This window comes from Polyodon spathula, chromosome 43 (assembly GCF_017654505.1).
Source record: "Polyodon spathula isolate WHYD16114869_AA chromosome 43, ASM1765450v1, whole genome shotgun sequence".
In the NCBI taxonomy this organism is placed as follows: Eukaryota; Metazoa; Chordata; class Actinopteri; order Acipenseriformes; family Polyodontidae; genus Polyodon; species Polyodon spathula.
Window position 1 is genome coordinate 1174699 of NC_054576.1, and position 65347 is coordinate 1240045.

At 40.9% G+C, this 65347-nt stretch overlaps 2 protein-coding genes across 2 annotated transcripts; one reads left to right on the forward strand and one right to left on the reverse strand.

Annotated features, from left to right (window-relative positions):
- Window positions 1-11885: 11885 nt before the first annotated feature.
- On the forward strand, window positions 11886-27918 carry LOC121305387 (properdin-like). Its single transcript, XM_041237000.1, has 10 exons — window positions 11886-12181; window positions 14673-14820; window positions 15315-15472; window positions 22175-22345; window positions 22967-23164; window positions 23572-23745; window positions 24068-24256; window positions 25217-25334; window positions 26292-26441; window positions 27419-27918. Coding segments are annotated over exons 1-10 (1356 nt in total). The 5' UTR covers window positions 11886-12132; the 3' UTR covers window positions 27420-27918.
- A 2890-nt stretch (window positions 27919-30808) lies between these two features.
- On the reverse strand, window positions 30809-60051 carry arhgef3l (Rho guanine nucleotide exchange factor (GEF) 3, like). The gene is made up of 13 exons (XM_041236989.1): window positions 59824-60051; window positions 58440-58497; window positions 50098-50160; window positions 41808-41855; window positions 41369-41476; window positions 40873-41037; window positions 39078-39140; window positions 38088-38184; window positions 36899-36975; window positions 35506-35763; window positions 34881-35051; window positions 34040-34229; window positions 30809-32972 (listed from the first exon to the last, which is right to left on the reverse strand). The coding sequence occupies exons 1-13, from the start codon at window positions 59853-59855 to the stop codon at window positions 32722-32724; spliced, it is 1581 nt and encodes a 526-aa protein (XP_041092923.1). The 5' UTR covers window positions 59856-60051; the 3' UTR covers window positions 30809-32721.
- Window positions 60052-65347: the final 5296 nt, after the last annotated feature.

Genomic DNA, 65347 nt, shown 5'->3' on the forward strand with positions numbered 1-65347 from the left:
TCATTACAATGCAGCCCCCATCTCTATCATTACAATGCAGCCCCCATCCCTATCATTACAATGCAGCCCCTATCTCTATCATTACAATGCAGCCCCTATCTCTATCATTACAATGCAGCCCCTATCTCTGTCATTACAATGCAGCCCCTATCTCTGTCATTACAATGCAGCCCCTATCTCTGTCATTACAATGCAGCCCCCATCCCTATCATTACAATGCAGCCCCTATCTCTATCATTACAATGCAGCCCCCATCTCTATCATTACAATGCAGCCCCTATCTCTGTCATTACAATGCAGCCCCTATCTCTGTCATTACAATGCAGCCCCTATCTCTATCATTACAATGCAGCCCCTATCTCTATCATTACAATGCAGCCCCCATCTCTGTCATTACAATGCAGCCCCCATCCCTATCATTACAATGCAGCCCCCATCCCTATCATTACAATGCAGCCCCCATCCCTATCATTACAATGCAGCCCCCATCCCTATCATTACAATGCAGCCCCCATCTCTATCATTACAATGCAGCCCCCATCTCTATCATTACAATGCAGCCCCTATCTCTATCATTACAATGCAGCCCCTATCTCTATCATTACAATGCAGCCCCTATCTCTATCATTACAATGCAGCCCCTATCTCTATCATTACAATGCAGCCCCTATCTCTATCATTACAATGCAGCCCCCATCCCTATCATTACAATGCAGCCCCCATCCCTATCATTACAATGCAGCCCCCATCCCTATCATTACAATGCAGCCCCCATCCCTATCATTACAATGCAGCCCCTATCTCTATCATTACAATGCAGCCCCTATCTCTATCATTACAATGCAGCCCCCATCCCTATCATTACAATGCAGCCCCCATCCCTATCATTACAATGCAGCCCCCATCCCTATCATTACAATGCAGCCCCCATCCCTATCATTACAATGCAGCCCCCATCCCTATCATTACAATGCAGCCCCCATCTCTATCATTACAATGCAGCCCCCATCTCTATCATTACAATGCAGCCCCCATCCCTATCATTACAATGCAGCCCCTATCTCTATCATTACAATGCAGCCCCTATCTCTGTCATTACAATGCAGCCCCTATCTCTATCATTACAATGCAGCCCCTATCTCTATCATTACAATGCAGCCCCTATCTCTATCATTACAATGCAGCCCCTATCTCTATCATTACAATGCAGCCCCTATCTCTATCATTACAATGCAGCCCCTATCTCTATCATTACAATGCAGCCCCTATCTCTATCATTACAATGCAGCCCCTATCTCTGTCATTACAATGCAGCCCCTATCTCTATCATTACAATGCAGCCCCTATCTCTATCATTACAATGCAGCCCCTATCTCTGTCATTACAATGCAGCCCCTATCTCTATCATTACAATGCAGCCCCTATCTCTATCATTACAATGCAGCCCCCATCTCTATCATTACAATGCAGCCCCTATCTCTATCATTACAATGCAGCCCCCATCTCTATCATTACAATGCAGCCCCCATCCCTATCATTACAATGCAGCCCCCATCCCTATCATTACAATGCAGCCCCCATCTCTATCATTACAATGCAGCCCCTATCTCTATCATTACAATGCAGCCCCCATCTCTATCATTACAATGCAGCCCCCATCTCTATCATTACAATGCAGCCCCCATCTCTGTCATTACAATGCAGCCCCTATCTCTATCATTACAATGCAGCCCCCATCTCTATCATTACAATGCAGCCCCCATCTCTATCATTACAATGCAGCCCCCATCTCTATCATTACAATGCAGCCCCTATCTCTATCATTACAATGCAGCCCCCATCTCTATCATTACAATGCAGCCCCCATCTCTATCATTACAATGCAGCCCCCATCCCTATCATTACAATGCAGCCCCCATCTCTATCATTACAATGCAGCCCCCATCTCTATCATTACAATGCAGCCCCCATCTCTATCATTACAATGCAGCCCCCATCTCTATCATTACAATGCAGCCCCTATCTCTATCATTACAATGCAGCCCCCATCTCTATCATTACAATGCAGCCCCCATCTCTATCATTACAATGCAGCCCCTATCTCTATCATTACAATGCAGCCCCTATCTCTATCATTACAATGCAGCCCCTATCTCTATCATTACAATGCAGCCCCTATCTCTATCATTACAATGCAGCCCCCATCTCTATCATTACAATGCAGCCCCTATCTCTATCATTACAATGCAGCCCCTATCTCTATCATTACAATGCAGCCCCTATCTCTATCATTACAATGCAGCCCCTATCCCTATCATTACAATGCAGCCCCCATCCCTATCATTACAATGCAGCCCCCATCCCTATCATTACAATGCAGCCCCCATCCCTATCATTACAATGCAGCCCCTATCTCTATCATTACAATGCAGCCCCCATCTCTATCATTACAATGCAGCCCCTATCTCTATCATTACAATGCAGCCCCCATCCCTATCATTACAATGCAGCCCCTATCTCTATCATTACAATGCAGCCCCCATCCCTATCATTACAATGCAGCCCCTATCTCTATCATTACAATGCAGCCCCTATCTCTGTCATTACAATGCAGCCCCTATCTCTATCATTACAATGCAGCCCCTATCTCTATCATTACAATGCAGCCCCTATCTCTATCATTACAATGCAGCCCCCATCCCTATCATTACAATGCAGCCCCCATCCCTATCATTACAATGCAGCCCCCATCCCTATCATTACAATGCAGCCCCCATCCCTATCATTACAATGCAGCCCCCATCCCTATCATTACAATGCAGCCCCTATCTCTATCATTACAATGCAGCCCCTATCTCTATCATTACAATGCAGCCCCCATCCCTATCATTACAATGCAGCCCCCATCCCTATCATTACAATGCAGCCCCCATCCCTATCATTACAATGCAGCCCCCATCCCTATCATTACAATGCAGCCCCCATCTCTATCATTACAATGCAGCCCCTATCTCTATCATTACAATGCAGCCCCCATCCCTATCATTACAATGCAGCCCCTATCTCTATCATTACAATGCAGCCCCCATCTCTATCATTACAATGCAGCCCCCATCCCTATCATTACAATGCAGCCCCCATCCCTATCATTACAATGCAGCCCCCATCCCTATCATTACAATGCAGCCCCCATCCCTATCATTACAATGCAGCCCCCATCCCTATCATTACAATGCAGCCCCCATCCCTATCATTACAATGCAGCCCCCATCCCTATCATTACAATGCAGCCCCCATCCCTATCATTACAATGCAGCCCCCATCCCTATCATTACAATGCAGCCCCCATCCCTATCATTACAATGCAGCCCCCATCTCTATCATTACAATGCAGCCCCTATCTCTATCATTACAACGAGACCCTATCTCTGTCATTACAATGCAGCCCCTATCTCTATCATTACAATGCAGCCCCCATCCCTATCATTACAATGCAGCCCCTATCTCTATCATTACAATGCAGCCCCCATCTCTATCATTACAATGCAGCCCCTATCTCTGTCATTACAATGCAGCCCCCATCTCTGTCATTACAATGCAGCCCCTATCTCTGTCATTACAATGCAGACCCTATCTCTGTCATTACAATGCAGCCCCTATCTCTATCATTACAACGAGACCCTATCTCTGTCATTACAATGCAGCCCCTATCTCTGTCATTACAATGCAGCCCCTATCTCTATCATTACAACGATGCAGCCCCTATCTCTGTCATTACAATGCAGCCCCTATCTCTATCATTACAATGCAGCCCCTATCTCTATCATTACAATGCAGCCCCTATCTCTGTCATTACAATGCAGCCCCTATCTCTATCATTACAATGCAGCCCCTATCTCTATCATTACAATGCAGCCCCTATCTCTATCATTACAATGCAGCCCCTATCTCTATCATTACAATGCAGCCCCCATCTCTGTCATTACAATGCAGCCCCCATCTCTATCATTACAATGCAGCCCCCATCCCTATCATTACAATGCAGCCCCCATCTCTATCATTACAATGCAGCCCCTATCTCTATCATTACAATGCAGCCCCTATCTCTGTCATTACAATGCAGCCCCTCATTACAATGCAGCCCCTATCTCTGTCATTACAATGCAGCCCCTATCTCTATCATTACAATGCAGCCCCTATCTCTATCATTACAATGCAGCCCCTATCTCTATCATTACAATGCAGCCCCTATCTCTGTCATTACAATGCAGCCCCTATCTCTATCATTACAACGCAGACCCTATCTCTATCATTACAATGCAGCCCCCATCTCTATCATTACAATGCAGCCCCTATCCCTATCATTACAGCGAGACGCTATCTCTGTCATTACAAAGGTTGTTTTTGTTTTAAATCACAATAAAAGGATCCAGAAAAAAAAGACTGGTTTAAAAACAAATACAAAACACAGAACATAAAACGCCAGTGCATGTAGAGGAGGGGACATCAATAAACATTATTCCCGACTACATTATTATTATCAACATCATCATCATCATCATCATCATCATCATAGCAGCAGCAACAAGTACTATCTTTAGCACTCCTTAATGGTATTTGATAAAGCATCGATCATTAACAACCGGTCACTTTAACCTGCCTTGAGTCACTCGTTTTTGATTGGCTGAAAGGAAAGGGTTTGACAACTCTCTCTCTCTCTCTCTCTCTCTCTCTCTCTCTCTCTCTCTCTCTCTCTCTCTCTCTCTCTCTCTCTCTCTCTCTCGCTCTCTCTCCCTCGTGCCTGAGCCCTGTGTCCCTCCCACTCCCTGGGTCCTCATTCTCTTTGTGTTTTGAATCTCTTTCAGAGGACCCTGACTGTCCTAGGCCAGCAAGTGTCTATGTACTGCAGTGTCCCAAACCTAAGGACTGGCTCTGCTTCAAGGTAACAACAGCAGCTATTTAACACTGAGTTTCTTATTATTGTCTTCTTATTGTCACTCATAAGATGTGTTCTTTTGATAAGTCTGTGTGAAGGTGCTTTCATCTGAGGTGATCTGCCACTTTGGATCAGGTTTCTCTTAGTGTTTTAATAATAAGGTCCTGCACCGTGGCCCATCTTCCTCTTCCTCCGCCACTGAAAGTTTTTAAATGTTGAAACAACCCAACAAAAATACTGTCCTGTACAACGAGGTAATGTTGGGGCAGGACCACACTGTAACACCCAGCAGAACTACAGCTGCCCAGCGTATGCAGTTCTAATCTAGCGTCTTACACTGGCATTGCCTGCTGTGTGCTGGGCAGAGCCTCGCTGTGCTGGCCTGTACACGGAGCAATTATTTCTTCTATACTATAAAACACAGCAACACGTTCATTAGTAACAACAAACTATATTTGATAACCCTGCTGAGACAGCCTTAACCTCTGGGGCCCCTGGGGCATCTGAAGGAGCAGGCACAGGGCATTTTACCCCTGCCCACCATCTACAGCCAGGCTGCCACACTGCCACTAGGGGTGCCACCCCATAGTAGAGAAAATTCCTATGACAGTGAGTGAAGCCTCATTCAATAGACCGTGTCAACAGTTTACCCTTCGTAAGAGAGTTGTTTGTCGGCTGCAGTGTTCATCATACGTGGATTGTGTTCAGTGTATTCAGTTAGGTCTTTTCCGTATACACAAGCGCTGTACTCGCCTTGCATCCACACAGCACATCAGTGTTTCACAATTGAAAACGCTGTTGAGTTGTGCATGGCTTTAGAAAATGGTTAATTGTGATGGAAAGGGTCTCCAGCCTCCCCGAAACATTGATGAGTTTGCCAAGGGGTCCGGCCGCTTACGACTGGAGGAATGCGATATGTAGTACCAGATCTATTCTCAACTCTTCAATTCTGTAATCTGTCAAAGCAGAGCTATCAAACCTTTTCAGTTAAAAGAGTTATTCTGACGACCAGCGGCTCTTTAAGGAGTCGGACCATCAATCGAATTAAACGTTAATATCTCAACCCCTATGCAGGTTTAGTTTACTGAAATGAAAAGGCTGCATTGGTGTATCATACCAAGGAAGACTTGGGGTGGGATTCCGCAAAGCTGCCTCAAAAGGTCTCCTGGAACCAGGTTACTGAAAAAGTGGCTTTGTGATCCCTCAGCTTAGCAGTTTAGTTTTGTGTATTTTTATAAAACACGTCTCATTTGCTATTCATTAGGTAAACAACCTATTCTTTTGTGTGTGTGTGTGTGTGTGTGTGTGTGTGTGTGTGTGTGTGTGCCTGTGCCAGAAATAGATTTCTATAGGATAAACATGTGTAAAAACACTTGCTATTTTTTTTTTATATTCTTACCAAAAATAATCATTTAGAAATGATCTCTCGTTTGTGTAGTTATGTCGCTGTCAGTCAACGGCAGTGGTCCCCTGTTACGTTGAAATTTGCGGGTTAAGGTTGTAGGTAAGCTTTTGCTATAGTATACGGTGACAAGAGGAAAACACTTAACAGAGGCTTAGCGTACATTAAGGCAGCCAGCTCTGTAAAAATTAGCTAGGTGCATTAAAAAAGAACGTACACAAATATATCTAAAGATTGTTTTTTTTTTTTCTCAGTGACGAGGTTGCGGGTGACAGTCTGGGTGTGTGAGAGACAAGTCTGACAATAAACCTTGTATGATTAATGTGTGGACCATGACATGGAAATCGTTGCATGAACGTTTCCAGCGTCACCTTGTTTTAACCTCTGGTCACATTAACCCTGTAATGCCCATATCTTTTTTCACATATAGTACAATGCTTAGTCACCCCTCTATATTATTACTTGCTCAAGCCAGCCTCACAAGTCAGAATTTGTCATATGCAGTACACTGTGCTGTCGGCCTGGGGGTGGGTTGTATTTTGTACAAGAAACGGAATCTAGTTACATAAATAAAGTAACTTTTTTCATTTAAAAAATGCTTGGTCCTTACAGGGTTAATCATACAGACCCCCCTGTCAAACCCATCACTCTGACTGGTGCTTATAGCACGGCTGCCATAGTCCAGCATGTGATAAGAGATGCTCTTCCCCTTGCACAAACACACTCTTGCATTCAGATTGCAATAGTAACAGTTTTGCGTTGCATTACAGGTTCATGTAGCCTTTTACAGGTCAGTAGTTTATTGTTGTATTTGAATATTTTCTAATTGCAGTGATATTTGACTGTGGTTGTTTGAGAAAGAAACAAAAAAAAATGTTTAAATATTTGTTTGATTTTAAATATTACGTCATTCAATATTAAGTTCCAATAAAAGAAAGGAGGAGAATTTTAGGCACGTTACACATTACAATATACAGCTTGTTTGTTACGGTTCCAGGCATTGCAAAGGTGTTTTTTTTTTTTTACTTTCTGGGGTATTAAGCAGCTGCATTTCTAATCATCGCGAAAGAAATGTGTGTATCGTCATTAAAAATAATTAGAGAAGGAGGTAGTCACCTAAGCGATAAGGTGACCCTCGCTAATGCTAACGAGAGCTAAGTGAATGTTATTGTAACACAGAGATTGTATGTAATGATACGCCTGTGTCTTTTACTTTTTTCTTTTACACCTTTTACTTTTTTTGTCTCTAGGGGTCTGGACTGAGTTCCACCAGCTGTGTGTAAGTTCTTACTTAGCTTAGTCAAAGCGTAAGTCTTTACTAACATGGATTTTACACATTACTACAATGTCTGTATCCCTTTAGGGTAGAGTCCTGCGCGACCCGCTTATGACCCGGACCCGCAAAAAAGTTCACATTCCGACCCGAACCCGACCCGCTTTTGCGGGTCACCCGCGGAACCCGGCGATGCCCGACCCGATACAGGACTCTACTTTAGGGAGGTTTACGCTGTTGGTAGAATCAATACTGCACCTGTTGCTGCGTGAGCTTCTATTTGAAGATGATTTTGTTCATAGTTTTCGTCGTCAGTGAATCCTGGGACACTGCATGCATCCCCTTGATAATTATAGGACATCTTTTTAAATCCTATTAGATTGTAAAGATTTGTATATGATTTAATAGTATAACTTTTTTTTTTTTTTTTAATAAGAATCATTTTAAAGTTCTTATATAATCCTGTAGGAATTATTTCAATTTCTGAAGGATTCCTATAAATCCTTAAAACTCTCGGGGACCCCTGCACTCCTCTGACTGTACGACACCCACTACAGACCACGCGGCTGTGCCCTTACCAGGGAGACTCTCGGGGACCCCTGCACTCCTCTGACTGTACGACATTCACTACAGACCATGCGGCTGTGCCCTTACCAGGGAGACTCTCGGGGACCCCTGCGCTCCTCTGACTGTACGACACCCACTACAGACCACACAGCCGTGCCCTTACCAGGGAGACTCGGGGACCCCTGCACTCCTCTGACTGTACGACATTCACTACAGACCATGCGGCTGTGCCTTTACCAGGGAGACTCTCGGGGACCCCTGCACTCCTCTGACTGTACGACATTCACTACAGACCACACAGCCGTGCCCTTACCAGGGAGACTCTCGGGGACCCCTGCGTTCCTCTGACTGTACGACACCCACTACAGACCACGTGGCCGTGCCCTTACCAGGGAGACACGGGGACCCCTGAACACTACACTGCAGTGCCTTTACCAGGGAGACTCTCGGGGAACCCTGATCTTCTATGATTCCCTATGCTCCCTGTGACTATGAGTCTCTCACTTGTACTTTCCTTTTAAATTGTTTTTTATTATATATCCCTTACTACTTTATTCTGCTTGCAATCATTCTTAGTGGTTCTTATTGCAATTTTTCAAGCAAGCTGTGGACCAAAATCGAAGGTATTCGAAGTATTGTCATGTGAAGACATTGAGATAGACTTGAACTAGTTGAAACATTTGAGTTTATTAGGTTTCATTTAGTATTTGAAATGTAGCACTATTGAGTTTGATAGCTATATACCGGTGTGAACAGGCTGGCTGTAGGGGTGACGTCAGGCCAGAAAGAAGCACTCAGACAGGCAGTACTGGCAGGTGAAGCGGAGATTCTGTGGAGCTCAGGGCGTTTAATAACACACAGAAAACAAAGTGCTGAACAAAACAGAACACGGCACATTGGGCCAAAATAAATAGACAAACAAAACGAACAGACACTAACAAACAGGGTGGACGAACACAAACAAACAAAACAGGTACGGTGCTGGTGCTCCCAGCACGTTGTAGAAATTGCTAGATTTACTTTTTATTTTCTCCTCTCCACACCCGTTCTCTACTCACAGAACACACAACCCCGAGTGAGTGAAACGTGCATCTATATATACTGTTGTGCTGGGATTCAATTACTAATTATTTATTCACTTGAATCCCAGCATGTGAACTAATTTGTGCAACCCAGTGCTCACATATTATTAAATACTTTAAATGCACGTGAAGTGCAATCCCCGTGCCTAAATACAGCTATATATTTTAAGTCACTCATGCTACACAGACCCATTTATATCCCGTGCAGCAATATCTATACATCAACATTAACATGCTGGACATTAAGACAGGAGCTTACTCAACACTCGCTCTCACAGGACATTAAGACAGGAGCTCAGTCAGCACTCGCTCTCACTGGACATTAAGACAGGAGCTCACTCAGCACTCGCTCTCACTGGACATTAAGACAGGAGCTCAGTCAGCACTCGCTCTCACTGGACATTAAGACAGGAGCTCACTCAGCACTCGCCCTCACTGGACATTAAGACAGGAGCTCACTCAGCACTCGCTCTCTCTGGACATTAAGACAGGAGCTCACTCAGCACTCGCTCTCTCTGGACATTAAGCTCAATCAGCACTCGCTCTCACTGGACATTAAGACAGGAGCTCAGTCAGCACTCGCTCTCACTGGACATTAAGCTCAATCAGCACTCGCTGTCACTGGACATTAAGATAGGAGCTCACTCAACACTCGCTCTCACTGGACATTAAGACAGGAGCTCACTCAGCACTCGTTCTGACTTGACCTCAATGGCAGTCAAATCAGGTCAGAGATCACCAACACATTTAAAGGCAGGGATGTTCACTCATAGTTCTGGAGGGCTAGTCCACTACCTCAGGGTCTGGATGGAAGCATCATTTAGAAAAGGATGGATAGGTCAACATGGCTGACCCTGGTACCCAATTTAACTGACAAACAGCAACTTCAATTGAAGTAATATGTTGCCACTCTGAGCTCACTTTAAAGAATACTGCTAATTGCAATTTCGATCAATGTTGTATTCAAATTGATTGGAAGAGAAATGGAATTGGGAATTGATTTTAAAAAGAACTGGAACCATAGATGTTGTAATCGGTGAATATGTGCCCTTTTCAAGAATGATGTCATTTTTGGTAATCTTCCTATGTTTAATGTCAGGAATACAGATTCAATTGCCATTAATGTCTATGTGAACATGTATGTACATGATTGTGTGAGCGGATGTTATAATCAACAGAGAATGAAGATAAAATTGTTTAGTATGCCACTGACAAACACAGCCCATTACAAGGATAACATTGAACAGAACTATTCAAGAATAAGAATAACTTGAAATGACTGCCAACATCAAAAACACTATGAGAAAATGAAAGGGGCTTAAAATGGCATTTGAAATACTTAACCTGACCAACAAATGTAAAGCCTAGATAGAAAAGTGTTCTCGCTATATATACACACACACACACACACACACTGCTGTGCAAAAGTCTTAGACATGTTGCATTTGTCTACTCTGATGAGCCTCCTCTAGTGTTTTCTACTATTATAACAACCTTGACTTGCATAAAGAAGGAAACACATTGAGTTGAAATCGCTTGCATGGCTCGATTTTCAAGGTGTGGCATCCGAAGCATAATCAACAGGTACAGAGAAACATCACCTGTAATTGACAAACCCAGGACTGGAAGACCCAAAGAACTGTCTAGCAAGGATGAACAAAACTTAAAGATGATATCCTTAAAGAATATAAAGAAGACAAGCTGAATTGATCACAGTACTGGCAGAAGTCACATTGCGTTAAGGGACTCTATTGTAATCAATGCAATACATCTTCCTTGGGCACCTGGAGAGTCCCTGCCCCTTTAATGACATATTTTCTGTCATAACCCAATCAGCTGCTTTCCTTATTGAGTGACATGCTTTGTAGCCTGTACAATGCTTGACCCTGAACCAATGCTGAGGTGGAATGACCTAAGTCATCAGATTTCCTGAGAGTAAGGCAGGTAGAGTCGTGTTGATATTATTCAGACTTCTTCTCATTGCAATTAACATTTTTTTCTAAGTATGAGGGGTTTTTTTTAAGTAATTAAATAAATTTATCACATTTTACAGTGCATATTTATTATAACACATGTTTCTTTCAAAACTGGATGCTTGAGACCTCTATAACAAATGGAAGTGTTACAACTGGAAGATTCATTGCATTTGATTTATTGCATTTTTATGGCAAGGATCCCTTTAAAAGCATTCTTACCAGACATCCTGCAAGAACTGGGATTGTCCCACTTTATAGTCTTCATTTTTTGTCCCTGGTCGGAAACGGAAAAACTGTTAAATCGTCCCGGTTTTGCTATTGTATTTTTTAATTTTTTTTTTAAGTACAAAACTGTAGCAGTGTACTCAGCAGTTTTATCTTGATAGTGCCAAACAATGGTAATTGCTGGTCTAATGTCTGTTTAACTTTTATGACCTGCAATAAATACACCCGATGTTTACCCTTTAAATCATCACAAGGTGTCATATATAATTATGGTAACTGCTTCAGAATTGAAGAAAAATGTGATGTTGTGCTGTAGCAAACCAAACTGTTTCCTGTTGTTGTGAAAGTCACTGAAAGACCAGCCCCTCCCACTCCCTCTGACCTCAAACAGCCACTGCAGAAAAGCATATATAAACTGGAGGGAGCACACCAGGGGTTCAGAGCTGAGTCTGTGCTCCAGAGAGCAGAGGTTTGTGCCGTGCTAGAAGTGACACAGACTGCTTGAAGTGAGAGAGAGAGAGAGAGAGAGAGAGAGAGAGAGAGAGAGAGAGAGAGAGAGGGAGAGGGAGAGGGAGAGAGAGGTGTGATTCCTCCACCGTGACCCAGCTCTGCTGCACCCCTCTGTTGAGTGGCATCCATCGGCTTGAGAGATTGATTGATTGATTGTAACCATGCTGCTGTTTATAATCACTGGTGTTCTTCTTTGCAGCCAGCAGTCAGGTAAGCGAAACTATATGAAAATGTAAACTTTTTGCAGACGTCTAGAATTCTGAGAGGGTTTCAGTTGGAATTATACTGTACTGCATAAATACATTCTATATGTCTAGAGGGTTATACACAGCCCCGTACCCTCACAAGTTATTATTTAAGCATGCATTTCCATAGATCAATATTAATTAACCACGGTAAACTTCCTATACCAATAATAACGTGCAGTTCTGGCTACCTTTTTAATGATTAAAGCTTTGAATTTTATACTTACAAAACAAACCACAGACAATGTGAATTGTATTATTTGATTACACAAAACAGATCTCTAGATAATATTTCAAACAGAAACATACATTTAGCTAACATTAGCAACTTTTTTTTTTTTTTTCCAGAATGAAAAGTATATTTACCATTGATGAAATACAGAAGGTTAAAAAGATCTGGTTGCAACAACTCAGATCTAAACTCAGTCAATGAAGAATTCCACTTGCGTAGCAAAAGTCCCAATGGTTAGCCAAAAGTTCTGAGTCCGTTCCAAGTTCTCTCAGTGTCTTTGAAGAAGGAAGTGGTGTTCTCTTTAAATCAAAGTTATTGACTATCCCATGTTGATCTTCACTTGAAAATTTTAATATCAGTGCTCCTTATTGTAAGGTATAGTGAATACATATAATAATTGTCCAGCTTACGCTACCCAGCAAAGTTACCTCGGCTGACAATATTAAATTAAACTTAAATTTGTTTTACCTTTTCAGTTTTCAGAGATTTCAAGGTTTCCTTAATAGTTCAAGTTTTCTTCCAACAGTTTTCAAAAGTTTGAGCAGAGTATCTACACAAAAGTAGTTTAGTCCTCAAATCAAACGGTCACAGGTAGAAGGATTTTTTTTTTTTTTAGACATCCTTCTAGTGTACAAAACCCTTTCTTAAACATTTGCCAAAGGAAGTTCTTTGATTGGTGGCTGATATGAGAAAGAGATGTATTTTACCTTCAAAGGTTTTTGAAGTTAATGACCTCATTTTTAAATGAATGATGTAAAACTTGTTTCTCTCATAACTTCCTTAATCAGACTTGGATTTTCATTAGATCTGTGTTGCTCAGTCCAGTATGAATATTTTGATACCAGATTGGATATACACAACCAAATCTGTCATCTCAATACACTGTTTCACCCTTTTAATTTAACTATAACATTTTAGGATTTTTTTTTTACTAACAGTATATTACAATACATTTATCTATTTAGTTTCATGTAAAAAGTTGTTTTACAATATTTCAAATCACTGTTTTCAGTATTTTCCGCATATAACAGTTAAATCATTATAGTTTTCCCTCAAAATGCCAAGTTACAGGTTTGTTTGTAATAGATTCATCAAACTTTATTGATTAATAAGATCTTGCATCAATATCATGTGTTCTCATATAATTCTTAATTTCTCTTAAGAGAAATATTTTAATCTTCCGAGCATGCTTGCCCTGCAATTCCATTGTTCCATTTGCTTAGAACAGAACCATAAATTACTCAGACCTCTCCAGACCATTGATACCTTTTTGGAGACACTTAACTTCAAATAACTTGTATCTTCCAGGACCAGATGCATATATTTGCCTGTGTCTGTTTCTTAATCACTTTTCAATTCCCAAAGACCATTTGCCATTCGTTGTTTATACAGAGTTCTTTAAACCTTAAACCTAGCCTGCAGACAAGTCTGTAGAAGAGAGGAATTGAAAAAAGGGGGAAAATCAAAACACAGATACATTCCAACCATCTGTATTATTAAAATGATAAATGACATTCAATCATCAATTTTCCCCAAAGTAGTATAACCCTTATACAAGATCACCATAGAAAAAGCACAGCAAAGTGTAATAAAGCACAGTGAAAGCATGGTAAAGCTTAGGAAAGCATTGTAAAGCACAGAGAGGTATAGTAAAGCTTAGGAAAGCACTGTAAAGCACAGAGAGGTCTGGTAAAGCATAGGGAAGTATTGCAAAGCACAGAGAGGTATGGTAAAGCATAGGGAAACATTGTAAAGCACAGAGAGGTAAGGTAAAGCATGTTTACAAACATTGCAAACCTTGGTAAACTGAAAGCATACAGCTAGTTTTGCATCAACCTACAGAATGAACTAATTGTGTTTCACAAAGTCGAATGATGCTGAATAATGTTGCTTTAACATATTGAATTACACACCGCTTTGTAGTTTTCCCATATACAAAAAACTAGAAAAAATGTGTGTGTGTGTTGTGTGTGTGTGTATATATATATATATATATATAATGGATGTTGGTAACATCAACTATTTTGTTAGTTAAAGTCACTTTTAGACCCGACTTGACAAAGCTTTGAGATCAACCAACTACTAGGTACCGGACCAGCACTGATGGTCTGAACAGCCTCCTCTCGATCATACATCTTGTGCTCTTAAGCACTGTTGAGTTGAACTGGTCTCCTCTCGATCGCACATCTTGTGCTCTAAAGTTTTTCTTGTTCTCTCCTTGCAGCATCCCAGCTGGTGTCCTGTTACTTCGAGTTTCAGGAGCAGACTGGTAAGTGCTCTCAGTTCCTGAGTGCCAATGTGGAACAATCAGACTGCTGCCTCAACCCTGCCTATGGATTCATTGACAAAGCAGGGAAATGCCAGTCCTGCAGGTACATCAATATACTCTTTAACACGTTCAGACAAAGTAATCAAACAAGTAACGTTTTCAATAGAATTAAATAAGCCACAGAACCCAGAATGATAGCAAACACCATACAATAGCATCTAGAAAGTTGTGGCTGGATTTCATACGTCTTTCTTACTCTGGAAATCCTGTGTCGCTTCTCCTCAGCAGTGTTCTCTGGGTCATGTTACAGTCGGAAAGCAAGTCAGTCAACAGGGGAAGCAGCTGGCTGCTTAGTGACAGGACAAAATGGAAGGTTTTGGGGGATTAGTGTCCTCTGGGTGACCAAGGAAATGCAACACTGTCTGAAATTATGACTTGTAAACAGAAAGAAGTAGCAGATGTTTTATAATAATAATAATAATAATAATAATAATAATAATAATAATAATAATAATGCACATTTGAGACCTATATAACAAATGAAAGTGCAGGACAGGCTTGTGTGACAGGGTAATGTAAAGGTTCTTTGTGTGGCAGGGCTGCACAGTGGAGTGCCTGGTCCTCGTGGAGCTCCTGCACCGTGTCCTGTCTGGAGGGAGTGATGCAGCGACGCAGGGCTTGCTATGGCATCGGAGAATGTGACGGAAAGGAGAGCCTGCAGACCAAGCCATGCATCGAGCTGGAGTGCTGCCCTGGTCAGGAGGCTGCTTACTCACTTTCTATTGGTCCATTTCAATCTCCAATTGGCACCTGCACAAACAGACATACCTTTCCATATATGCAGCAGTGTGCACATTTATTAGAACACCTCAAGACTTGTCATTTATCTCCTTTATATACCTACCCGCATGAAAACCTCAGGGTGTGAGAATTTCAATTTTCAGTCAGTAATCGGTCACACTGAAACAATAGGCTGTCGCTTGTGAAAATGTTAGACCACTTTGTGCTTTTATTTTATTAGGCATCTTAAACAACTTCAGAAAAGTCTCATGCATGTTACCATTTGTGGCTCAGTGCTACTGTTCTCTTACACATGAGGTCTATTAAAGTCATCAATTAAACGAGACTATCACTAATTTGTTTATTTAGATTTTCCCTTCAAGTAATTTGTTACTATTCTGTACCTAATGCATGCCATTGTCATCAACGTGTTCATCTTAGTGATACCTCTAAGTTTTAAATTTGAGACCATGCCTTGTAGATAACAAGTGAAACTTTTGCATTTTATAAAAGTGTTCAAAACCTGAAACCAAATGATTAACTGCCATGACCTTAAAATGTGTTACTGGAATAACTATTGGCCAATATTTTGTGTGTTCCTGTAATAGAAATACCCCCCAGTCCTGTACACAGGCCACCCACACTCATAGGTTTTGGCAGCATCAGTCTGAAGGTAAATATAACACACTAAATAAACAGGAACTGAGAGAAGTTTCAGTAAAGCATGTGGTTTCAGAATGACCCCTTCCTAGCTGCAGTGACCCCTGTGATAAAGAAGCTGTTCAAAGCATTTCCCAGTGCTTGCTTTCTCAGCGAGATTGAACTGGGGGCCAGTTTTTCAAAAGCTCAAATCCGGGACACATTGTTAAATGATCTATAAGCCTAATCAAACCATTTAAATATAGGCTATTTATTATTTTATTCAAACCTCGATCGCTCTTGCGAAAGAGTGTTTATGTGATAATTTCACTTGTTTCCATATCGCATATCGAAACAAGCCATTTCTAATCTGAGAAAGGGGTGGACAGAGGTTTCGCAAGAGTAGGAGGGACCGCCTAGAGCAACATGAAAACAGATGTTGACCAATATTTGTGACATTTTGAAGGGGCGGAAACACAGGGGTAACATACGAAAAGGCAGGCGAAGACAGCCAGGGCAGAAAAAAAAAGTCTGTGTTGTAGTACTGTTTTGTTTGACTATCAGTGAATGCAATTACATACAACTACTGCTAGTAGTAATAATAATAAAAATACATTCGCGTGTGTGCCTGGGTACCTGCGTCCACTTCTGACACCAATGTAGCGTTCTCGGTTAAAGCAGGCAGGCACATCACACAGGGCGAGGCAATCTACACACAGGCGAACCCGGGACCTCCCGCGTATAGCGCCGATACCGCTGTACAAAAGAGCCGGCTCCTTTGCAAGGAGTGGATATCGGGCTCATGTCTTCGTGTGTGATTACGTCACCTACCAGCCCTGCTTCTGCCTTCCCCCATGCATGCTACAATATTATACAATAAGAAGTCAAAAGAAATGCAGCACTGTGCGCTCCCCTGTACTGCTCTCCTGATTGCCTACCGCAGCCATTCGAGCCTGTGTATCCACCCGGTATATGCCATGCTCTACCCCGGGTTGTGTTGCATACACGTGGTTAAGGCTGGGCGCCTATTAGTGCTTTGGCACCCCTTGGTGCTTAGATGCTCCATGCCTCGGGGCTTATCGCCTCAGCATGTCAATAACATCATCACTAGGTGACTCGATTCTTCATACTGTATTCTGGTGCCTGAATGTTTCAATACACAAATCTACACCCTCTGGTGTTTAAACAATGCCACTGGGGCTGTGCAGACATCAAGCAAGGCTAAATTCCACGCTTGAACGTCCTGCACAATGTCCCCTGCTAGCACGGCTGAGCCGTGGGCTGTTTTGGCAGCAGGCTGAAGCCCTCACTGTGGCCCCAGCTCTGCTGATAACGCCCCAGAGCTGACCCTGCCTGTAACAGGGGTCACTCTGGATGTTACAGAACCGGATGTCAGCATGGCTGAGGGGGACCATGATGTGGTTTTGGGAAGGTGGCTCCTTCCTTCAGAAGCAGTCCCTACCTCCCCTGAGCATACCTGGTTTATCACAGTGGACAGAAAGAACGTGTATTTCCCCAATTACTACCCACCCAGCACACAGGAAATATCTCCGCTTCACCTTTCAGGGGAGTGTTTTTGAGTTTTCCGTGCTGTCATTCCGCCTCTCCTTAGCCTCCCGTACATTTTCAAAGGGCATGGATGCCATCCTCGCTCCTTTGCGGCTGCAGGGGATCAGGGTGATGAACTACCTGGGCGACTGTTTGATTTTGTTCCCAGTCCCAGGAAGGACTAGTGGCCCACACAGCGATTGTGACGGAGGATCTGTCGAGGCTGCAATGATGCAAAAAGCTAATTAATACCAATGCAAAGTACGGTCCACTTGGGTCTCCAGATGGATTTCCTTATCATGCGAGCCTACCTGTCGAACAACAGAGTAGCTGCCATTCGCAACTGTCTTTTTGGGGTTTTTCTTCTGTTCAAAGAAACTGTTTGACAGTGTGTGAGTACTATAGATCACACATTACATGTCACTCACATGCAAAATTTGATATTTTGATTTGTATAATGCATATTACTTAAACAAAAGTTGTTGTATTAAAATCCACTACCAATTCAGTATATGTAGCAACTCTATAAGTGCCGCTGTCATGTATGGAGCAGGGTATATATTTTATATTTATTTAATATTTATCCAAAGCACTGGAGGGGTGCCTATAGCGATTGTAGTGCTTCAGTATATGTGCTGAATACCTGGTGTACAAGAAAGTGTAAGAGAAGTTCTACAGTAAAATATGTTTGAAACATACAAAATATATGCAAACACCAATAATTTTAATTTTGAAAAAACTGAGCACCATCCATCCCTCCCCCCTCCAGCTCGTGTTAACCAGAGGCTCATTTCTTCATTCACCATCTTGACAGCAAAGCACTGGATTCAAAGAAATGTCTCGGAACCCCTCTGCTGTTTGGGATTTTCTTTTTTTTTTTTAAATGCCCAGAAAACCAAAAAAAAAAGTTGATTGCAACCATGCAAGAGACTGTTGATGTATCATGGAGGCACATCCAATCTCTGGGGTCACTTTACGATCGTAAGTGTTAGTTTCCCGTGCAATGATATTCTTATGATTATAAATAGTTCACTGGAAATTGGAATAGTTCCATCCTCTTTTAAAATTGCCCTGGTTAAGCCCCTTCTTAAAAAAATAACTTAGATAGCTCACTTCTGAGTAACTTTAGACCTGTTTCAAACCTCCCATTTTTAGCAAGGGTCCTGAAAAAAGTAGTACTTACACAACTTCATGTTTTGTTGAGTTTAAACAATATTCTTGAAAAGTTTCAATCTGGGGTTTGAGACAGCTTGGTTAGAGTAACAAATGATTTTGATGAGTACAGATTCAAATTCTATTTCCGTTCTGGTTCTTTTGTGTTGATTTTGATACAGTGGATCATTCCAGTTTAATTGACCTTCTAAAGGGATGGGTGGGTCTGGTGGGTAATACAGTTTTTTGTTTCACTGGGGGAGTCAATGTCTTCTTCAGCAAATATCAACTGTGGTGTCCCTCAGGGTCCTAGCCTTGCTCCAATTGTATTCTCTTTATTCATTTTACCTCTAGCCCAGATTATTCATAAGCACGCTGTTAGTTTTCACTGTTATGCAGATGGCACACAGTATACAGCTCAGTGAAACCAGGTGATATCACTACAGTCCTTCTGGAGTGTTTCACTGACATAAACACTTGGATGTCCCAAAATTTTCTGCAACTTAACTCTGATAAGACAGAGGTTTAGATAGTGGGTGCTCAGCAACAACTTGACCTGTCAAAAATAAACTTGGTAACTCCTAGTTTGAAATCTGAAGTGAGAAATTTGGGTGTTATTTTTGACTCTACCCTAAGTTTTGAGTCACAAAAGATTTGTTTCTACCGTCTCAGGAATACTGACAAAATGAGATCTTTTCTGTCAATTTCTGATGCAGAGATACTAGTCCATGCCTTTATTTCTTTGAGATTGGACTACTGTAATGCTCTATTTGCTGGACTTAGATCACAACTAGAGCTTGTGCAAAATGCAGCTGCAAAAGTCCTCGCCAATACAATAAAGAGAGCTCATATAACTGCAGTTCTGGCTTCTTTGCACTGGCTCCCAGTAATATATAGAATTGATTTTAAAATCCTTTTTGCTTACCTTTTAAAGCACTGAATGGTTTGGCACCTGATTGCTTGTCTGAGTTGTTGTCCTCCTATCAGCCTCAGCGTGTGCTGAGGTCAACTGATAGTGGCCTTCTCTCTGTTCCAAGGGTTAGGCTCAGAAGGAAAGGAGAGGTTTCTTTCTGTGTGGAATTCTCTTCCTAATCATGTTAGAAGTTCACCCACAATGGCTATTTTTAAATCAAGACCTATTTTTATAAGTTAGCCTACTGAATTTATATATAAGTGTGTATGTATGTGTATGTGTATTTGTATGTATTTGTATGTATATGTGTATGTATGTATGTATATATGTGTGTGTGTGTGTGTGTGTGTGTGTGTATATGTATAAAATTTTACTTTCTAATTCTTTTTATATCAAATTTTCTTTTATTTTATTATTTTACAATATTTTTTGTAATTACTGCTTTTTGTTAGTCTGTGTGAAGCCCCTTGAACCTCTTGGTATGAAAGACGCTCAACAAATAAAGATTATTATTATTATTATTATTATTATTATTATTATTATTATTATTATTTATTATTATTATTATTAATATTACACCATGTAACACATGTTTTTATTTATTTATTTATTTATTTTTGTTCCTGGGTAGTTAGGGTTATTTCCTAATTGCTTATGCCTCAAAAGTATAGAAAATGGCTATTATTCCCCACAAACTTTGCTTTTGTGACCAGGACAGTGATATTTCAAAATATCACTATTTCCAATGGGAAAACGGGCACTTGTGTGTCTTTTCGTTCACATTTTCGTTCACGTTTTCCCATTGGAAATAGTGATATTTTGAAATATCACTGTCCTGGTCACAAAAGCAAAGTTTGTGGGGAATAATAGCCATTTTCTATACTTTTGAGGCATAAGCAATTAGGAAATAACACTTACTACCCAGGAACAAAAATTGTGTTACATAGTGTTATTATTATTATTATTATTATTATTATTATTATTATTATTATTATTATTATTATTATTATTATTATTACTTAGCAGTAGTAAAATGTGACTGATAAGTTTGTTTTGCCTCAGTCTGCTGCAGTATCAGTTACGTGTAAATAAACATGTGTATTTTTATTTGAATTATAAAACACGATTACTGTTCTCTATAATGTATTTTTAAACTACGTGTGAATGTTTTATTCTATTTATATGGCTTACCTGTAAAATAATAGGATTTTCAATCAAACATAAGCAAGTAGCTATGGTGACATCACCAGTAAATTATGCAAATTATTACCATCGAAGGTTCGAACCGTCCTTCGGGAATGTGTTCTGAACCTTCGAAGGTCAAAATGTACCCTTCGTTGCAGCCTTAAACCTGTCATTATGATTTTGTGAATGAAAAACTGATACATAATCTCTGCGAAAGCACATAGGTAGCTTCCTTTCAACGGGTGGCACTCAGGGAATAGATAGGTATTTTATAGTGAAGTAAGTAGAGCTAGTATATGAATATCAGTCTGGAGAATGGTAGAGATATCTGTGTGTGAATGGGAGAGCGTGAGAGCCCATTGACGCAGGCAGTAGGTAAAGGGTAGACTTGTTAAAGAGGGTCAGGTCGGGTCGCCAGTTAGAAGACAGTGATGCAGAGGTTTGCGGGTTTGTGTCGGGTCCTGTAGTGGTCCAGGTCAGAAGTGGGTCATAAAAACCCGCGCAGGTCTCTGCCATGTAGCTGCCCTTGTTCTACCATTGCTCAGAGTACATGATTGGTAGAAATGTTTTGTGTTGTGCTGGTCGTATAGAACTCGTTTTAAAACGTCTTAGCAACTCCAAGGGGCACGTGCAATCTTATTATTAGTGAGTAATAATAATAATAATAATAATAATAATAATAATAATAATTAATTTTATTTACATAGCGCCTTTCATTGCAGGAATCACAAAGGGCTTAACAGCAGAGGAAGAAAAAAATCTAAATAGAAAAATACATGTAAAACAATAAGCAGAATTGCAAAAACGCAACTAGCGATGTACCCATTGAACCACTGGGCTACAGCTAATGCATAACGTGAAAAGCAGAAAGCACTTCAGCAGTGCAAGCTGAACCTTACATGTCACACGAACACGGTTTTTCATATCGTCTTGCTAGAAAATGTCTTCAGAGGAGGGAACGAGCGGGTTAGAGAGCTGGATCTTTAATGACTATTCAGAGACGCAGCCCAGACCGGGGAAAAAAAAAAATAAATAAATATTTGGAGAAAAAAGGTGTAACCAGTTACAAATAATACTGTAAGTTACTGTAACTAATTGCAATTTTGTGTAATGCATTATTTTTTAAAAGTAGAACATTTTCCACATGATGATGATGATGATGATGATGATGATGATGATGATGATGATGATGATGATTAATGCAGTCCTCCTGAATCCCAGAATCATTGTGTCTTCGCAGTGGAAGGTGGCTGGTCGGAGTGGTCGCCATGGCAGCCATGCTCGGTGACCTGTGAGAATGGGGTGATGATGAGAAGGAGGAGCTGCTCTAACCCGCCCGCTTTCTGTGGAGGGGGTTGTGAAGGCAACAGCACTGAAACGATTGCCTGCTACACCAACACAATCTGCCCAAGTAAGACACCTGATTCCATCATTTCTTATTCTCTCTCTCTCTCTCTCTCTCTCTCTCTCTCTCTCTCTCTCTCTCTCTCTCTCTCAAGTATAGATAAAGTTAGCCCAAGACATTACTTTAAAATTAGCAAAGTAAAAAGAATAAGAGAGCATAAATGGAAGGTAGATTCCGTGCTTTTAAATGAGTTCCCCCAGGAAGGGAGACTGGTGTGCTAACAAGTGACTTGATGTGCCGACTGGCCCTTTCTTGTTACCAGGCTTTTCTTGTGTTCTTATGTAACCCTCGTTGGAATTAGCCAACGTGGTTATTGTATTATAGGACTCAATTGGACTACGTTGACCATGAGCCTTAGTTTCGCGCTTCTCAGGTAACTTGGGACACTCTGACTGAAACTTGAATTACTTGTTAATAATGGTTACGAGACTATGTTATATTTTCACCATTACCTGCTAGGATCCTGGAATCTCCTGTTGTTTTTATCCTGATTACTTATGCCAAAGTGTTAGCCATCCTTGAGACACACAGTTAGCTTAGCCACTGCTTATATATAGCTTGTCTGTACTCTGACTATTTAGAGCACCAAGGTGGGGTTACACTTATGTTTTTTACTCTCCCTTTCAGCACATGGAAGCTGGTCCTCCTGGGGGCTATGGGGCTTTTGCTCCAGCTCCTGTAAGAAGGAGGGGTCCCAGGAACTCCCAATTAAGCACCGCACACGGGCCTGCTCCAGCCCCCCTCCCTCCTACAACCCCCCTGGAAGGAACTGTTTGGGGCCCAGGGAGGAGGCTAAGGAATGCCCCGAGCTGCCCTTTTGTCCTGGTGAGTGAACATCTGCCAACACCCCAGACATCAACAGGAAACCATGCCCTTAAATCACCTGGTGCTGCAAAATATCTTCCAGACAAGCTCAAAGCAACCTAAGGCAGATTTATACTAACACGATGAGAACTTGGTATTGGAGCAGCTCAGAATGGTGCAAGCAATGTAAAAACGCAATTCATATGACGTGGCTCCTGCCATTATTCACATCTTTGGGATTCGTTTACAGTGCACAAAACTTATGGCAAAACACTGGAATGTTCTGAAATCTGGCATTTTGATTAGAAGGCTCCATAATTTATAATTAGCAACATCACTGGTCCCCCATTTCAAGATGGATAGGATTGTCAAACAGTCACTCCATCTAAGTAAAGGGTTAAACTGTTTCCGCTCTCTCTTCCTCACAGAGGATGGTTCCTGGGGCTCCTGGAGTTTCTCGGGTGTGTGTTCTGTGACTTGTGGACTGGGGTTAAGAGAGGAAATGAGAGAGTGCAATAACCCAGCACCCAGACACGGGGGAAGGCCCTGCTCAGGAAAAAACACACAACACCAGATCTGCAACACCCACCTGCACTGCCCTAGTGAGTACTGTAAAGCGCTTTCATTAACCCTTCACAGTACACCCTTCATAAGAGAAGCACACCCAGCTGCACTGGCTGTACTTTTTCCTTTGCTTTGATTATCTCCTGCAGAAGCAACAAATACATTGAACATTAGTGCATTGAACAGACCCCCGCAACCTGCTGAACATGAGTCATGATATTTCAATAGAGTCAAAAATAAACGTGTTGCTCTAAAAGGTGAGAGAACGTTGAAAAGGTGTCTAGTTATCAAGCAGCAGGAGAGGGAAAGAGGTAACTCACCCCCCATCTCAACACACCCCCTCACCTCCCTTCTTCCCAGTTGATGGCCAGTGGTCAGAGTGGTCTGAGTGGTCTGAATGCGCTCGCCACGGCCGGAAGATTCAATGCAAGAGCCATGCGGGAATGCAGAGACGAACTCGGGCTTGTAAGGACAGAGAGTATGACGGACGATACTGCGACGGAGATATTGTGCAGAACCAAGCTTGTTATAATGTAAAGAGGTGCAAATGTAAGTATCCACCTGTCTGTCTGTGTCTCGGCCATATTCACTGTGCTCAGTTTACACCACAGAGAAATCAAACAGCCGATGTTAGGAGCTGCACACGATCAGGGTGCTTGTAGGAGCTCCCCAAAAAGAAAAAGAAAAAAACAAAAAACAATTGGGTGTTAACTTAGCATGCTGATGAATGCTATGTGAATATGAACCTCTTTCAATGCGTTTTCCCTTTGCACCCATCTGTCTTTCTATCCGTCTGTCTTTGGTGTGTGAGTAGTTATAGAAAGAATAAACTATGAGAGGTCATAGTCCTCTAGTTATTCCATGGTTAGGGTTCGGTGTTCGGTGTGGATGCGATAGTGTTTTCTGTGTGGATGCTATGGGGTGTTTTCTATGGATGCTATAGTGTGTTCAAAATACAAACACAGTTCTTAGTGACAGTGAGTAAGTGCCAGTGGTGTATTACAGTTCTCCATGAAATGCAGGGGTGAAGACGATGTCCAGGTTTTTGCTACAGCTCTGGATTGTGTTACTGCTAGTCTATTAAGAAACAGAAAACAGTTAACAAACACTAACAGACACAAGACAAAAAGTCACGGTTCACAATTCAGCAACACAGATTCCTTCTAGGTTAAACACTAACCATTTACCAAGGAACAGATTAATTTGCTACGCCCGTATTTTGTATCCTCTCTCATGACCCCTTGGCATCTGCTTCTCCAATCTGCGGATGCCATGCCGTTTCCCGTTCGGGTCATTGAGTTCGGGTACCGTAGGTCAGTCCCTTTTCTAGCCGGCTGACTTCCACCTACCCACAGGAATGAAGTGTCATGCATTTTACTCCAGGGTACTCCGCTCCCTTTATCTAGTACTCTCTCAGTTCGGGAGAGAGGTCTAACACCAAGCGTCATTCGATCTCTACCACAGTGCTATAGTGTGTTCTGACGAGCTGTTGTCTTGTTTGAGTGACAGATGGAAAAGGAAACTGGGCTGAATGGAGTCCTTGGGGATTCTGCCATCCACCCTGTGGATCAAAGGCTGAGAAAATCAGGTCCAAAGTGTGCAATGCTACCTACCCCACTGACTACCCGTGAGTAACCAGACAGCTTTCAATGAGAGTCTTGCTGTGAACAACATCATTCCAGTGAATCTTACTTGACTTATATATTAGTGCCATCATTTCCTGTATGAAAAACACACACATTAGGGCAAAGTTTATAATGAGAATTTGTGGGAAGCTGTTGGAGAAGAATATTTTTCTCACGCTCCTTGCAGATACTTCACTGCTGCACTTTGTAAAGTCGCATGAAGAAACATTGAAAACGTGTTGATCAGCAGTGATCACTACTCAGTGTATGCAGTATCTAGGAGTTCTTACTTAAAGATAATAAATGGCATTTAAATGGTAGAATGTTTGTTTTTCCTCTGGAGAAATATATATTTAAAAAGAAAGGAAGAATGCACAATCTGTTTTCCTACAGAGACTCCAGTGTGTCGGCTGCATTCCTTCAACAGGAAGAGCAGCCTGGGAAAGAGTGACAGAAATGCTCACCAGCTTTACTGTTTACAAACACAATGAAAACTGCACTAAACATCAAACGCACATTCATCATAATGTGAGCCTCTTACATACAGGATAATGGGAGAGCTACAAAGTGATGCTGGTGCATAGGGAAGGGGGTTTAGTGGAATTATTTTCTTTCTTTACTGCGGGACAGAACAAAACACATCTCATTTTCTGTCTCTCCTATCTCACACTTCTACAAGTTCACTGTGATTTTGCAGTTTCCCATGCTTATACTAGACATTTCCCATGGTTTGCCATGTTTATTAATATGTTTTACCATAACTATGGGATTCACCATGCCTTCACTTTATTACTTGCTATGCTTTTATAGAAGGAGACTTTTATAAGGGACTCTTTTGATTCAGTTTTATTTCTATTTCAGTCTCTGCTCACTAAACTTAACAATTCTTTTGTAGCTGACACAGTGTGTCTATGCCTAACACCGTGCAAGACCATTGACAGAATCCTTCTCTCTGCCAGGACTTTAGTGGGGTTAAATAAAGATGAGCCAGTGAGTTTCTGGGGAACCCCGCTGCAGATGTGTGAGGATGAGGATAAAGAGACCAAGAACATTGACCAAAAGGAACCATGTCACAACGTACCAGACTGCGATGACTACAGAGAAACCTGGTATGATTAAACACTCTAGCATCTAGAACCTCGAGAATACTGGTATAATTAAACACTCTCTAGCATCTAGAACCTCAAGAATACTGGTATAATTAAACACTCTCTAGCATCTAGAACCTCGAGAATACTGGTATAATTAAACACTCTCTAGCATCTAGACCCTCGAGAATACTGGTATAATTAAACACTCTAGCATCTAGAACCTCGAGAATACTGGTATGATTAAACACTCTCTAGCATCTAGAACCTCGAGAATACTGGTAGAATTAAACACTCTCTAGCATCTAGAACCTCGAGAATACTGGTATAATTAAACACTCTCTAGCATCTAGAACCTCAAGAATACTGGTATAATTAAACACTCTCTAGCATCTAGAACCTCGAGAATACTGGTATAATTAAACACTCTCTAGCATCTAGAACCTCAAGAATACTGGTATAATTAAACACTCTAGCATCTAGAACCTCGAGAATACTGGTATGATTAAACATTCTAGCATCTAGAACCCTGATTGAAGCATATATAATGGTGGCTATTACACGTTAAGCAGAAGACCCTTTATTCTCTCTTTTTAATGTTATTTCACGAAAGATTTGGCCCACTCCAACAGGTGATACTGATTTACACCTAAAAAAATACCTTTGATCGGTACATTTATGACAATGAATTTTCTTTTACTTTTTTTTTATGTAACATGGGGCTGTCTGTATAACACACTGAACTTTACTGATACAGGCTAACATCACCTGCTTCACACGGTTTGCATTCACTGAGAATAGAAGCAGGGTTGGATGGGGTGGGGTGGAGTCAGCTTTTAAGCTATGATAATAAGAACCACTCAAAATGATTGCAAAATAAAACATTACAAGGACAGCTGAACGTGGAGAAGGACGCTGCTCACAAAATCCGTGCACAGTGTACGCACGTCATATCATTATCTGGGCGCCTCACTGTGTTCTTTTTCTGTTGTTTTCAGATTTTGCTGTTCAGATAACCTTCAACACCACTGAAAGACACTTTCCAGGATTGAAACTGTGCTGTATACTGAAAAGGATTAGCTTTATTGGTATTGCTAAAATGCTTAAAAAACTCACCAAGTCTCAGATCATAAAGTTTTTCAGCCCAGTTCGATGCCGGTATTTTATATTTTCAGTCTTTCCCCTCTGACACACACAAGTTGCTTCTGGGAGTTTGAGATTTTTTTAAAGAGAGTTATCCAAAAAATGAAAATTAATTGTTTATGTTAGCCCTTTATTTTATGCATGACATTGGCTTGAGCTCATATTACTGTTTTTCCTGTGACTGATGTATTTTCAGTGTCATCCTAATATACCTTACCATTTCAGTATACCTTACCATTTCAACATACCTTACCATTTTAATATACCTTACCATGATACTAACACCTCATGTGCTTACCTAAAAACATCTAGCTAAATACCACTTGCACAATTTTTAATAAACTATACATTTCCATTTCCTAGTCTATATTATTCTGTACACACCATTGATACACATCAGTATTCATTATACCGAGAGCTTTAATTTGAACAGGCAGTCATGGCAGGGGTGTGTGTTACTGACATAGACTAGAAGTCTTTTTCAGTGTCTTAATTTCAAGTCCTTGGTCGTTTAATGAATTAAGTTTATTTCAATATGTATTATGTCATGTCACAACAGAGAAAAATGTGTGAATACAAAATGAACAACACATGTTAAAAATCTAATACTTTTCATTTTAATCATACCAAAAGTGCAAAAAGAGAAGACACGGGACACTTTACAAAACATTTCTAAAGAATAAACATTTCAAATACTCTTGCAACTCAAAACAGCACCCTACCAAAGAGTGGCTACCACTATAGCTACCGCTATCGCCGGAGCGCTGGTGTGTAATACACAAGACGTAAAACAGGGATGTGGTATTCAGGCTTACAAGCATTTTCCTTGAACAGGTTTTTGACGGTAGGTATTAAATAAAACCAAACAAGCCTTTTAAAAACGTGTTCATTTCACAACCAGAAAAGCTGCCTTGCTTTCCTCCCCCTTTCATCTATACAATTGAGTACCAATCAACAGCAATTAACTTCTGCACTGTAGTCACTGAATGATCTACCGGCGCTGTATACTGGGAGATGTAGTTGTTTGCCGAGTTTACACTGAGGGTTAAGTCTTGTCCAGGACTACAATCCACTGCAGAGATGATGCGCACAGTGGGAGACGCATTTCTAGGGAATCGAGGAAAGTGAAAATCAGGAAGCGAAACAAAATGACTTCATATCATAAGGGTAAAAGAAAGACTAACAATCAAAGGGGTGGTTTCAGTTTGAGCACGAGTCTATATTAAAATCACACTCGGCTTGCTATTGCCTTTGCCTAGCCAAGTGTTCAGTACCAAACGAGGCAAGGCTTGGCTTTGTTTTTATGCAACTCATTTTTAAAAGGGTTTGTTCTACTGTATAATACCTAACAACTTAAAACATGTAAAAGGGGAGTACTCAGATACTCCCAAGTAGCTACATTGTCCGAATACTTTGTAATGAATCTCCTAGCAGCTAAGGAGTTAATAACACTGACATCAGTAGAAGACTCATTTGCCTCTTGACTACAAAGCTTAGCTCAAAGGTAAAGTGCTCGTCTTTGCTATTCAATTCAATGGGCTGAGATGCCAGTTCATTCTGACTTACTGATCTAGATTTCTCCAACGAGTAAATCGCATGTTAATTTTGCATTCATATTACATGGGCAATTAGCCCACAGAAAGGCTAAAGCAGTAAATCTGTACAGTACACATATGCCGTTCAACTCCAGATTGATGTAGTAAAGAAATGCTGTCAGTACTACACAGTACGAGTATCTTTCAATGAGTGGATCCTAGATCTTAGGCACGTTCCCTGCTAGTTTACAAACAGCAATTTGAAGTACGGTATTATGCGCCACACCCAGTTGTGTGCTGGCAACGGTGTATGCAAGCTCTAGGGTGTCGTGCTGTATTTACTGCAGTATCTTCTTCCACAGAGTACAGTCAACAGCATGCTTGTCTTGTGAATTCTACAGCCTGTTAAGGCAGATACACACCAGATGCGATGTGGCAAGGGAAGCTGCAGCTAAGCGACAAAATGAATAGAACCTATACTTTTTGACTTTGAACCTATACTTGACTTTTATTTCACAGCAGAGGCCACAGGGCAACACTGGAGTGGCGCAAAATAAATACAATTGAATCATATTTTTTTTTTGCAATTTGTCGTGGGAATTGACCAATCAGAGAACAGCTTCAACGCATGTGATCCTGCAGAGTAAAAATAAAAAATAAAAAAACACCTTGGTGTAGATCATGACAAAGACCGTCGCGATTATAAAGATACAGATTTGAAAGTTAACATATAGGAGTTCATTTCAAAGGCACAGGATAAGCCAGGTATATATGATTTCTTGTCATACCGTCAGAGACCAATATGTACTAGTCTTGATCATAGTTTTGTCAATTTAGTTTTTGTAAGTTTTATTGATCTGGCAGTTTTCAAACCTGTCACATCTGTATCGCTTCTGGTGTGTATGGTCACGTCGCTGTGAAAGCATCTGATGAAAAATCTAAAGTAGTAATGTAAAAACACCGAAATCAGATGTGAAGTGGCTTTAAGCCTTCGAATGGCATTCCGGGCTTAAAAGCAGCCCCTTCCCTGCGAGCAAAGCAGAATTGCAAAAAAAAAAGCATTGCTTTATAACTTGCACAAATTAATCAATGAATCGCTTGTTGATCAGCATGGGTTTTATTTAGCAATTTAATTAAATATTCCTTGCCCTGTCGCCCTGTTTGGGACCGCATCTGTATGTTATGTTACAGCAAAGGTAGTGGAGGTCTTCTTTTGTGAATAAGAGCTTGTTTTCTCTTTCTTGCTTTTGGTTAATAAGCCCATCATCTTAAACAGATATACTGAATGCTTTTAAACAGGCAGGTGACAGTTACATTGATAAGATTTTTTAATCAAATATGTGCCTCTAAACTATTAGGCTTTATGCCCATTCCATAATTCCCAATGATCTTGCAAAAGGATTGGTCTCCTGACAAAATATCCTTTTTTGTAGGGTCTAATGTTTTTCCTCGGAAAAAAAAAAAAAAAAAAAAAAAAAATTGTTTGTGGCGGACATTTTGTTTTCAGTTGTTCAATAGAAATCTTTAGTAAAGCATGATGTAACATGTCTGTATATTAACCCTGAGGAATTTAAGATTGGCTGACATTGCAGCACAAATTTGTGAAACAAATCACCCTTTTATCTTTCAAAATCAGAAAGTTTTAGTTTTTCATTAACAAGAGTGTTCTTTTCGTCGACAAGACCACTTTATCTTCATGACGACAAGTACTGTGGCGAAAAAAGAATGTGGACAACCACCGCCAAGTCCTCGGGAGAGGTTTGCCCAAGAGAGACAGCACTTCCCTGGGCAGCAGTGTGAGGTACCTTCCTTACATTTTAATTACTCATATCTCAGCCCCTGTTCAAGTTAGAAAGGCGAGAGTCCCCTAATTTTATTCCTCTGCTCGCTCCCTCGCTCGCTCTCTCTCTCTCTCTCTATATATATATATATATATATATATGTTACCATTGCATTAGTTATGTTCATACCTATAAACATGAGTGATATTTTTCATATTAGACTGTCTTCAGTGTGCAGTGTCTGCCTGGGCCACATTAGGTCAACAGATGTCTATCAGTAATTAAAACAAGCATTATAAAGTGGACAAAAGGTTACTCTCAAAACAAAGATATGAACAATACGAAAAAGGCAGCTTCACACCAGCGACTGAAGAATTTAAACAAACATTTTTAAAAAGAGCAAGAAAATGAAAATCCAGCAAGAAACACTGTGACGTAACCCTCAGAATCACCAGCTACCTGAAAAAGACCTGTACACCTTTCAAATTTAATCTCAGTAAAAAAATTTAAAAAAAAAGCGAGGACGACTTTTCCAAGTTCTCTCCAAAGCATAGCAGAGTAACTTGTCCAGACGTAACTATGAATGCAGCATTTGCTATAGCAGTGGGTCGCAGTCTACACACAAAAGAAACTCTCAGCCAAGCAAAAACCTTTAAAGGTGGTAAGAAACATAGAATATATCAAATAATATGGGTCACAATATATTACCACAAAATAATGTCTCTCTAGTTTGGAGCTGGCAAGGCACTTGTTATGGTTCAAAACCAGCTTGAGTTGTATTGTTGTGTGGTAATATTTTCTGACCCATATATTATACTCTGTCTATAAAAATAAAAACACCAGACTCCATGCATTTCATTAATGGGGCTTCCCCTTCCACGAGGGTGTTTTGGACAATGATTAATCTGACCTAAATTACATTCTGAATCAGTAAAAGAAAAAGAAAACATTGGTTCATTTCAAATTATATAATTTGCCATTTGAATTAAGAACCCATCAAGGAATGGCGTGCACCGTGCAAACAATTTTAAACTCTATAAACAAGACCGTCTTGTGCTGATAACTGCGCAGACGGAGAGGACTCTAGTCTTGTGTTGATCACTGAGGTCGGGAAACAGCCAAGACCTTAAATCCAATCTTATATTCAGATTTTATTTTGTGGTTGTGCAGTGACTGTCCCATTCTGCAGGTTTTAATGTCTGACGTGTGAAATGAGGGTCACTTGTGTTATCTGTGTTGCCCTTGTGGGATATTGAACCCAGGCTAATGGTCTTCAGCAGCTGGGCTTGTGACTGTGACCCTTCCTGAGTTTATTTGTTATAAAATAAGTTTCATTAATGTATTAAACAGAAACACCACAAGAATTGACAATAACACGAAGAACAGATTGCTAAGAGAATAACACATTGTTAAAAATAGTTTCCATTCTACCGTTACTAGAACTTTTTTCTCTGTAAGTTGCCCTTGTGATAATGCCCCATAGAGTTCTGTTGCTCAACAGTTGTCATAAACTTTCTTGGAGCTTGTTTTGATCTTACCTGGAGAATTCTAATTACCATGACTTAGCATACTTTCATTCCACCCCAGTCCCGTGGAAAAGGAATACATTGTAGTATATCTGAAATATGTTTCCATAAGAGATTGGATAGGGATTTTTTTGGGGGTGCTGTCGTTGTTGTATGTTTTAGCTCTCCCCAGGTGTCCTGGTGGGATAGAGAGTAGATGTTCACTGTTTAAATCTTGGTGTGGAAAATGTGTTGAGGTCTGGAGGTCAGCTCAATCGTACCTGAGGAAATACTGTTTCTTGTTTCTGCACACCTGACCGGTCTCATTCTATGAGAATTAGCTCATCTCCATGTCGACGCCCACCTTGTCATCACTGTCTATGCTGAGGTCGGCGATGTCTTCCAGGGAGCTGTCTGCTGACTGGTTGAGGAGGGATCGGTGGGAGGAGTTCAGCTGGTCCTTGAAGGAAATGATCGCCTGTCGTATGCAGGAGACCCACTGCTGCTTGTTGAACGAGTCACTGGCCTGTAGAGAATGAGCCTGGCCCTTCCAGCGCCCTCTGGAGCTCACACGGAAAAAGTTCTTAGCTTGAAAACAAAACAATAACAGTTAAGAATTGGGCAGATCACTAGATGAGTTCTATACTGACACCGTCTGATCTAGCCTGGGCTAGTAGGAACGCCTGTCCAGCAGGGGCCGCTGTCGCACAGTGAGGAGAAGCTTTCCTAACCTTGAACCTGTTATTTAATGGGATTGTAACTGCAACAAAACCTTAATGTAATGAACTGACCGATCAACTCACCCCCCCCCCCCCCCCCCCAACTGTTAGCTGGAAGTTTGCAATCCCTCAATCATGCCTACACTGCAATCAGATTGCAGTTTTAAAAAGTTACTGAAATGGTAAGAACTGGGAAATGCAAACTTACTACACTTTCAATTGAAAGAAAACATTGAAATACTTTCTAAACATGACAGCGGTATTGTCCTCAGCAATGGGAATATGGTATTGGGAAACAATATTGGGATATAAAAAAAAAAGAAGGAAATTTGCAATGGAGACGAAAGACAGCAGAGCAGAAAAACACGTCCTGCACGCCAAGCTGCTGATAAAGATAAAAAAAGGCACCAGATTGAGGGTGTAGATAGGAGGTGTACGCATGTATTAAAAGCATTGAAAACTCATTTTCACAGTTACAGACACTTCAGACTGACGAACAGCCTCCATTCCCAAGGTTCTGCTGTAATTCGATAAGTTCACAAATCCTACCGGTGGAACACTTTTTCAGTTTTGAAAGAAGCACAGTTGTAGAAAACATGTAGTTGTATTTCTTAGCTTAGCTTGTACTAAACTAGCCGATTCCCCTGTTGACATATTTTCAGCCAAGAGACACTGCTGAGCCAAAATCAGCCAGGAAGTGCTTGTGTATCCTGAGAAACAGAAAGTTTAATCTAAAGTAGCAGATAGCATGTTTTCAAATGAACGTACGTGATTTTTATAACATGTGCTTCCTTCAAAACATTTGACCCCTTAGCTTATAACACCTTGTAAAGCACTTTGTGATGGTGATCCACTATGAAAGGCTCTATATAAAATAAAGATTGATTGATTGATTGATTGATTGACTGAGTGAGGTGGGATTGGGTGAGTCTATACCTCTGTCATTAGTGGAGGTGAAAGCCCCCCTGAAGGAGCCCCCCATCCCCACCTCCCCATCAGGCAGCTCCTCCAGCAGCAGGTCTGCGATGGGAATGGGCTGCCTGTAGACCTGGAACTGCAGCACCTCGCTGTGGTTGACCGGCCGGGTGAGCACCAGCACCAGCTCAAACAGGAACACATGCAGCTTCTGCAGAGCAAGCACAGAGAGAGGAGCCTGGGAACGAGGCCAAAACCAAGAGAGACTCCTGCTGCTGGAGGACACTGCTGGAGACAATTCAGCACAGTTTTACCGGCAGTGTATCAGTGTGGTACAATGCAGTGTATCGAGAGTGCAGTACTCACAGCCTCCTTCAGGTGGCAGTGTGGTACAGTGTAGTGTGTCAAGGGTGCAGTACACACAGCCTCCTCTAGGTGTCAGTGTGGTACAGTGTAGTTTATAGAGCAGGGGTCTCCAACCCTGGTACTGGAGAGCTACTGTGGCTGCTGGTTTTTGTTTCAACCAATCTATCATTTACTTAATTGAACCAATTATTGTCTTAATTAGTCAAGATTGTTCCAGATCTTTAGCCATTGGTGATGTAAAGACACCTATAAAACCTGCATGATAGGGGTTCTCCAGGACGAGGTTTGGCAACCCCTGGTATAGAGGGTGCAGTATTTGTTGATGATAATATTTATTCTGGCTCTGTCAGAGAATATTGATAGCAGCACAATATTCAACCATTCGGAATGCAACCCCCAGCAGTAGAGAATGTAAAAGCATTTCAAACAGCATTTCAGGTAATACTGAAGTTGTGTATTTCTGCTCTGAGGTGGTAGCAAGTGTAGAAGAGCCTACCTGTCCCTTGCTGTTCTTCAGCTCCCCGTGGCAGTGCAGCAGGCGGGAGCGCTGGATTTCGGGAAGCCTCTGATTGTCGTCCTGGAAGCAGAGACTACTCTGATAGTACTGGCTTTCAGCCTCCCCGGTCTTACTGTTCACCTGCCCAACAATCCTCTGAATCAGCTCCATCTGAGACACATAAGCAAGCCAGGAACATCACAACCTCACAACGTGACACAGCTGGGGATTAATTCAATAATGACATGTTTCCAAGGAACTGGTTTAGTGTAGTGTATTGAGGGTCCAGTACTCACAGCCTCCTCTAGGTGTCAGTGTGGTACAGTACTCACAGCCTCCTCTAGGTGTCAGTGTGGTGCAGTACTCACAGCCTCCTCTAGGTGTCAGTATGGTACAGTGCCGCCCCCAGGTGTCAGTGTGGTACAGTACTCGCGGCCTCCACTAGGTGTCAGTGTGGTACAGTCCCTCCTCTAGGTGTCAGTGTGTTTCAGTACTCACAGCCTCCTCTAGGTGTCAGTGTGGTACAGTGCCTCTTCCAGGTGTCAGTGTGGTGCAGTCCTCACAGCCTCATCTAGCTGTCAGTGTGGTACAGTGTAGTACAGTGTATCAAGGGTGCAGTACTCACAGCCTCCTCCAGGTGGGGCAGGTCCGGATGCTCACTGCTGGTGTGTCGGAGGATCTCTTTCAGCAGCAGGGGGTACTTGACGAGCCGGCTGCGAGGCAGGTCCAGGAAGTTCCACAGGTCCAGCTTGCGGCTGAAGGAAGATTCCTGGCAGAGCCTGAGGAACTCATCAACCCGGCGATCCTGCTTCTTGTGATCCAGCAGGGCCTTAGCTGCCACCAGGTTACAGCAATAAGTGATGTAGGAGTCCAAGCAGGGGAACTGTGCAGAGAGGGGGGGTTACAGCCAGCATCGCGGGGTAAGGATTTACACACAGTGGGGTCACAACACCCACAATGCTTATGACCACGACACCCACAATCCTTGCTGCCACGACACCCACAATTCTTACTGACACGACACCCACAATCCTTACTGACACAATGCATGATTACGTTACTTGAAGTAATGCTAACCATTATCTCCCCCAGTCAGTGTGTCTGGGTAGTGCAGTATACTGCATTGAGGCTGCAGTGTTGACAGTCTCCCATAATACTGGGTTCAGTTCTGGACCCCACAACACAAAAAGGACAATTCAACCTTGGAGAGAGGCAAGGGCAACCAGACTAACCCATGTGTTAACTATTTACTGCCCTGGCTATGTTCTCAGTGTTAAATATATTGGGCACTGGGCAGCTAACAAAATAGTTGTATACATTTTCTCTGTCAACTCACATGCATCAAAGTCTCAAATGTGCAATTTTGAAAGAAACAAAATGTTATTGTGAACTTGTATTTAATTTTAAAACATTTTGGTCTGACGCTAGCTTAAAGAAATCCCCGAGTGCTTTTAGTCTTGCACTACCCGGATGGTCAAACTGTGCCCACCTGTCCATTGGATTCTAACCAATCAGCTGCTTCCCCCATTGACTGCTTTCAGCCAATAGCATGACCAAGAAGACACTGCTGATGTGAAATGTTCAAGGAAGTAAAGCAGTAACAGATTTCCTTGAAGGCAGGCCTAGCAAACTGAGAACTTAGTGTAGTACCAAATAATCAGTTTTAAAATTAAATCCATGTTTGCTGTAACACACCTTTCATTAAAAACTACACCTTTGAGACCTGTGTAGCTAATGGAGGTGAAAAAGGGGAAGATGTATGGAAATGTTGGCTATAATTACTTTAAAAGAATGAGCTAATCTGAGGGAATCTGTTTAGCTGAGAATATAAAACAATTAGGGAGGCTGAGATTTAAGAAATCTTAAAAGAAAGCGACTAACCCCAGCCTATCACACAAACCAGGACACAACATTTGCTTGAACTCAAGTGTGTTGTGCTGCGGTTCTTTTAATGGTTCTGGTACAGGGTTCTTCAGAGGAACAGACTGGGCTTACAGAGGGGTTTATGCAAAGCTCACCCATTCCATCAGCGTCGGCCCAACTTCATGCACTGTGCCTTCGGAACCCCGCAGGGTCTGTAGCCTGTTCCACAAGTCTGCAAGCAGAGGAAACCACAGCCTGAGCAAGACCTAATAACCTGCTGTAGCTTCTTTTCACCGTGTTTTATTTCTTGTGTTTCTTATTCCATTTCTTATTTATATTCTGTATATTCAAACCAGATAAGTGTTCAGGAGCTGCTCGTCAGTTTTATCTGCCTGCCACAGACATGTACTGAAGGCTGGTTCGAAAAAGTGTCTTTATATTAGGTATCATCACCATTAGAAAAGTTTATTACAGTAAATTTGCCCAGCATGTTTGCAGTTTTGCCATGATTCTGTAGTCGAGAGACAGCTATGTGTCTTACACTGATGTCAGTGTTATTGACTTATCATCACCCCTCAGAATTCAACTGCAACTCAAAACAATCCAATCCACTGCTTACCTCAACCAACAGGATTCTCTTCAACAACCTTTTCCCTCAATGACACTGACAATGGACTGTATATAAAGGTTGGTCATGAATAGAAAACACTTGAAACTGTTATATACCACATATTTCTGCCTCTTTGAGTTGCTATAGACCACATAGAGACTTCCACTGCCCTACAACCCTAAAATACAAATTGTCAGCTATCAGTATTTTTTATTATTATTTTATTTATTGACAATTGATTTTTTCTCCCATTTTGAAATATCCGATTGTATTTTAGGCTCTGCTCACTGTTACCACCCCCCTCGGGAGCGGAGAAGGCAAACACACTCTGTCCTCCGAAGCGTGTGCCGTCAGCAGACCACTTCTTTTCACTTTGCAGGCCCACCATGCAGCCGCCTCAGCTACAGAGTCGGAGGACCACCCAGCTTACAGGCTAGCTGGCAGGCACCCGGCCGTCTTACAGAGGTCGCTGGTGCACGGTGAGGCAGGGACACCCTGGCTGACCTATGCCCCTCCCCTCCGCCCGCCCAGGCGACTCCCTGCCAATGTGCGCCGCCACTTGGGAATTCTCAGCCACGATCGGCAGTGGAATAGCCTGGACTCGAATCTGGCGACCTCCAGGCTACAGGACTACCAGATGCACAACTTGGAAGTCCCCCCAACTACTAGTTTTATTTTGATTTATGTAAGGCATGTCAAGGTATCTCATCGCTGGTACATTGAAATACCCCCACCTTCGTGTATCGGGATCAGAGAGTCCAGAGTCCCAAATATCTGCATCAATTCATTCTCTGTCATGATGTCCAGTTTCAGCATTGGTTCATAATAGGCCTGTTAGAGAGAGAAACAAAACTGGACTTAACTAAAAATAACACAGTACACTAAAAACACAGTACACCAAAAACACAGTACACTAAAAACACAGTACACTAGACACAGTACACTAAAAACAAAGTATACTAAAAACACAGTACACTAAAAACTCTGGACAGTTTTGCATTCCTGTTTAGGATATGCACACTCTCCAAGTACGTTTACTATAATATTTTCAGAATATGTGTGTATGTATTTTTTTTAAATATATTTCTCAAATCCCATTTTTAGAATGTACCATTATATTCTCTGACCGCACCACAACAGTTCAGGAGAACCAAAGGTCAGTGGAACACCTTTCACATAGGAGCAGCACAGACCAGCATGGTGAGGAGAATCCCCAGCAAAGACCATCATCTTCACAATCCACCCCCCTTCACACCACGCGGTCGTGCCTTTACCACTGGAGACCTCTGGGAGCCCTGCACTCCCTTGAATATGATTCACCTGTCATTCTTGTGCACTTCCATTCACTATTTAGCTGTCAATTGTTCAACTTTGAAAGATTTCGTTTAAAAATATACGGTAGTACACTAGATTCCTTTCACCTCAGTAGCCCTGCATCTTACTGGCCACAAAATATGTCAGTCATTAAGTGAAGCAGCTGGTTGGTTATTAACAGAAAAGAAGGTCCAGAATGGGTGGGGACAATTTCCCTCTCCAGGTTACAATGAAAAAACAAGACTATCTGAAAACAAGGCCTGCAAACTGGTAAGCTGGTGTAGTACCAGGTTATAAAAGCATAGACTTTTTTTTTTTTTTCTGAGACCTTTAAGGTGAATGGTTGGAAAGTACATGGAATTATTTTGCTGCTTATACAAGTTGCTGTGACATGAACAAAACAAGCAAACCTTCTTGGCTAAACTGAGATCATCGACCAGCTGCTGCTCCCCCTGAGTGAGTTCAAATATGACCTGAAAAGAATGAGGGAGAAAGAAAGAGAATAAAGGTAAAAGTGCAGGGGGGGGGGGGCGCGGGAGGGCTTTGTTAAACCAGTATTCCAGTAACATCCATCACCCACCACGGTGGTACATTTAAAATTAGAGCCACCAGTATGAAAAAGTTGATAGAAAGTAGAGAGTGTAGGAGACACTTCTTACAGAGAGTGTGGCAAAGCTATGGTATTGGTTACCTAGTCATGTAGTTGAGGCACAATCACCTGGATCGATCTATTATTAGGAACCGAAGGAGTTTAGATGGGGAGAATGGCTTTTCAGAATATCGTGACTGCTATAGACAGCTGTGGTTGCTGCTTAATGTGGCCTATAGGGGGTGCTGTTTCCCATTATTCTGCTATACCTTATAGTTGCTTTTCAAAATAGCATAAAATGAAACTAAATGCAACATATAAAACTAAATGCAAATATAAAACAAAAATAAAATGAAAAATCATTAAAAAGCAATTTGAAATTGGGAGGTTTATGCTATAAATACTTTAAATAAATACATGCAATCATAGTTCTCGAGACTCTGCCGTTAGCATGGACACGGTCTGAAGGGAAACGGAAACCCTGACTCGCTCTTGCGCAGATGCATAAGTTGGAGCGAGGCGTTTGGTAATTTCTAAAATGCCTGCAAAGAATTTGAGCATGAGGGGATTTGTGCAGCTGAAGGTGACAAAATAATGATGTGCAGATTTTGCAACTGTCGGCTAGAATGGGGGTCAAAAGATATCAGTGTTAAGCATTAGCTGTTTACTCCTTTTGGGGAAAATATGTCTTGTATTTTGTATTAGTATGCTAATTTGTTGTTTTATTTCAAGTGGTGTAAACTTTGCACTGGAGCAAATGCTGTTTTGGGTCTGAATGAATTTGAATGCATGAATATGCTTTGCTTTGTGTTTAAATACTGAGAAGCTTGTGTAGTGGAGCCCTGCTTCAATGCACGGATTGAAATACCATTCCTGTCGGATTTAGATTGCTGTATGAGAGCCCCACAGTAGTAGGGCAGTGTTAATATATGTTATTTTTTATCAAAAGCGGATAACAACAAAAAAAAATATGTATTTAGTTAAAACATGATGCATATGATACTGTTATTGATATACATATATTTAAGTTGTTTTATTAATGTGTATCTGTAATAAAACGAAATAAAATGAAATTTGTGAAATAAAACTATTTATGAAAAATAAAACGAAAAATGATGAGAAATAAAAATTTCACAGGGCCCTACTCACAGTACTCCAGAAGGCCCTGCACATTGCCTTTGCTGTAACCCACGCGGTCTGTGTTGCAGCTCACTGTTTAGCAACATAATCCTGATTGTTTTGATATTTTTATTCATCGCAGATAAACTAGGAAATTCATTTTTTTCAAGTTTTATAAAGGAACTTTCACCAGAATAAAGACAGTTTTCTTTCTAGCAGTGTGTCCAGATCGTGCCCCCTTCTGATTGAAATGCATGTTTGCAGAGAACCAGCGTTGCTGCAGGAGAGAGCGTGAACTGAATACAACCCTTAAGAGACCCGCTTTCTACTGGTGAATGCTCCTGAGTAAATATTAACAATTCCCTATCTGATTTATACCCATGACTCGTGATTTCAGAGTCAGCAACATGTTTAGAAATATAATACTGTGATACAGATGAGGTGGGAAAGCCCAGGGCATATGTTTCTCATAACGCTGTAATCCATGCTCTCCGTACCTCCTGTCGCTTGATCTCCTTGGCGGAGAGCTCTTCGCTTATGCTTTGGACCGTGTCGCTCCACAGAAGGCTGTTTCTGCTCTTCGTTGAGGACGTGTTCTTCCCTCTTGGACGCAGTGGGGCTGCAGGGAACGGACGAGCCTCTGTCTTGAAACTTATTGACCTCTAAGAGAGAAAGAAGAGTGAAGTCAAGCAACTCACAATGGCTTTATTTGTCATCTTTCCCTCACCTATGAAACATATTGCAGTATTTCAAAGCACTAAAAATATATGTAATGTATTGCATTACTTTTTCAAAATACTGTTATTTAGTGCAATATATTTCTGTATATATTCCCATATATTTCAGCATCCTTTGAAAATATCCTAATTTTCAGTATGTAAAATATATTTTAGAATTTAATTGAAATATATTGCAATGTATACTTAAATACTGTTATGTGGGTGAAGAGGTTCTGGAACGCTGTAAGGTGTAGGTAGAAGTGTGAATGGTTACTGAAATAGACTGGCCAATCCGCTTCAGTGAGTTCGATTTGACAGGGCCCATGAGACTCGCCAGGCCCGTTCCCTTGGAAACCGGTTTAACCCTCTTGTTGCTGGGCTCCTGCATCCAAACAAAACAGAAAGCATTAGTTAATTGAGTTCAGTTCAGTCTTCATGCCTCAAGCTTGCCTTGGACTGAAGGGAGCACCCTTTCTCTTATGGGATGAAGGTGCAATTCAAACTCCATAATACTTGAATTTTGTGCTTTTGCAAAGGAAGGAGACACTTCTTCATACAGAGAAGGCATGGAATGGGTTACCTAGTCATTTTGTTGGGGCAGAATCACTTAGATCCCTTAAGACCCAACTTGACAACGTTTTGAGATTAATCAGCTGACAGGAACTGGACAAGCTTACATGAGCAAATGGTTCATGTAGGACAGACGGACTCACCTCTGCATCTTTTCCTGTTCCAGAATCGGCAATGGCTTCATCCACCTGCTGAGAGAAGAAAAGAGCTTGCAGTAGAACCTGATCTGCACACTGACATCGATGCTCACCCCTCTATCTCTAATACCCCACAGTTACACCTGATCACACTGGCATCAATGCTCCCCTCTCTATCTCTAATACCCCACAGTTACACCTGATCACACTGGCATCGATGCTCATCTCTCTATCTCTAATACCCCACAGTTACACCTGATCACACTAACATCGATGCTCCCCTCTCTATCTCTAATACCCCACAGTTACACTTGATCTGCACCAAGAATTTGTCAAAGAATTGTGCTTGTGCAAAGGAAAGAGACACTTCTTTATACAGAGAATGGTGAAGGTATGGAATGGGTTATCTAGTCATCTTGTTGGAGCAGAATCACTTGGATCCTTTAAGACCGAACTTGACAATGTTTTGAGATCAATCAGCTGCTAGGAACTAGACAAGCTTTTTCTTTGTCACACAGCAGATGTTTGCCTTATTGAGGCACTGCCTGTTACACTGCGTTTTGGAAGCTGGCAGACGGTTTATTCTGCTTCAGGTAAATGATTGAACACACACTGCATAGAGCTGAACGATTTCTTTAAAATGTCTTTACACCATCTGCATCAAAGATCAGAAATGTTTTTCCTAAAGATTACTCTGTCCAGTACAAGAATGGGAAAATTATCAAGTTTGAATATGACCACTTTGTTTTTTATTCTGCTTCGATAAATATTATGTTTAATTGTGAAATATGTTGCTATTTTTGGACTGTGAAATGCCACAAAATAAATCATTTGTTACTGTGAAAAAAAAAAAAACAGCCCTAATTATTATTATATCTACAGCTACCAAGTAATAGCATTTTTCTGATTAACATGTACATTTATTATCTATATATATATATATATATATATATATATATATATATATATATATATATATATATATATATATATATATATATATATATATATATATATATATATATATATCTATATATATATATATATATATATATATACACACACACACACACATACTTTTTTAAAATGTACATATATACACTGAGTGTACAAAACATTAGGAACACTTTCCTAATATTGAGTTGCACCCCCTTTTGCCCTCACAACAGCCTCAATTCGTCGGGACATGGACTCTACAAGGTACTGAAAGCGTTCCACAGGGGTGCTGGCCCATGTTGATTCCATTGCTTCCCACAGTTGTGTCAAGTTGGCTGGTAGTGGAACTCTGCCATACCCCATTCGTGTCAAGGTACAACGAGTTGTGCATTCTTTTATGGGTCTTTCGGCACCAATGTTGTACTGGACTGTCAGTTGACTAACTGTAGCCCGTCTGTTGCTCTGCACAATTTGTGTCAGCCTCCTTTGGCCTCTTTCATCAATGAACCATTTTCGACCACAGGCCTGCCGTTGGCTGGATGTCCTTTGGGTGGTGGACCATCCTTGATACACACAGGAAACTGTTGAGCGTGATAAACCCAGCAGCATTGCAGTTCTGGACACACAAACCGGTGCGCCTGGCACCTACTACCATACCCGGTTCAAAGGCACTTAGATCTTTTATCTTGCCCATTTACCCTCTGAATAGCACACATACACAATCCATGTCGCAATTGTGTCAAGGCTTAAAAATCCTTCTTTAACCTGTCTCCCCTTCATCTACACTGATTGAAGTGGATTTAACAGGTTACATCAATAAGGGATCATAGCTTTCACCTGGATTCACCTCATCAGTCTATTCAATGGAAAGAGCAGGTGTTCCTAACGTTTTGTACACTCAGTGTATATATACAGTATTATATATATATATAGTATATATATATATATATATATATATATATATATATTATATATTATATATCTATATATAGATCCATATATATATATATATATTATAAAGAAACGCAACTCACACGGTTCGTTGTCACTGTGTTTAAGCAGCGCTTGCATGCAATTTTTTATATTTACACAAAACACCAAATAAACAAAACAAACACCTAGCTCTTTTTCGAGCACTAACTGAACACACAGGAACCTAACTATAATACAGGACAGCTAGGCTGTTTACTTGTTTTTCACACTGATAAAACCAAACACACAAAGGTTTTCACACAGTACCTTTTGACGGCTGCACACACTCACAACCAGGCTTTTTACACTATAGCCCTGAACAGACTGGCTGCTCTCTTTAAATACCTTGCATCTGGCTCTAATTTACAAAACACACCAGGTGCAGGGGATAACTAAACTTAAAAAATTAACACATATATACATTCTCACATGTTTTTAGGCAGGAAAGGATTTGAACCCCCTCCCTGCCGTATTACTATTACCATAAAAAAATAAAGCTTTAGATTTTTAAAATGTTAATACACTGCACTTATGCCTCCTTTCAAATATACAGTGCACTCCATTTATAAGAATCACTGATACAACTGCATATAGTGATCAAAACCACTGGGACAAAATCATTCCTATACTAACCAATATAAAATACTTTGCTTGAAAGAATCAACAATCCGCTTATAAGATTTGGGGCAAACTGACTACATGTAATACGGTACTTGTGCAATGACATGTACAGCCAATAAAAGCTGTTTTTTAATTTGAATTTGATCACATCTCTCGTGATTAAGCACGTAAGCAGCGTATAGTGCAATGATGCAAGAAACACTGCATTGTTTGTAATCAAACAGTAACTCTGCCACTGCATTGTGCAGGCATGTTTTTTGAGTTCTCTGTTAGTGAAAATGTGTTTCAATAAAGTGAATACACATTCATTGAATACGTAGTGAGGACAGTAGTGTTATTATGTGATATGCATGTAGAGGGAGTGGGATTGCAGCACGGTGAGGAGGAGGGGGAGGAGGAGGAGCAAGAGGAGGAGTAAGGGGACTGGGATTGCAGAGCTTTGCATCTCTGCTTCTTGAAAAACTGTGAGATTTGCATCGCAATAGAAAATAAGTAAGCCACAGACGCTTAAATGTAGTGGTAGTCCTGACAGTAAAATATTGTACTGTAATGACATTTTAATTCAAAGGCCATTACATGTAACACCTCAGGGCAGTTAAACTAGGCACCCTCACGAGACGATCGCTTCTCAAGTATACTGAAGTAAAATAGGATTCTGCAGCCTTGAGTAAACATAATCGCGCTCATATAACAAGCTGCTTACCCACGAGGACTTGTTTTGATGTGTTGTCCTCAGTGATTGAGCACCATTGACATATGTAAATTGCTGATGGGTGGAGGCACTTTTGTTAATTGTAATGTGTTGTGGCCGAGGACAATGTAAATTTTCAGTCTGGAGTCTTGATTTACAGTTTAAAATCGGTGTTGGTTTTTTTTTCTTACAGTATGTGGGGAAACAATCACTAATAAAACAAACAAACAACATAAACCTAGCTTTCAGCTGGAGCACTAACTAAACTATACTTTGTGTGGTCCCTGAACATACATGCAGGAACTCCTGACATCTAGTGGTCAACCCATTACAATGCAGGGAACAAAGCTTTCATTTTCAAACTAACATACTGATTCTGCAGCACTTCACCACAATAATCATACTGGTCCGCTTTTAAGAATCACTGCATACAAGAATCAAATGATCCGGGATGTGGGTGTTCACTATAATAGGTTTTGGCATTTTTCTGTATCAAAATAATGACAAAATGGCAAATTTGAATTGAACATCAATATAGTGCTGTTATGAAGATTCCTTCACATTCATCAGCATTTGAACAGAAAGTAAACAAACGGGTCATGTGAAGCTACCAACGATGGTAACGCATTGAGGACACATAGAGAAGACTGTGCAAAAGGCAAAATAAAACACAGTACAAAAACTACAAATAAAAGTTGCCACACATGGCGAGCGCTAGCCTTATAAACGAGGCACCCCGCTCCAGGAACCTGCTCAGAGGACCGGAACAGCCAATCACTTGCTGCCTTTCCTCTCAACCAAACCTAGCAGACAACGACTCTCAGTCAAGCACCCGTCTGTATACAATCATTTGATCAACATTCTCCAAAAAGCACACAAAACAAACCCATTTCCACATATAAATTACACCAACACTAATTTCCCCCTGTGCTGGGCAATTGCCCTGCTACAGGTATGTTTAAAGAAAACAGTAAAGAGATTAAAAATGGAAAGAATGTACACTTACAGGCTGAATACAGTAATTACAAGTCTCTTGAAAAAACTATCCAGTGTAGATTGCTCCTCACGCCTGTTGCCTGGTTGCAGTTTGTGTGAAGATGACAGACAGGCAACGATTGCATTCATCATGCATGATTCGTACTACAATAGCTCATCTTGGAATTAACATTATCTTTGAATTAGTCAACCATGGTGTTTGTTTTCAGTGAGAGATTAATACACTTGACACTGGAGAAAGTTCAGTGTCAGTCAGTACTGAGATCGTTGTATCCGGGTCGATCCTGTACATGATCGTTCTAATAGGGCTAATCTGCATTGAAAAAAACTGTTGTTGATGTTGGTATCGTTAAAAGCTGGTGTTCGTTATAAGAAGGGTTTGTTATAGTGAAGTTAGCCTGCATATATCTTCCCTTGGGTCAATAATTTTCCACTATAGCCTTCGTCTCTAGTCCACATTTACTGACAGTGATGTGAACCAATCACCTGACAGACGGAGACTATTGCCCGGTGATGTAAATCTATTTTTGTTCCTATAATGAGGTTTTAACCAATCAGAGGCCAGAATTTACAAGCACCGACTGGCATGTCATCAGCCTGTAACAGACAGAAGACACTGCTAAGTGATCCAGGAAGTGCAAGTACAAATAAATAATATAGTAATAAGGCATAGAAACTGAGAGCTTCCTTTTAAATACCACCAGCGATTGCATTTTAATACAAAACATGTTTCTTTTAAAACTGCACAATTGAGACCTATGTAGCGAATGGAAGTGAAAAACAGGTCATTATTTTGTTAGCATTTAAAAATGTTTGGCATTCATCTGTATGATCTTTTGTCTGAAAGCTTCAGTTCTGCCCTTTTCAATGGAAATCCCCTCCAGTTTTGTTGTGCTTGAATTTCATTTGTTCTGATGTGCTTTGCTGCTTGTTCACAGCGTCCCTCATGAAGCCTCACAGGTACAGAGCTTCCTGTGTCAGCATCGCTCATACTGCTTCATTCGCTTCCATATTTGGCTGCAATGTGACAGGAAATGGCAGGGTGGCTGCATTCTGCGGTTTCATAGTTTCAAAGTAATTTCGAGAGCCGGTGACTTTTCACAGACGCTTTGTTTTCTATCTCAAGTCAGCTAGACAGATCCATCACCCAGAGATATAAGAGATCCATCACCCAGTGATATAAGACTGTGAGTTAAAACTCATTTCAGCATTGAAAGACTTAAATAAAACATTTGTCCCTGAATCAACAATGCCTCTTTTCAAAATTCACTCATGATACACCTAGACCAGTAGTTCCAAACCTGTGGTCCATGAGTAAACTCAAGGTGGTCCTCCAACAACTCCCAAAATGTGGTTATGCAGTTCTTGCAAAAACCTATTTCCATACAATTACACCTTGTGATACTACTAAGCAATACAACACAAAGCTTTAACCATGTCATATATAATTAAGATAAGATAAGCATGCAGTCTACATTTTTCCCTTTTATCTGTTTTCTTTCATTACGGATGTGTTGATAAATTAATATCATTCATTCATTCTTTAATTAATTACATCTCTTTTGGATGCGATACCAAGCATCACCTACAAAGCTGCCATTAACTGAGATGGCTTTCTAATATGAAACAAATACTAACTAAATGACACATGTGTCTTGTCTAGATTACTGACTGGTTTTTTTTGTTAAGCCAGCATTATTAAATAAATAAATAAATAAAATCTACATCTAGCCTTCACGTAGATCTGTGCATCTTCTACTGCTCATGGTCACTGTTCCGGGGGGTGGGGGGTGGGGGGGCATTATTTGTCAGGAGGTTTTGTCAAACCAAACTCTTAAACCTTCAAAATTGAGATGCCACTTATCTACAAAGCATGTAGAATGTGAAAAAAAAAACAATTTATAACAAAAAAAAACTGAACTTTGCCATCAGCAACTTTCAATGCGTAAAATGACAACATTCCTTGCTGACCTAGTAGCGAAGATTCAAGCCCAGAAATCTCATTAAAGGGTGTGTAAGAACCTTGTTATTTTATTGTGTTACATGTTCCCATGTGTTGCTACAACTGTTTACGTAAGGTGTGTGTATTGTTTTATTTATTTATTGATTGATTTTTACATTTTGACCACTTTGTTTTAACTTTTACATGGCCTCAATTCCCATGTACCTGCATAGACCTCTCAGAACTACATTTCCCATCAACCTCCTACTCGCTGGTAAATCCATCTCAGTTACATATGTGAGATTGATGAGAGAGGATGATGGGAAATGTAGTTCGGAGAGATCCATGCAGGTACATGGAAAGTCATCTTGAGGCAGGGAATGCAATTTAAAAGTTTTAAAAAAGTGGTCAAAATGTAAAAAAAATAAATAATTAAGACAATACACACACCTTACGTAAACAGTTGTAGCAACACATGGGAACATGTAACTCAATCAAATCAAAAGATCCTTATGTATGTTAGGTACCTTATATAAAGACTTTACTTCCTACATGTACTTTTACATATGCACATAAAAATGAGTTTCAAAATGCTGATGTGAAAAAAATGTGTGGCAAGTGGTCCTTTAGAAAAATCCAAACACCAAGGTGGTCCCTACAGTGAAAAAGCCTGGGATCCCCTAACCCTAGACCAATTACACTGACGGCAGCTACTCCCCACAACAGAAAGTCAACGGACATCCTGGATCCCCAACCGCTGTACAACGTGGGCGAGTTTCTGGCCCCTGGAGGACAAAGGTCAGCCCTGCAGGTGTCTGCTTAAGATCATCAGGCACCTGGCCAGTAGGCACAGTGTGGTGAGGAGAAACAGTCATGCAGGTTTTGCTTCACTAGCCCTCGGAGCTTCAGAGCCAATGTGACGCTCCCTCTGGAATACCCAGAGAAGACTAGCAACTTCACACAGCTGGAACTTGCACTACCCTGACTGCATTATCCCCTGCACACTCCGCGGCCGTGTCTTTATCAGAGGGGACCCTCGGGACCCCTGAACCCCCATGACTGCATGACTCACCCTGCACACCCCGCGGCCGTGTCTTTATCAGAGGGGACCCTCGGGACTCCTGAACCCCCATGACTGCATGACTCACCCTGCACACCACGTGGCAGTGTCTTTACCAGAGGAGATACTCAGGACCCCTGAACCCCCATGACTGCATGAATCCCCCTGCATATCACACATTTGTACAATTACTAAAGGAGCCATTCAGGAAGCACAAAGGCGATCATTGATATCTGTGTAATATCCGGTTGCAGACTGGATTGTTAGATTGCAGACTACAGATGGAACTAGCTGCAGCCACAGTTTACAGATGGTGCAGGAGCATAATGTAGCATAAGACCAAAGGTCTACTGTGTATCGGTAAAACATCTGTGTCAAGGGAATTTTATACTTCGACTTAGAAAAACAATTGTTCAGGCTACATCATTTTTTCTTTGTATTTGAAGACCTTTCCCACCTCCCGGCTTCTTCTTGGTTGTCCAGGTTACTAATGGTTATTGATGTTTAAGCAAAAGAACTTGCAGTCAGGTTCCTTTCACGTGACTTAGGATGACAGAGTGAGTGTTCGCCATGGTAACAGCTACATTCAAGAAGCCTTCCTGAAAAATGAAAAGAACTTCTCTTCGCCGTGGAAACTCTTCAGCGAGCAACGCTGACTGCGAAAGGGAGTTCAGCATACCTGTCAACATCGTGCTTTCAAAATAAGGGAGCTTTTGTCAACTAAACTCTTAGGGCCCTGAATTGAAGTGAATGCCTACACAAGACAAAGGCATGCAACTGTTCCACTGTTTTTTTGCGATTGAATCAACTTTCACAGACAATATAAACGAACCAAGTCCACTTGCAAACTACATTGTGAACACAAACAAAATCGAGCCTGAAAAACAATGTGAAAAGAACCCCTCAAAAAAGACAGAGGGTGACTCAACAATAATACAGTACCAGTAGGAAATGAAATTACTTTCACCTCTGAATAAGACTTATGCTAAGTGTAGCTTCACTAGCACGTAGAATAAACCCAGCTTATGAATGACTGAGAATGGAGAAACTTCGAGTTGAATTTAGTACAGTTACAAACCTTGTTTTCTGGGAGCTGGACACTAGAGGCATTGCCAGCCACTGTCCCTTGCTTCCGCTTTTTCTGTGAATACAAAAAATCATTTAACAGATTCAATAATTATAAAAGGTGTAGGTGTGACAAATGTATTTTTTGAACACCCCCTTGCTTCTGTAGATTCGTTGTGCATATGCAAGCAAACTATTGTAATAGAAAAAATAGGCACATTAGTGATTCTCATTTGATTGATGTTTTCGACAATAGGCCACACATGCGGTTCATTTAAATAGTAAAAGTAAATGAATACATAGCCGCAATTGGTAAAATGCACAATTCCTTTTATATGTTGATTAAGATGCCTAATTAGAGCAGAAAGTGGTCTAATGTTTTTTACACACTGATTGCTGACCAAAAATTGAAATTCTCAATTTCATGCAGGCAGGTATATAAAAGATATAAATAACAAATATTGTGGTGTTCTAATACACGTGCACATTATGTAGGCAACTGGATCTTTGAGCTAATTTTATATATATATATATATATATATATATATATATATATATATATAGAGAGAGAGAGAGGAGAGAGAGAGAGAGAGAGAGAGAGAGGAGAGAGAGAGAGAGAGGAGAGAGGAGAGAGAGAGAGAGAGAGAGAGATCTCCAGTCTTTTTGCTCTGTGTATATTATTTTATGTTTTGTTATGGTTTGGCATTTAAACGGTTTAAAATTAAATAAAAAGGGGAAGGTATTCAGATGACTCCAGTAGGCCAACATTGATAAAATTAATTAATTAATTGATTAGAAAGACGTATGCACCCTACACAAGCATTGGTTTGACCCATGGTCCGCGCTGTATTAATATCTAGCAATACCTAACATTATCAGTGCTGTGAATGCAGAAGAACCCGCTTGTGGAGACTGACAAATTAATAAATAAATAAAACAAAATGAATTTCTGTTTAGGCTAGATCAGGGATTTTCAAGTTTGTTTATTTATTTATTTATTTATTTATTTTTTGAAGCGGTACCCGTTCCTCGTTTATTTCATATATAATTTTTCATAACAATCTGGGACTGACTGCTGAGACAGAAAATCAAACTGTAGGCACTCTTAAAACTTAATTACACGTCTTTGGATGCACAGAATTAAAAGGCAGTATTTATGAATCTTTGGAAACACTCATAGTTAATAAAATTAATAATACAAAATAGTTTGCACTGCAAATGTTTATCATGCTATTATTTACTTTCCACCCGGCCGTTTAAAATGTTTATACTATCAAAAAAACATTAACCTCAAGAAAAAACTATAATTAATTAACAATAATACACTCGTTTTAAAAAATTAAAGCCAGCATAAAAATGTTCCACAGGGACTACGTATAACTTTCTGTCGCTTTGCACTTTCTGTATTGCTTCGTTTTTCTTCTAACAGTAAAATAAATTTAACTCCTGATTAGTCTCATCACAGATGCATAGGAGACCAAATAACAAAATGAAAAATCAAAACACTCCTGCACACTGTATTTTGCCAAATCTCACTTTTTTTTTTTTTTTTTTTGATTATGCTTTAAAAGAAAACAGAAACTAAACATAATATCCAACCAGCTGCTACTGCTGTTAATAAAATGAAGCGGCGGTAATAAACTCGACAAAAATTGTCAAAGTGAGTATTGTGCCGACTATTATGTTTTCCTGAACATTTATACTTCTAGCTCAGAAACACTGCGCTTCACTGATACAAGTTGAAAACAGACCGAACTCCAGGTACAATCACCAGACGCCTGCTTCACATAGATACAGCTCTGGAAAAAATTAAGAGACCACTGCAAAATTATCAGTTTCTCTGGTTTTACTATTTATAGGTATGTTTTTGGGTAAAATGAACATTTTTGTTTTATTCTATAAACTACTGACAACATTTCTCCCAAATTCCAAATAAAAATATTGTCATTTAGAGCATTTATTTGCAGAAAATGACAACTGGTCAAAATAACAAAAAAGATGCAGTGTTGTCAGACCTCGAATAATGCAAAGAAAATAAGTTCAGATTCATTTTTAAACAACACAGTACTAATGTTTTAACTTAGGAAGAGTTCAGAAATCAATATTTGGTGGAATAACGCTGATTTTCAAGTACAGCTTTCATGCATCTTGGCATGCTCTCCACTAGTCTTTCACATTGATGTTGGGTGACTTTATGCCACTCCTGGCGCAAAAATTCAAGCAGCTCGGCTTTGTTTGATGGCTTGTGACCATCCATCTTCCTCTTGATCACATTCCAGAGGTATTCAATGCGGTTCAGGTCCGGAGATTGGGCTGGCCATGACAGGGTCTTGATCTGGTGGTCCTCCATCCACACCTTGATTGACCTGGCTGTGTGGCATGGAGCATTGTCCTGCTGAAAAAACCAATCCTCAGAGTTGGGGAACATTGTCAGAGCAGAAGGAAGCAAGTTTTCTTCCAGGACAACCTTGTACTTGGCTTGATTCATGTGCCCTTCACAAAGACAAATCTGCCCAATTCCAGCCTTGCTGAAGCACCCCCAGATGAGTCCAATTTTCGGCTTTGCCCAACACCTGGTCGTCTAATGGTTAGATGGACACCTGGAGAGGCCTACAAGCCACAGTGTCACACACCCACTGTGAAATGTGGTGGAGGATTGGTGATGATCTGGGAGTGCTTCATCAAGGCTGGAAATGGGCAGCTTTGGCATGAATCAAGCCAAGTACAAGGTTGTCCTGGAAGAAAACTTGCTTCCTTCTGCTCTGACAATGTTCCCCAACTCTGAGGATTGGTTTTTCTAGCAGGACAATGCTCCATGCCACACAGCCAGGTCAATCAAGGTGTGGATGGAGGACCACCAGATCAAGACCCTGTCATGGCCAGCCCAATCTCCAGACCTGAACCCCATTGAATACCTCTGGAATGTGATCAAGAGGAAGATAGATGGTCACAAGTCATCAAACAAAGCCGAGCTGCTTGAATTTTTGCTCCAGAAGTGGCATAAAGTCACCCAACATCAATGTGAAAGACTGGTGGAGAGCATGCCAAGACGCATGAAAGCTGTACTTGAAAATCAGGGTTATTCCACCAAATATTGATTTCTGAACTCTTCATAAGTTAAAACATTAGTATCGTGTTGTTTAAAAATGAATATGAACTTATTTGCTTTGCATTATTTGAGGTCTGACAACACTGCATCTTTTTTGTTATTTTGACCAGTTGTCATTTTCTGCAATTTTTATGCTCTAAAGACAATATTTTTATTTGGAATTTGGTAGAAATGTTGTCAGTCGTTTATAGAATAAAACAAAAATGTTCATTTTACCCAAACACATACCTATAAATAGTAAAACCAGAGAAACTGATAATTTTGCAGTGGTCTCTTAATTTTTTCCAGAGCTGTATCTATCAGAGCGGAAAGCCACTCAATCGAAACCGCGCATGCGTACAGGTAAGAAATGTGGACGTCAAAAAAAATCTGTTTGTTTTTTTGCTTTGTTTGTTTAAATCTGCGGTTCACTTTGAGATGCTAAAGAAAGATAAAATACAATGGTTTAGATAATATATAACACCGTTAAAAAAACAAAACAATTGAAGAGCATTATTTTCCCTTGCTTTCATTTTTATTTGTGCATTTCTGAGTCAGCCCCTATGACCTTTAGAAGTACCCCCAGCGGTTCACGTACCCCCAAAACCTCTGGGCTAGATATTTGTTAGCTTGGTTTGTTTTTATTCTCATTAAATTAAAATTATATTTCATTTTGGGGGGGGGGGGGGGGGGGGGGGGGGGGCCAGTTTTCACTTGGGGGGGGGGGGGTGGGTGGGGGGGGAGCGTTAAGTAAAGCACTTCATCTGAAGTAGACTACAATATTTGTTTTCATTAAAAATGTGTTTATTGAACACGGATGTTCATATTGAAGTTAGTTTCCAAGCTTGTTCACATACAAAATGCATAGCAAGTCCACAGTAGGTAGTTTTCGAGGTAGTGTAGGAATTTACTTGTATCGTTCAAGACATTTTTCAAAAGCTTATTTCAATTGTGTATAAAAAACGTGTGCAGGATTTGTAATACCAGTGCTGGTCCCCGCGTGTTTCAAATTTCTATCCATTTCTAACGCAACGTATTGTACTCACCAATAACTATTGCACACCCGTGATAAAAGAAAACAGATAAAGGGGAAAGTGCATACTGCATTATATATAATGTGGTTAACCCATTAAGGACTGAGCGTTTTTCAGTGGTATGGACCAGGTTTGTTTTGGCTGTAGTTGACTCTCTTCCTTTAAAGATTCACTAGAAATCTATTTTTTACAGTAACATCTTGTAATTGGTGACCTTTTTTTTCAGAACGCTCTGGGGGACATTATAAAGTACTTCTTTTTTAAACTATTAAAACTTTAATCTTTTTTAAATTAAGCAATAATATGCAATTATCAAATTTAAAAAAAAAAAATAGTTCATTCATTCCATTATCATCAGTGGATTACAATTAATTTGATAGTTAAAGTCGTTGTTTGCTACGATAACCAGCCTGCACTTAAAAATTGTAATTAAGTTTTCCAAACTGTGATGGGCTGTGTTGAATGTTGTGTTTCATTGTTTAGAATATTGAGTAAAGTATACGGCTCTAGGCCTACAGGACAGTAAACTTGGCAAACAGTGTCTTAGAGCTCCAGTCGTTCTAAGTGCCAGCCATCTAAGAGCCACACATTCAAGGGCAGCCTGAGCTGTGGCAGTCCGAGCGAGGACAGGTGGAGCGACTTTTTCCAAACCTTTCCCAATGGCTACTAGAGGCCTCTTTCTTACTCTGACACCAAATGTCTGAGTTCCCTGGACAAAGCGGGCTCACTCTTTCTCCTCTCCTAGAACGAACACTGGTAAGTATTTGCTTCAGATACTGTTACTAACCCCCTCTTCTCCTGTACTGCCTGCTACAAACTGTAAATTCTCCTTCCTAAATTTTTGTTCTCTGACTAATAAATCTCTGCTTCTCAACGAACTTATAACTGATACTAATCCTGATCTTTTCTGTCTAGCAGAAACCTGGCACTCTGACAGCAACCTCTCCTTTGATGCCCACATCTCCTCTGTGGTCAAATCTTCCTTCTACCACCTTCGAAACATCTCCAAAGTCCGTCCCTACCTTCCCCTCCCTTTTGCTGAGATACTCTGTCATGCATTTGTCTCCTCTCGACTCGACAACTGCAACTCTCTATATGGTGATCTTCCGTCAAGAGCCATCAAGCGACTGCAGCTAGTTCAGAATGCTGCTGCCAGGATCATTACCGGATGTAAAAAAAATGTGATCACATTACCCCCTGTCTTGCTCAGCTGCTCTGGCTTCCCATAAAGTTACTTTCAAAACTCTTCTGCTCAACTACAATGTCCTTCATCACACAGGTCCTGAGTACCTCTTCAACCTGCTGACCTACTATGAACCTGCCCACGAGCTGAGGTCCCCTGACTCTGGCCTGCTTGTTCTCATCAAGCAGGAGAACGCTCGTTTAGCTTCATGGCCTCTACTCTTTGGAACTCTCTCCCAGCTTTGGTGGGTGATGCTCCCACAATCGCTCGCTTTAAATCAACTCTCAAGACCCACTTGTTCTCTCTTGCTTTCCATGCTCTTTAAGCCTGATATCTGTTATTAGCTGCTGTGTCTTTGCTGCTTCTGATTTTTCACTGTATCTTATTCTTATGATTCTATATGACATACGCATCCACAATGTTTTCGAATTTTCACATCCTAGCCTAGTATTTAATGCATTATGGATTGTTTTTCACTGTATTTAATATATTATGCATAGTTTTTTCCTGTATCTTGTAAAGCTCTTTGTGATGGTGGTCCACTATGAAAGGCGCTATATAAAATAAAGATTGATTGATTATATATATATTATATTATATATATATATATATATAATATATATATATATATATATATATATATATATATATATAAATGTTTAGTATTACATTGTTTTTAAAGGACAGAAACATAATGCAATACACAATGACTTAGCAAAATAAAAGTATTTTGCTAACTTTTTGCTGAAGCAGAAGACACAGTGGATACTAAAACACCAAGTAAAACTGTCGTCTTAAAAAAATAAGCAATTTTGAGTTTTCATCTGAATATCTCCTATTGGCTAGATTCAGTCACTCCAGTATTGTAATAAGCACCATATGCACTGATTGCAAACAGGTCCCGTTACCTTCGCAGTCATTCGGAGTGGTTGTTGCTGTGATTACATGTGTTTTGTTCAGTTTGTGTTCAGATACAATATTAGTTCAGGAGATTCTCTTCAGTTCTAGTTCTTGCCACAGACACAGGTAACATTGATCAGACACTGAAAACCTGCTCTGTATTGTGGAACAAAAGGAAACCAGAGCCACAGCTGCTGTGCACTAGATAAAGATGATCACTTGTTTGCAAGGCAATGCAATAATCACTATGGAGCTGTTCTTGTATGAATCATCTGCAAGCAGCAGTAAGAACAATTCCACTTGATCATATGTACCCTGCATGTACAGTCACAGTCAATGACAGTCACATTTCAAACAGTTAAAAATGTGATGAAGAACTCTGAGATTCTTCACACTTGTAACTAGTTTCGAGAGCAAACTCTTTTAGACTAAAGGAGCCAATGAAGTGGCTGCCCTCCTAGAGAGGAAACAGGCCACTTCCTGTGTGGAAAACCCAAACCATAGAAAGATATATAAAGACTAAAGCCGAGCTTGTGGGTAGACAGGATACAGAAGACTGAGCGAGCCTTCTAAGTAGGTGCTGGTCCCAGCGTCACCTTCATGAAGCATGGCCCTTGCATAAAATGAGGGTGCAAAATGTTTTAGCAGCATAATTTAAGCCAAATTCCATCGTCTTTTTGCATTTATAAAACACATGTTGTGAAAGCGCAGCATTGGTCTGTTCACGTGGCTGTTCAGCGCTTGCCTGGTTGCTTTTTCATCCGTGTTGCATATCTTTTTTCTTTTTTTTTTAAAAGCATGGTAGTGTTTCACACGAGTTCGTGCTAAAAGAAACTCGGTTTAAAACGATGCTGCTACTGTAGCTGACGTCTTTGTAAGTTTCAAGTTGTTCAAACGGAGAATCATTATTTAAATTCAAATCCACTCTCGGCCCTGCTGACAAGGACATTTCAACAGTGTGTACTCGGCGACCAAGATACGAAATGGAACGGTATTAGCGATCAGTACTTCACGATCGATTAGCAGACTGATTTGCTTTGCAATCGTAATAATACAACCTGATCTATCTACACCATCTGTAGTGGTGCATTTGCTTTCTGTTATTTGTTTAACTGAAAGTAACGGACAGAGTATGCAACATTTTCATTAGACTCAGCAATGGCTCTGCTTCTGATTGTATCTATTGTTTTAGTACAACGTAGTCTTAAATAGAAAGCAACAGTAGATCATTACATCCTTAACTATGTAGTAAATCACACCACAAACACAGTAATAGATTAAAATAGAAATAAGAGAGTAGTTATCATGCCACCAAAAGCCTGGAAGAACACCCGCTGTTTGTTTTCAAACACACATTCCCCCTCACATACTTTCTTTATAAATGTGTCATAGCAATATTAGAAGCTGAAATTCAGTCAGTCAAAGTCAAAGCCCAAAGACTCTGTCCAGATTGACCAAACTGTATCTCGAAAAAGAAACCAGGTGAACTCCTGGAAATGTTCTTGTTGGAAACAGCACGTTACTTAAAGTGAACTGAAAGCAGTTTTGCATCTATCAGAATAGATCTGTAATTCTTGCCCGCTTTGCACTTTAATTCGCTACCCAGGTCTCAATTGTGCAGTTTTGAAAGAAATGCATGTTACAGCAAGCATTTATTTGCATTATAAGCATGCCTGGTACTGACTGCATTAGTTTAAAAAAAGTTCTCAGTTTCCAAACCTTAAGCACAGGAAATCTGTTACACTTGCATCTCGTAGGTCATTTCACCTTTGCAGTGTCTTCTGGGTCATGTCACTGGCTGAAAGCATGTCAGGTTAATTGAAGAGTCAGCTGATTGGTTAATCAGCTGGATGCCTCAATTAAGTGGGAGGCAATTACAGCATGTAGGTGACCAAGGAAGTGCAACACTGTGAAAGAGTGAATTGCAAACAAGGATTTCCTAACCTAGTGTAGTGATATCAGATTTTAAAATTAAAATGCATATTTACTACAACATGTGTTTTCAAACTGCACATCTGAGGCCTATAGAACACATTGAAGCGCACTTCAGGTGAGAATTATTTTGTTAGTTATGATCACTTTTAAGAGGCTCCGCATTGTCACTCGAAACCACAGCAGGCTTTGAAACGGGTCAGTGAGAGAGCACTTACCCCCGAGATATCTGAGGCATTGGTAAGGGTGAAGAGCCTCTCTCTCTGCACTGGAGACCTGAGAGAGAAAAAGATGGCAGTGTAATCGTGTTCACATACAACCTTTTAAAATCTCAAAGCTCTACGGACTGTTTAAATGTATTACAGTTTGTTATACATGTTACACTTTAAAAAAAAAAATCACCAAACTTTCAGCACTGTTTTAAAGTGTTTTAAAATGTTAATGACAAAATTAACAAAATTTAGTAACCCCCCCCCCCCCCCCCCCCCCCATTTGTAGTCTTCTTCAACCAAGAAGTGGGGGCTCCCGAGGACTTGACGCAGAAGCACATGGGCTTATATATATATATATATAAATTCAAGAAAGGACAAACAACAGTGTCACAGAATACCATGCATATGAAGTAGACGCCCATATGCCTATTAATGACATTATATAGTAAATAAAATGAATTGTTCACTCTCAGAACTTGGGACTTTTCAGCAAGTTCAAAGCCAAGTAATGCAGACAGACAGCGAGATAATTCTCTAGCTTCTATTTCCTGCCCTTCACCTCTGGAGTGCTGGGTTACAATCTGGGGGGTCTAGGTGACACAGAAGATAATACACTAGCCTCTCATTTCTGACCCTACTGTTCAATTGCATCTGAGGATGTCTGTGTCAAAGGATATCACATTTCCACCAGCGCCATTAATTTTCAGCAGTTCCATCTGCAACCGGACAAACAGTCCTCTGTGTATTCATTTGCTATTTTAAGCTACCTCCAATCTATTCCTGGCAGTTCATTCACAGCCTTCATGTTATTTAGAGGCTAATCAGGTCACTTCCACCAGCAGTGAGGAGAGCTGGATTTCTGCCAGCCCTGCTTGGAATCAATATGATCTAATGGAAATGAACGAAGCCTGGTTTCTGATCACTTTCAAGTCAATGCCACTGGCAGGTGGAAATGTAGCTTCAAGTCCAGTTATTCTTGAGTACTACCTAATGTACTCACATTAGGACTCAGTCAAAATGGAAGGCCTTTTCTCAGTGACGCTTCTAATCAATCCAGTTCAGTTTGGACTCCTTTTTGAATGAGCATCACACTGCTATTACACAACAATACAGCTGAATAGGATGACTGAAGCTATGAGATGTCTTCTAGTTTTACTTTAGAATTGAGCATGTTATAAATCACCAGGTAGTGAACTTGGTTTGTCTCATTGGTTTTCAGAACTGATTGCACTTTGATAATATCATTTCGAACTGAAAAGCTCTCAAGCTCCTGATTAAAACAAACTCTGAAAGCGAGTCAGTTCCTATCAGCTTGAAACAGTCTGAACGAACTTCAGTGTGAGCTGGGCCGAAAATAAACGATTGCTCAGCACACATTTCCATATCTTACCAGGAAGCAGTCTCGCTCTCCTCTTCCTCCATCGCCTTCTGTTTCTCTAATATCAAAACATCCTCCACGTTGCTACGGCAACCAGCCTTCCAAAATGAGCTAAATCCTTGAATTATCTCTCAAAAAACACAGAAAGAAAAACAAGAGAGGACTCCTCTTCGAGCTACTTTTCAAATATTCTCTCTCTCTCTCTCTCTCTCTCTCTCTCTCTCTCGCGCGCTCTCTCTCACTCGCTCGCAAACACTGTTCTCAGTCTCAGACCACATCCTTTCTCTTTTAAATAAAAACCTGCAGCAATACGGGGAAGTGCACGTCCTGTTATTGCTCAAATACAAGTCTGAAGGTGCAATGTGTGTGTGTGTGTGTGTGTGTGTGTGTGTGTGTGTGTGTGTGTGTGTATGTGTGTGTGTGTGTGAGTGTGTGTGTGCAATACTCCCTTTTTAATGTGAGCCTGTATAACATAATAAGTTTTGTGGCCCTACAGAGCTACTGAGAAACATGTATTATTCATGGAGAAGACTTTATCCAATTGCCATGAAACTTGGCATTAACATTATATAGCATCAGTTACTGAGGAGATCAGATCCTGGGGCTATATGGGGTGTCTGTCTGTCCATACATCTGTCCACCTGCATGTGATCATTTATTTTTGCACATATCGGAGAACCACCTATCAAATCGTGATTCAACATGGACTATTCAACATAGTTCTGGGACGAACACAGGACTTTCATATTCAAATATTCACTCAGAATATAAATATTCGTTCTGATATTTGTTTGTTTTCAAAAAGTAATGAAAGCCATTATATTTCTCAACGCAGGCAGCATAGCAGCAAGGACAAGGGTGTGGCCCCTGTGTGTGTGCCTTTATTTTACAGCAAGACATTGCAATATGTAACATGCTATAGTAAACAAAAATATGCCAGGAGTGAAGAATACATTGTGAAGAATACAATACTTACTTTACCCCAGTGAATTAACTACCAGACAAAGGATCTGAAATAGCAGCTCAAGTTAAACACTGTTTCATTTATCCCCAGAATAAATGACACATAAAGTTGAAACAGTATTTTATTTAAGCAAACGAAAACTGAAATTGAACTTTAAACACTTCAAATAAAACAAACATTGAAATGGTGTTGTGAAGTGAAGGGGGAAAAAAAACTCACAGTTTTGGTTCTCGTTTATTACATTCTACATAACAGAAAGTTGCAACAAAAAATATATATATTATATTCAGTCTATATAAATAAAATCACTTCACAACATTTCTAGCTAGTTGGGCACTGTTTAAGCAAGCCATTTCAGAATGACTTGCTTGCCTTTTTTCTGTCCCATGAGATTCTAAAGTAGCACAATACTTTTTTGGGGTCCAGATGGCTTTCCACAGAGAGCACTGTGTGTGCGCGAGCATAATCTGCTTTGTTTACTTTTTGCTGTCTAAAACTTCAAAATAGAGCTGCTGTGTTGATCCTGTGTTTATGTATACAGGATAACTTCACTATAACAAACCATTCTTATAATGAACACCCGTCTTTAACGAGCCCAACAACAAGAACTGATTTTTTTCAATGCAAATGAGCCATATTAGAACAATCACGTATAGGATCGACCCGGATACAACAGTACTTTCTCCAGTGTCAAGTGTCTATCAGTGAAAACAAAGACCGTGGTTGACCAATTCAAAGATAACGCTAATTCAAAGATGACCTATTGTACAGTAATTCACTGGGCACCTACAAGAGCTTGAGAGTAAAGAAGGGCTGAGGGGCAGCGAGCTTGAAGCTTGTGGGTGCTTGAGTGACCATAGTGTTAGAACATAGGACAGGCTGGACAGATCCCTGTACTCAAAGGACGGGGTCAGGAGGCATCCTCTGGCTGCTGAGCGGCTTGAGACGAGAAAGGGCAAGGACAAGACATACAAACAAGACAATCTGAACTCTCACCGAGGAGGACGAGAGACAGAACATACAAAAGACGAAGCTCTCAAGTCCAGGCCGGGGGTCAGGCAGCATTCTCTGGCTGCTGGGCGACAAGGAGAATGAGACATAGAGGACAAAAGGACAGATCCTGTCACTATTCAGGCAGCCTCCTCAGGTAGCAATGGCTGGCAGCTGAAGGAGAAGAAACCGCCCCCCCCCCCCCCCCCCTCCCTGGCCCAACTCGACGGGTGGGGGACTCGGCCTGCCTCAGAGGGGCAAGAAAGGTGGTCGGACCTAGAAAAGAAACTAGGGAGAGTGATAGCAGGTTCCAAGAGGGACGGCAGTGACTTGGGCAGGAGGCCGACCTGATTGGTTGAGGGAGTGAGACTCACTTGCTCCTTAAGAAGGACCCCTCCACTCCCCACAGAACCACACCGTGTAGATAGGAAAGAGACTGTAGAACCTCACATAGATGATAGAAGAGGCTGGAAAGAGAAACAAAACAAAGAATCAAAGAGAGATTAGTATGACTGGCTGTGAATTGGAAGACATCTGCGCTGTGGAGAGGAAAACCCATCCTATGAGAAGAAACCTCTGGTGGACCTGGTGGAGAGGTTGTCCCCACTCAGGGCATAGTAATGAGGGAATGGTGAGCTGCTGCAATGTCCGTGGGAAATTACCTGATATACACCTCCAATGCTAAAGAGGACCAGCGTCGCAAGGTTTTACCAGGAGCTGGTTGATTCCAGTGCCTGCAGCAGAAGTGGCTGCTCCGATTCGGAAAGAGTGGGGAGAATAAAGCTGAAGGGAGAGTCCAGACCTGGACAGAAGGGTATTGCGATGGGAAACAAACCACTGTCTCGTAATGATGATTCTTGAAGAGAGCATCTGAAGGGAGATAAGAGTTTCTTGATGTGACAGTCTGTTTTTGAAATCCTGATGAATAGGACAAAGTGATTTCCATGGACTTGAGTGCCACAGGCCGATGGCTGAGAAGCTTAAGATTGATGGGACTGAAAACTTGACTAGGCACAGAGCTTCAATGAGGATGCCATCAAAAGGGGTGAAGCAGCGGTGACGGAGGGAGGAGATGAGGCAAAGGAGGACATACAATGAGATTGGTTGTCTTGATGGAGAGGCGGGAGGGAGGCTCTCAGGCGGACCTCCTGATGGAGAAAGGGGCCAGGTTAAGTGACAGCCTGAGGTATGTGATAAAGGCGAGGAGGTGCTGATGGTTATAATGGGTGAGAGAGATCCGATTCTGGGCACAGAAAGTGGTGAAGGCAGACCAGGCAGTAGAATAAGAAGAGCGAGTGGAAGGGGCTAAGGCATTCTCCCTGAAGTTGCGGGCCAACTGGAGGAGGCCAGAGGGTGTGGAGTTTAGTGGAACACCAGTTGATTGAAAGGAGGAACTTGTCGCGGTTGGGGTCTGTTTCTGGGACCAGGCTGTGAAACTTGTGGACCATCACACAACCTCCACCATGTTTAACACTGGGCATGGTTAACTTTTTTAAGTTGGTCAAAGTCCGGTATCTGGGTGCACTGTATGGTTCACAAGACCTCATGGTTGATATGGCTTTACGCTCCAAGTCTATCCATTGTATTCCCTCACTAGTAAATCATCTGGTGCTGTCATGGTAAGTTCACAGGTTGGACTCTGTTCTTTCAGGAGTCCTGCAGAGGAAGTGCTTCACAAGAGCAGTTAGACATAGTACTTCCATGGTCAGCTCATTGAATGGACAGGAGCAGCCTTTTCTGAGGGCAAAGATTAAAGAATTTTCACTCTTTAATCTCTGCCTAATCTTCACTCTTTAATCCAACAGGGAGCTGGGAGGGAGCAGTAGGGGGGGCTCTTGAAGATCTCTCAGAGTGTCAGTGAACTGATTGGGATGGATAGGAGTGTTGGGGAAGGGACGGAGTTAAGGCAGCAGAAATACTGAATTACGAAGATGTGGGCTTCAGTGGTAGTGGGAGCTAAATGAAGAGGATCCCTTGCATAGGCAATGGAGGCTAGAATCCGTTGCTCATTGAAGTAGGATGGGATGCATTTGGTTTTGAGTGCAGAAAGTTTTCCATCTGGTAGTGTATGATTATTTGGTCGCTGGGGCTAAGGCTGTAGCCATGTATTGGAGAGCAGACTGCAGGAGGTTGGAGAGTGTTGTATTTAGTTGAACAGCAGATGTCAGTGTTGCAGAGTTTGACGAGGGCTGTGGTGACAGCTGGAGCTGAATATATGAAATTGACTGCTGAGTTGATTCTGGAAACCAAGGCAGACAGATGAGATGCCGACCATCCTGTGTGTTAGTTAATACGGGATCGATCTGAGGCTTGCTACCATCATGTCTGCTTGGAATGGAAAAGGTGAACTCGGAAATTCAGAGATTTGGGTTTCACAACTCCAGTCATTTGCCTAATAGGGGAACTCCTTAACTCATAATCAAGACAGACCAATTCAGCAGGTAGGCATGCCCAGTGCTGACCTGATTAGGAGGTCTGGATTGGCTGGGGGGGCGTGGCCGGGGGGGCGAGATGATACGATTGCAACGCCATGCTACACAGAGGGCCGCTTTGTTTACACCCAAGAAGAGAGAGAATAACTACTACGGAACCCTTCAGCTACAAGGTGGGTGCCTGTGAAGGCTCTGCTCAGCCAGGACTGTAGCAGTTGCTCGGAATCCGGGACTTTGGAAGTAACAGCAGTAGGCTACTTTTAAGGGGTGTTGATCCCAAATGTAGAGAGAGGGTTTTCTAGTGTGATAGGCTCCTGGAGCAGGTAGTCTCTTTTAATGACAATAGCGCTCGCCTTGTGTTGCAACTTTTATTTTTAGCTTTGTTTTTTTTTTGTTTTTAAATATGACACTAGGGCTACCATCGCTGGTATCCTGGTGTCAGCACTAGTGTTGAATTAAACTATGCGCCTTTGTGTCGTGTCAACACCCAGTGCTCTGTGTCTATCTCACTATTATTCAGTGACGACAGTGACGAGTAAACTTGTTTTTCTTCGATGGTAAATTACTATAATTTAGAAATTAATTTTTAATAATTTAGTGCGTGGTATAAAAGGTGTGTTTCCGTGAACACTCAATCCTTAGCAGCCACTACAGTAGATGGGACTGCTTGTTATAATTTTGGCATTAGAATTGTGTCCAGCTGGTAAAATGAAAGAAGGACACCCTGTTCTGACAGCTTGAGCACAGATAATTCTGCTTGAGCCATAAAATACCACCCAGAAACAGCTGTTGAGCGTTGGAATCTCTGCCCTTGGATGGCAGGTGTTAAGAGTAAATATTTTGTATTCAACTTTCTTTGATAAACTCCCTTCAAAAAAAGCTACTTTTTTTGGAATGGGTACATTAACATGTTTTTTTTCCAGAGACCTCTTTCACAATGATATATATGTTGATGTACTTGATACGCATAGATTGTGCTGTTAGAATGTTGTCCTGATGATGTTATGTTGACTGGCAGATCAATTTATATGGAGCTTGAAAAGCATGAGCAAATTAATTCAGGAATATTGTTGCAAATAAGCTATTTAAATGAATTAAAATTAACCACATTTGGGAAATATTAAATCATCGTTCATTTATTTAAACAAAA

Coding starts and splice junctions, on each gene's coding strand:
- arhgef3l (XM_041236989.1), bottom strand. CDS start 59,855: ATGGAGGAAGAGGAGAGCGAGACTGCTTCCTG. Junction 41,477..41,807: donor GAACAGGAAAAGATGCAGAG/GTGAGTCCGTCT, acceptor GTTTGGATGCAG/GAGCCCAGCAACAAGAGGGT. Junction 32,973..34,039: donor CACCTCCACTAATGACAGAG/GTATAGACTCAC, acceptor TTTGTTTTCAAG/CTAAGAACTTTTTCCGTGTG.
- LOC121305387 (XM_041237000.1), top strand. CDS start 12,133: ATGCTGCTGTTTATAATCACTGGTGTTCTTCTTTGCAGCCAGCAGTCA. Junction 14,821..15,314: donor GGGAAATGCCAGTCCTGCAG/GTACATCAATAT, acceptor TTTGTGTGGCAG/GGCTGCACAGTGGAGTGCCT. Junction 23,165..23,571: donor CGAGCTGCCCTTTTGTCCTG/GTGAGTGAACAT, acceptor TCTTCCTCACAG/AGGATGGTTCCTGGGGCTCC.